This window comes from Ambystoma mexicanum, chromosome 8 (genome assembly GCF_040938575.1).
Source record: "Ambystoma mexicanum isolate Mex_15411 chromosome 8, UKY_AmexF1_1, whole genome shotgun sequence".
Classification (NCBI taxonomy): Eukaryota; Metazoa; Chordata; class Amphibia; order Caudata; family Ambystomatidae; genus Ambystoma; species Ambystoma mexicanum.
In genome coordinates this window covers 1,204,407,106-1,204,479,194 of record NC_090929.1, presented here as the reverse complement: position 1 = coordinate 1,204,479,194, position 72,089 = coordinate 1,204,407,106, and positions in this window count along the sequence as shown.

Here is a 72,089-nt window from a genome sequence, read left to right as displayed (position 1 = left end):
ACCACAGAGGTGGCATCGTGCACGCAGGTGCCGGATGTCGGAGAACAACATGCAGGTCCTGGAGAGGTTTGACTCGGCGCTGCACACCCAGGTCTGCGAATGACGCCAACATCTGGAGTCAACTGGTGAGTAGCCATGTGGTGCATTGCTGTATGGTACATGTGTGTTGTGCATGTGCCAGCATTTTGGCAGTGACCCCCTTAGGCTTGGACGAAGTGTGCTTCTGAGATCGATGTCAGCATGCATGTCCCAAACATTGCTCTCTATGTGTGCATTGAGTCATCTTTGGAATTTAAATGTGCTCTTACTTGCATTGTGTGTTGTAGCGCTGTCCTGCAGACCATGCACATGCAATGTTACTTGTGTCTGCGATGTTCTAGGATGGCAAGTGTGCCAGTTGAGGTAGTGCTGCCCACATCATGTACATGCATGATGCTCATGTGTATGTGCACAAAATGGAAATTTGTGACTGTGCATCACGCTCGCCTGGATGCTGCAACATGTGCATTTGGATGTCTGGCTTAGTCACATTGAGCCATTGCAGTTCACGGGACTGTGATGTGATTGCTCATGGCACTGCTTGGGCCCTCTGAGTTGATGTGTGTGCATGACATGCGAATGTGCTTGCTGTTGTGGCTTGCTCACATGTGTATGTGCAATTGATGCATGTGTGTATGGCATACACAATAGATTGGTTGTGACAGTGGTATATAGTTTGATGTGATTGTGTGGAGTGATTGCCAGGAAGGTGTCTGCATGGATGTGAATTGCATGTCCATGTGTGTGGGTGTGGATGTTTATGGGTGTTTCCTTGACAAGTCATGATTCTGTGAATGTTGGTGATGCCACGCTGGCTTTGATGCAGTACACTGATGTTGTTGTTCTTTGTCTCCTTTTCCACAGTTGCATCTGATGAAGAGGGCGGAAGCAGTGCTGTGGAGCAGGCCAGGGCCACGCCCCTGTGCAAAATCCTGTCCCTGGACCATCGAACACAGCAGAGTGCTCCTGCCGGGATGCCTCCACCCAGACCCATCCTCTGTTGTCAGCTGGTGTGTCCACCCAGACCAACACCCCCTTACCATGTGATGTGTACATCCGGGATTATGTGCTACCCCTGCTGGTTGGGTTGAAGAGGCGGACAGGTGTCATTTGTGATGATCTACAGGCTACTCGTAGTCACCTTGCACATCATTACAGTGAGCTATACCGCCTCGTGTCCTGGCTTGCAACATGCCAGTTACGTGTTGTAATCCATGGGATGTACTCTGCTGTGACCACCTCCTCGTCTTCCTCCTGTGTGCCAGTCGTCCTCCAGGTTGCCTTCCAGCCCAGGTACCAGCAGGGCCCCCTGTGCACCAGTCCCACCCACAAGGCCCCATACGGTGGAGATCACATTACTGCCCATGTTGGGAGTCCAAGGCACATCTGCTGAGGTGGCCACCATGCCTACCCATGCACCGACAGGGGCAGAGGCAATGGAGGGACACCAGGCACCCCTGAACAGTGCAGGTGTTGTACGCCCCTGGGTATCGTCATCAGCTCGGAGGGCATTCCAACGTGGCAGGCACCGGGCACTGGAGCTGCAAATGACAAAGAGGAGGAGGCCATTATTCACAGGGCAGACCACCCAAAGGAGGCAGGTGGCAAGAGTGAGGGAGGGGGCACGCATGAGGCACAGATTTTCTTCTGTGTTCTGCCCTTATGACAGGCAAATCATGGCAGAGAGGCAGCAGGCACAGGAAGCAGGAGCTGGGATTGCGCAGCCTCATGCAAGGAGGTGGGCTGCCATCCTGGAGGCCACTTGCAGCAGGCGCAAGTGATAGAGACACGGATGCTGGACGACCTGCACGCCCTCTAGGCAACAACGGAGGCCCGCCTAAGGGGGGGAGACGTGGCGTGGCACCCAGCCCTGGGGGAAAGGCTGTTAGAGACCTGAGATGAGGACTAGCCCGCTGCCTTTGTGAACAGTTATATAGATGTAGGTTTCCTTTTTTATTAATTATTTTCCCAGTACTTGGCAGACATTCCTTCCCAGTTTTTCATGTATATAGTTAGTTAGGTGCAGGGTTCTTATTTCTTTTCTTTTTGCCCCTGGACTGCTTTCCCCTTCATTCCCCGTTTTAATTGTAAATATTTATATGCAATAAATATTTGATTTTTTTACATTTCATACTTCATGCAGTTCATTTGTGTATCGTCAACTTCATTTTTCAGCCAGTGCATCTCTCCATTGTAAGTCATGTGTCTTGTGGCGTGCATGCATGTGTGTTGTTGCTATGATGGTTGCGGCTGAAAGGATGCAAATGTGGCTGACAAGTGGGGGTGGGTCCATCAGACGGCTTGGTCTGCCCTGTATGTTTTCATTTGCTTCTAGCTGTGCAGCATCACTGTGAGTTTGCCATCAGGGTTGTTGGGGTGGAAGTAGGTGGGCTCACTGTGGAGGTGTGCCATGGTCCAGTTAATGCCACTTTTGTTTGTCATTGTTGTGTTAGACCCATGTCATGCACACACGCCCACCAGCATGTGCAGTCACACACTGCCTATTCAAATGTGTTGCTCCACCTCGGACACTGGAATGCAGTAGTGAGTCATGTTTGCTCTTTCGGAGTGACAGCACAATTCTTCGGTCTCTGTGACTAATGCACTCTCTGACTGCCCTCCCATCACCCATGCATGGCCCGGTCATATTTTGGTTCCCTGCCGGGTAATTTGACACCACTTTCATCCAAGTCACTGATGCTCAGGCGGTGACGCGCATGACTATTGTTTGTGTATGTTTGGCAACAAATGCTGGCTTCAAAAGAACTAATAATGCTAAATGGCTGTATTGAGGGAGCCATCACAGGAAAATTAACTAGAAATGATTTTAAAAATGGCCAAATTTTGGATTACATTTGTACGTCAAAAACATGATGCCGATGATACGAACATTGTCAGTTCTCAGGAAGAAATCGAGCGACCACAATTTGTTAAGTCTAACATGGCAAACATTTGTAACATAAGGGATAGCCTGTAGTCGGGCAGGACGTGAAGGCTAGATTGACATTTTATACAGGGAGGTAGTCCTGTCCTCAAACATTTGTACTACAGTGGATTATCATAGTAACAATTCAAACACATCTCCATATTAAGGTTAATACATCTACATAAGAATGCATCATTGGAGGCAAGTACAAATCCAAGTACTGGAGAAAACAGTTACAGTGTCCTTTATTAATTAGGCCACATGTATAAGCATTGGCAATTCAATGTAAATAATGGAAAATTAAAGATAGAAAAATAGAAAATAAACCTTGTCACCAATACGGTGAGTTGTGTAAAAAGAAGACACATGTATTGTAAATATTTAGTGCATATTTAAATAACATTACATGTTCAGTGGTGACAGGTGGTCACTGCATTTAGCCTGTTTTAGTCCCTACAGTCCAGAATACTGAAGTGATTTTTTTAGAAATGTACCAACAGTTCAACAAAGAAGTACATTTGCAAAGTTAGTATAGTGTGTTACCTACACACTCCTATACTTGTGCTGTGTTGTATTGCCTGTGTACAGTGTTGCAAAGTATTACATCATATTTGACAACCAAGTAATGTGATATCACAGTCACAACCAACATTTGCACAGCACAGTGCTTATAGCTTAAAGAAACCTAAAAATAGGGTCTGCTAAAAGGCGACGTCAACATAAAGGTGGTAATGAAGATTCAGGTCATCGGTCTGAAAGGTTTAGGATCAAGGCACGATGACATAGGACGTTTCGGCTGTAAAGGGGTAGGAGCCTTCTTCTGGGGCCAGGTAAAGCAGGTCTCCCTATGAATGAAAACAATATGAAAGTATATTATTGAATGTTCCAGGAAGTGGATCATTACTAAGAAAGTTAAAAAGCCAGTGAGAGGCTATACTGAGGGGTGGCCCTCCGGTCCGAGACACTAAACTTGCACATAGGTGATGAGGTTCAAGAGCTGATTAATAGAACCAGCATGGTTTTTGTGGTCGGTGTCCTGGTTTCTGACAGGGGTGGAATATTCACTGTGAGGGGATCTGTAAATATAGGACACGGGCAGTGGTTATTGTCATATATGGCTAGAACGTCTGACTGTAGTTCTGTAGTGTGAAAGAAGAACTGAGGGTACCTTTTTACCGCAGGAAAGCCGGGCATAGGTCTGCGGTGCTCCCGTGGTGAGGGTTTTGTCTCGAGGACAGGAGATAAGTTCCTGCCTGGATTTCTGGGGGCTCAGAGTAAGATTCTAGGAGAGGGAAGAGGACACAGAAAAGCCAAGACTTGCTATTAGTCACGGATAGTGGCTTGGAGGGGGATCGGGAATTGGGTGCAAGGGAAGCCTTGCCAAGTTAGTGGAACTAACCTTGGGGCTCCGTGCGAGCCGTTCGCGCTGCGTCCGAACAGTAATGGAGCTCGCGTTCGTCTAGGAGTGAGCTGTATTGAGTATATGGAGTGCACGTGCGTACAGGATTGGTGTCTGTGCCTCCCGCATGCGCTGGGGCGTCAATGCCGGGTCGGCAAGGTGACGGGGATGCGAATCGAAGTGCGGCTGGGAAGGAAATGGTAAAGGCGGCCGGTGGTAATTTAGGCTATGATTGAGCCGTTGCTATGTGTGTGCCATGGCTGTATGGCAAGAAAGATGACACATACAGCCCTGATGCCTGTGTCACAGTAAAGGTAATGATGTATACAGACTCCAGAATCAGAGCGCGGCTAGGAAGCGTAAGGTAAACACAGCTGGTGGCATCTCAGGCTGTGATTAAACCAATGCTGTGTGTTTCCGCCCATTGGGTTATTTTGTTTAGGCAAGTGAGAGGACGCATGCAGCCCTGATGCCTGTGAGACCGAAAAAGTGAAAAAATTATGGTGTAGAAATGGGGTGGCTCTCAGTGCAGAGTTTTCGGATGAAAGCCTGCGGATTGGAAGCACTGGGGGACCAAGGGGTGTAACCCAGGCTCCAAGGGGGCTAGCATGGCTCTGGCAGACAAGAGAATGCCGTAGGGGATCCATGGACTCGAGGGTGGGAAGCTAGAAACGAGGATGGACGGGATTCAAAACACTTACAGATATTCAAATGGTGTGAGCTCATTAAGACCCTTCGAGGTGGTCTGTAATTTAAATATCCACCGCGCTTCTTTAAAGTTCAAGGCATTGGTGGTATTGGAAAAGTCTGTCACCTTGTCTACTACCCACTATTTAAAGGAGTCACAGTTGTGTTGGAACTCAAGGAAATGAGAATGCACCCCTTGTTTCTCATTTCCTTGAGCTCCAACACAACTGTGACTCCTTTAAATGGTGGGTAGTAGACAAGGTAACAGACTGTTCCAATACCACCAATGCCTTGAACTTTAAAGAAGCGTGGTGGATATTTAAATTACAGACCACCTCGAAGGGTCTTAATGAGCTCACACCATTTGAATATCTGTAAGTGTTTTGAATCCCGTCCATCCTCGTTTCTAGCTTCCCACCCTCGAGTCCATGGATCCCCTATGGCATTCTCTTGTCTGTCAGGGCCATGCTAGCCCCCTTGGAGCCTGGGTTACGCCCCTTGCCCCCCCAGCGCTTCCTATCTGCAGGCTTTCATCCGAAAACTCTGCACTGAGAGCCACCCCATTTCTGCACCATCATTTTTTCACTTTTTCGGTCACACAGGCATCAGGGCTGCATGCGTCCTCTCACTTGCCTAAACAAAATAACCCAACGGCTGGAAACATACAGCATTGGTTTAATCACAGCCTGAGATACCCCCAGCTGTGTTTACCTTACGCTTCCTAGCCGCGCTCGATTCCGGAGTCTGTATACATCATTACCTTTTCTGTGACACAGGCATCAGGGCTTTATGTGTCGTCTTTCTTGCCATAAAGCCATGGCACACACATAGCAACGGCTCAATCGTAGCCTAAATTACCACCGGCCGCTTTTACCATTTCCTTCCCAGCCGCGCTCCGATTCGCGTCCCCGTCACCTTGGCGACCCGGCATTGATGCCCAAGCGCATGCACGAGGCACAAACACCAATCCTGTACGCACGCGCACTCCATATACTCAATACAGCTCACTCCTAGACAAACTCGAGCTTCATTACTGTTCGGATGCAGCGCGAACGGCTCGCACGGAGCCGCAAGGTTAGTTCCACTAACTTGGCAAGACTTCCCTTGCACCCAATTCCCGATCCCCCTCCAAGCCACTATCCGTGACTAATATCAAGTCTTGGCTTTTCTGTCTCCTCTTCCCGCTCCCTAGAATCTTACTCTGAGCCCCCAGACATCCAGGCAGGAACTTATCTCCTGTCCTCGAGATACAACCCTCACTACGGGAGTACCGCAGAACTACGCCCGGCTTTCCTGCGGTAAAAAGGTACCCTCAGTTCTTCTTTCACACTACAGAACTACAGTCAGACGTTCTAGACATATATAACTATAACCACTGCCCGTGTCCTGTATTTACAGATCACCTCACAGTGAATATTCCACCCCTGTCAGAAACCAGGACACCGACCACAAAAACCATGCTGGTTCTATTAATCAGCTCTTGAACCTCATCACCTATGTGCAAGGTTAGTGTCTGGGACCGGAGGGCCTCCCCTCAGTATAGCTTTTTAACTTTCTTAGTAATGATCCACTTCCTGGAACATTCAACAATATACTTTTATATTGTTTTTATTCATAGGGAGACCTGCTTTACCTTGCCCCAGAAGAAGGCTGCTACCCCTTTACAGCCGAAACGTCCTATGTCATCGTGCCTTGATCCTAAACCTTTCAGACCGATGACCTGAATCTTCATTACCACCTTTATTTTGACGTCGCCTTTTAGCAGACCCTATTTTTATGTTTCTTTAAGCTATAAACACTGTGCTGTGCAAATGTTGGTTGTGACTGTGATATCACATTACTTGGCTGTCAAATATGATGTAATACCTTGCAACACTGTACACAGGCAATACAACACAGCACACGTATTGGAGTGTGTAAGTAACACACTATACTAACTTTGCAAATGTACTTCTTTGTTGAACTGTTGGTACATTTCTAAAAAGTCACTTCAGTATTCTGGACTGTAGGGACTAAAACAGGCTAAATGCAGTGACCACCTGCCACCACTGAACATGTAATGTTATTTAAATATGCACTTAATATTTGCAATACATGTGTCTTCTTTTTACACAACTCACCGAGTTGGTGACGAGGTTTATTTTCTATTTTTCTATCTTTAATTTTCCATTATTTACATTGAATTGCCAATGTGTATACACGTGGCCTAATTAAGAAAGGACACTGTAACTGTTTTTTCCAGTACTTGGATTTGTACTTGCCTCCAATGATGCATACTTATGTAGATGTATTAACCTTAATATGGAGATGTGTTTGAATTGTTACTACGATAATCCACTGTAGTACAAATGTTTGAGGACAGGACTACCCCCCTTTATAAAATAGCATGGCAAACAGCCTATCAGGAAGGGGCCGAAGACGGCCACATGGCCCTTGAAACAACACCAGGCCGTAATCGACTGAGAATCCTGAAAAACTAAATTAACCAGTTAACAGGGGAGTTGGAATTGGCAACTGACCTTGTGAAATTATCACAAGGTAACGAGAGATTGGACTATACACTTCTGTTTAATGCCTTTTTTAGAGAAAAAGGGTAGGGTCACCCGACAGCCATACCAGCATACCCACGTTTACGATCAAAGTGTTGCAATAAAGACAAAGAGCTTGAAACAGAATATCAACCAACTTAAAAAAAAAAATCTACCGGTAATGGGGAACAAATTAGAAAATTGAAACAACAAAACAGAAACTGGGTTAAAATGTACAATAAAATGTTGCTGAGAAACGACGCAGAAGCTGAGCTAGAACTGATCAAATCCCGTAACAGTGGTGAAATCTGGTCAATTCTAAACCAACTAGATACACTCCAGGAAGCATTGCTGCTGAATTCCATCTCAGCTACTGCCTGGATTGACTATTTCAAGAAGTTCTCAGATGAGGCGTCTGTGGGGGCCCCAATTGGCAAACCAGTGGAATCAAAATGGGACGGGCTTGACTTGGAGCCTGAAGCAATTGTGGCTTTTATGAACAAGCTCTGTAATTCACGAGCCCCAGGCCCTGACGGACTGACTAACGCGATGCTCAGAGAAAATCCGGCACAATGGGCTGAATTTCTGTCTGTTTTATTTACACATATTACAGAAGTAAAGAAGATTCCTGTGTCATGGAAGGCATCAACAATTGTACCCATCTATAAGAAAGGCCAGAGTTACGACCCCGCTAACTAACGCCCAATAGCGTTACTGGACATGGCTAGCAAACTATTTGCCACCCTTTCTACTAAGAAATGTATCGATGTGGGCAACAACGTCTGCTCACAGGGATAAGTGGTTTCGTGAAGAGATTAGGGACGACTCTCAACATCTTTATTATAAAAATCCTCAAAGCAAGATCTGAGCGGAATAGAGCCAAGAAAACATACCTGGCATTTGTAGACATAACCCAAGCCTTTGACACCATCAAGCGTCCAGCCTTGTGGCTGAAAATGGAGCAGTGGGGCTGTCCTGCTAACATCATGGAACCGCTAAAAGACTTCTACTCTGACACAACGCTAAGGGTAAGGGTTAACACCAGAGAAGCATTATCAAGACCAATCTCCACGACAAAGGGACTTAAACAAGGTTGCCCGTTGGCTCCAGAACTTTTTTAATCTTTTCATATCGGACATCGACATGGCCTTTGAGGGCACCAGGTGCTTCCCACTGAAATTGGGAGCCCATGAAGTGGGCCGACTTTTGTTCGCAGATGACATCGTTTTGTCCGACCAAATGCCGGTAGGCCTCCAAAGGCAGTTGGACGCTCTGCAAACATACATTTAAACTAACGGTTTGCTGATAAAACCATTGCAATCAAGGATTATGGCCTTCGGAGAACCAACGATTAGAAGCAAGAAAGGAGCAAAGGAATGGTACCTGCTAGGAGAAAAAGTACCAGAGGTAAAATCTCTAATTTACCTAGGTGTTTGCCTAAACACAAGTGTTTGCGACGCACCTAGACTGGCTGCACTTGGTAATAAAGCAAAAAATCTAGCCTCACAAGGCAAAATAATCTTGAAAAAAGTGTGCAGGATCTCGATGATACCACTGATAAAGTTCTACAGGATGAAAGTTATACCAATCATAACATATGGCGCTGAGAAAGCATTGAACTTCGATGGTAAATTCTGGCAATCAATCGAAGGTATATTTTGGAAGAAGGTGTTGGGCCTACCCAAGAGTGTTCCGATCCAGATCATAAGGATGGAACTTGGTCTCATCTCACTTAAAGCCATTGTTAGATGGAAAACTCTTCAGTTGCTCGGGAAATGTAGTGAAGACAACCCAAAGTATGGTTTTAGGGTCCTCCAAAAAGCCCTAAAGGAAATATCTGAGGGCTCCTTACGAGAATGGGAGAATGCCTGTATAATGATGCTTTCCGACCTGGGCGAGACAATCTTAACACTTGTGCAAAACCCTGATAAGGTAAAAGAAAAAACTGTACAGGTTGGACTGGGTCAAGACTCAGGATGAGAGACAAGGGTTTAAGCTGTTTGGAAAGCCTGTGGGAGAAGAAAAAAAATGGAACTGCCTACCAAAATATTTGCAGCTCTTCCCTAGTTGGTTTTTTCGTTCCCAGTTTCTGAAGTTATGTCTTAATTTGTCTGCGACAAGGGAAATTTTGAGACCAAGTAAGCAAGACGATGGTTAAGTCATCTGCAGGTTGTTTAAAGAAAATGAGTCGATCAAAATGCTTAACCATCTTGTGAGGTCTTGCTCAGAAACAAGAGACTTAAGGGTGACTCTCATGTAAGAAGTGGTCAAGAGATATCGCTACAGATCGAAGGAAGAGTGCTGCAGAATCTTACTATCAGTAGAGCATGTGCCAATCACCTTGGCTTTGGTTAAATTGGTACTTGCTATTTTTAAGTTGTTGGTACGTCCCATATAGTAATTGATGAACAGATGGGTCAATTCCAGGAAGGCCCTATACTCAATATGGTACTGGGACAAAGGGGGTCATTCCGACCCTGGCGGTAGGGGGGAACGGCACCAGTAAGGATGCCAGTGCCGTTAACCCCCTACCGCCACATTCCGAGGTCCCATAGCGGGTCCCACCAGGAACAGCTGGTCTGACCAGCCGTCTTTAGTGGGACCCGTTAAGGGACCATGGAGCGGATAACGGGCCCGCAATTTGCGGGTCCGTTATAAGCTCCTTCCCCATTCCCATTGAGCCATATGGGCGCTAAAATGGGAATGGGGAATGGTTTTCTGAATGAGGACTTACCGGGCCCACCAAGGTTGGAATGACCCTGTAAGTCCCCATTCAGAGACACCGGAACCGGACCCGGGTTTGGAGGCAGCCATGGTGCTAGTAGCACCATGGCTCCCCCCAAACTCGGAATGACCCCCAAAGTGTATACTAGATGTGAATTTTGGATTTTACATGTGGATTCAACTAGCTTATAGGTTTTGTATTGTAAAACCATAAATAGCTAATAAAACAAAAAAAAACTAAAAATATTTAATATTTATTTGTATGTTTACTTCTGTCGTGGGCACACATTCTGTTAGTGTGCTTTGATGCCTTGGCAATGTGCCATGGCCAATATGCACATGCCACTTGCCAGTGCATTCACTTGTCACATGTGTATGGGGTGAGCTGGTTGAAGTCTTGAGGGGTGTTTCAGCAGATGCTCCCATCCTGGAAGGATTTCCAGTGCTTCGTATTGATCATGTTTGCGGTGGACATATTGGTGTTCCACTTAATGGAGCTGGCAGACTACGGAATTTCAGGTAAACAGCAGACAATCATTGCACTGGTATTGTGGGAGACTGTCAGGGGGCTGCCTGGGGGGGATGGTGGTCACTGGTGAGGCGGGGCTGCCGTGTGTTGACCAGTCTGGAGTGGGCTGCCTGGGGGGTGTCCGGTATTGGAGTGGGCTGCCGGGGGGGGGGTCTTCACAGGTGAGGGTGTCTGGGGGGTGTTGTCTAGTCTGGAGTGCGCTGGCTGTGGGGGTGTCCAGTATGGAGTGGGCTTCCTGGGGGGTATTGTCCAGTCTGGAGTGGGCTGCCTAGGGAGGTGTCACAGGAGAGGGGGGCTGAGGGTGTTGTCCAGCCTGCAGTGTGCCACCTGGGGGGGTGGGCTGACTGGGGGCGTCCAGTCTAGAGTGGGCTGCCTGGGGGGTGTCCAGTCTGGAGTGGGCTGCCTGGGGGGTTTCATAGGTGGGAGGGGTTCGGGGTGTTGTCCAATCTGGCGTGGACTGCCTGGGCGGTGTCCAGTCTGGCGTGAGCTGCCGGGGTGGGGGGTCCAGTCTGGAGTGGGCTGTCTGGGTGGGGGTCACAGGTGAGAGGGACTGGGGGTATTGTGCAGTCTGGAGTGGGCTGCCTGGGGTGGTCCAGTCTGGGGTGGGATGTCTGGGGGATGTCACAGGTGAGGGGGCTGGGGGGTGTTGTCCAGTCTGGAGTGGGCTGCCTGGGTGTGGGGTCAAGTCTGGAGTGGGCTGCCTGTAGGGTGTCCAGTCTGGAGTGGACTGCCGGGGGGGTCACAGATGAGGGGGATTGGGGTGTTGTCCAGTCTGGCGTGGGCTGTCTGGGGGGGGCATTTTTGCTGCTCTCATACTTCATCACCTCAAGGACTGGGCAGCGTCCACTGGGAGATTGGACAGATTATAAACGGGTTTCCGGTGGGGCCATTCAACTAACATCAGTGGGGCAATGACCAGGGAAATTCAAGATAGTACAAAGGGGACACAGAAATTATGTGTATTCGTGGTCTCAGGAGATTTATCAGCTGCCATTGACAGGGTAGACCGTTCAAAGCTTTGGGCAAAGCTGAAAGAACTGGGCCTCCCCCAGGATCTACTAAGTCTGATAATTGCTTTGCATGTCAACTCCGACATCTTTATGCGTCTTGTCCAAAAAGAGAATCTCTCCCGGAGATTCACCATCAATATGGGTTTGAGGCAGGGTTTCATGTTGGCTCCCTGCCACTATAACCTATAGGTCTCAGACATTGGGGAAGATCTAGACTCGGGAGTTCTGATCGCCCCTAAGCTGGGGGCTGTGAGAACAGCATGGCTATCGTATGCATATGACTTCCTCCTCTTTGATTGTTCTCGAGTTGGAATGAGGAGGTTGTTGTGTGTTTTTTCAAAATACACAAAAAATAACGGTCTCAAAATAAACCCCTAAAAAACTAAAATTCTAGAACTCTCTTGGGGCGGGATGCATACCTTCATCAAATGGCAACTTGACAACCAACCCATCGAAGGAGTAACAAGCCAAACTTTTTGGGGCTCCCTCTTCACCTCGAAATTGCAGACGAAGGAAATACAAGACCTTCTTTGTATCAAGATGAAGACAGTGACCAACCAAGTTGATAAGAGATTTGGAAAATTCTCGATTAAAGCGGCAATACAATTCTATGAAGGGAAGGTGGTCCTAAAGCTTACATATGGCCTAGAGCTATGGAATGGTAAATTAAACACATGGCTGGACAGAATTGAGGGGATAATGCGGAGACGAATGCTGAGGGTCCCAAATGTGTCCCGGAGCTGCTATAAGATATGAGCTGGGTCTCCTCTGGCTACAGGTACACATGAATTGGCAATGCCGGTCTCTTAATCACAAAATGATATCAGCAAATACTGATACTTGTATATGGTCATGAATCTCGCCCAGAAACAAAGAAGGGAAGATATGCATAACGGGGACACGTTCCTGGGAATGTTAAGAGCCAAATGCGAATCCATGCTAAGCGACATAGGTCTCAATTGTGAAGTGTTGAGGGACAATCTGGGGAAGGTGACGAGCGGACTGTCTAAGTGGGATTGGACGAATACAATCAACTCGTTACATGGTTACCCTTTGCTAAGTCATCTCTCCCATGAATACAAACCTAGAGGTGAGATAGCACCTTATTTAAAGCAATTCCCAAACCGGCAATATCGATCACTTATTATGAGACTTCACTTGAATGTTTTCCCTATGGGGGAGATTTAGGTAAGGAGTGGAATAATAGCTGCAGCTGAAACATGCTGTAGACTCTGCAAAGGGAACATGCCGATAGACTCAATCAAGCATTTGTTTATGGAATGAGAGGTTTTGAACCTAGAATGAAATATATACTTTAGGAATAAAATGGAGTTGAGTGGTGTGCATGACAAGAAAGATTTGTGGAAAAGACTGCTCAATACAGTGAGAACCTCAGGCGCAGTGGCTGTTGTGGTATTTATAAAATCATAGAACTTGTTTGACTTGGAGGATGTAAGTGAACTAAACCTGGTACTGCATAGAGTAAAGGGTAAAGGGAATACTAAAAGAAAGAAATAGTTGTCAATGTTTTACATGTTTTATGTCATTCCAAGCTGTGAAATTGGTAGACATTTTATTTGCTTAAGTTTTTAATGTTTTTTTAGTTGTGTATTTTGTAAAAGTTTCCAATAAACCAAATATAAAAAAAAATAAAGAAAAAATATTTTCCTGCTTACTAGGATAAATAAAACCTTTTCACTGCAACTGGTATTTGACGTTGCCAATTATTTACAACACAACTGAATATAATCCCATCTTTCCTCACAGCAAATATAGCACATTTAGGCCCTCATTACGAGCCTGCCGGTAAGCCACCAGTGATAGCATGAACGTTATCTCATATTCTGTTATGTCATTTTATTTTAATATTAAGTCGTTCTTACAAGGCCAACAAGTGCTGTGCAGCAAGCAAAAGGTGACATGTGGCACTCCACAAACTCCCAAATAAATAAATAACACACATTAGCTGTGCTGATAGGTAGACTCTGCAGCCTTGAGAAACTGAGATTCCTCTGCTGCCCTCTTGCAACAGAACAAGGTAACTGCAGCCCAGGTTGAGACATTAGTCATGGATAGATTGTGCAAATTAACTCCCAGAGAGCCAAACCTCTGCCCAAGAGGAATCAATCCTCCCGCACCACCCTTGCCATTCCAATGAATCTCCTGGTTGGCCGCAGGAACTTCATGGTAGCTCGGTCATGGGCATTGTTTCCAGAGGAACCAAAGTTCAAAACTCCCGCTCATTTAAGAAGGCCTAGAATTGCTCCCAGCTTGGGGACAAGTAGAAGAGGAGTTGCTCCTCTTTCCCTTTGTGCATGGGTTGGTCACATCCAGGTGGTACAGGAAGGCTTAAAAGCTTGATCACGCATGAACCAACGGGATACTGTCATCAAAGAGACTTTTCACGCAAAAGGATGACATAATGACACCACATAAAGCCCTCGTAATGGAAAGCTGCTCTTCTAGAGGGTTGTACGTCAGTGAATATTTTCTCTGACCTAGCTAGCTTCCTAGGCATTATTTGTAATCCTTTCATCTTAATTAATTTCTCTCCCAGTGAACCTTTTTGCATCCTTCAATAAGAATTGTTTAATGGGCCCTGCATTACGCCATCACCTAAGATATCGGTGGAGAGCAGATGAACAGCAAATAGTAACAGCAGAAACATGGTGCACTGACATCACTGTGCTCATACATCTCACACAACTTGGATTAGCAAATTTGCCCTCATAGAGAGGCCATGCAGATATGCTCTTGCAGGGTTGTATTCACATCCTGATTCCATCCCCTCCACCCCCCCGACCACCCAAGTGCGGTTTCCCTGCATTCACCTTCTTTAAATAGCCAATCTTTGGCTCTTTCACTTCTGAGAGTTGGTCTGGTAGTCCTAAATAAAAGCAATAGCAATGGGGTTTGCAGGGCATGCTTAAAAAATGCTACGTGCCAATTCTGACTTCCAAGCCTCAAGGGCCTTGCAGATACATTTCAGGGCCATCGAAAACTATGCTTCCGCTAATTATATTACTATTACTTCCTTCCATGGTGCTATAAACTGCCATCACTGCAAATGATGGCACTTTGTTTCCATGACATTTCTTATATTCCTACTTCCATGATCAGCTTTACATTTGATCCACTGTCTACCATTACACAGTTACCCCTACTTATACAACCACATCCCCATTATCTTAAGCCCATCATATGTTCCGGAAGTCAGGGTAGACCAAACACCTACAGCAAGCATGGAAGATTCTATAGTAAAAAGGGGAATACTGTGCCAACTGGATCAGGCCAACTCAAAATAATTTCTCCATTTCCAGGTGTTCTGAAAAGTAAAATGATTGTTCTTTTTCCTGTACTTAATGAGCCTCTGTCCTCTTCTGGACACCCTACTCTAAACTCATATTTCAGTGACAGGTCTTCCTATACCATACAATCTTATGAGGGTTCGTGGTCTACTCTCAAGACCTTGGGCTCTTCTAGTTTCTCGCAAGGTGAATATTTTCTTGAATCACAAGAGGTCTCTCTGTAGATCTGTTTTAGAGTCTCTGGAGATCTCCCTCTGCTGAACTGATTGTAGGTTCCTTGGCAGTCTCTCCCTAGATCCTGCTCTTAGCTTGTTGGTGGTTTCATTCTAGACCTTCTATATTTTGGAGGTCTCTCTGTAGACCTTACTCTTCACTACCTGGAGGTTTCCTTGCAGACCTTCTCTTGGTTCTTTGAATGTTTCTCTGTAGACCTTTAATGGAAGTCTCTAGAGGTCACTCTACAGACCTTATTTCTCTGAAGGTCTCTGTGCAGACCTCTCTCTTGAACTCTCTGGAGGTCTCTCCTGCAGACCGTGAGATTCTCTGGGGTGACTTGGAGACCTTTCACTTGACTCAGAGCCTGTGATTCACTGGATTTCATTTGAGTTTGGATTGTTCCCTCAGACCTTGGGGGTCTCTGAATTCTCAGGGGTCTCTTGGAGTAATTGCACTAGGTGTCTCCTGAGGTTTGTCCCCCTGACCGTGGGAATCTCTGGAATCATTATACCTTTCACTTGACTTATCTGGAGGTCTATCCCTCGGACCTTGAGATTTGCTGGATTACCTCGGGTCTCTTAAAAACCTTTCATTTGTTTGATGTGGGCTGTGGAACAGTGGGCCCTAAACCCTGTAGCATTGCTTACATTTCCCACCTGCTCTTAAATCAACTCACACCATGTTGCAATCCTTCTGTTGATTGAAGATAGAACGAGGGTTTCCCTCTAATTGTTCCACTCCTATCCCCTCACCAGTCATTATAAAGTTGTTGTGGGCGTGGTGGAGGGATAGGGGTTGGGCTAGGTTTGCTTTCTTTTAATATTGAATCAACAGATCAGAAAGGCAGCACCTGGGATAGAAAGAGAGTTGCAGGTGATATAAGCTAGTACGCATGGTGACCCCTAAATTACATCCCCCAATAGGCACTAACTATAAAATGGGTGAAATTGACCAGCAGTGTCAGATGTTGTTCAGGAGGAGCCAAGTGTGTAAACAGATCATGGTCATCAGCATCAGAAAAGGTCTCTAACTCCTGGAGTAACACTTATTTTTCTGTTAACAATGATTCAATGATTCAAATGTTGGTGATGTTGACACCTATGAAGCCCGCCTGATGACAGCTACCAATGAACCTATCCCACTATTAGCTTGTGACAAATGATTACACAAAACAAAAGAGAGGTAATGCACACCATTGTATAAACCTCACATACACCATGTAGGGATCTGTTAATACCACAAAAAAATAAAAAGTGATATTCACAAACAAGAAGGAACCAGAACTAGGAAAAACAACTCTTCACAAAAACCTAGGCAAAGCAGAAGTGAAGAAAAAGCAAGTGGGGCTAGTGAACACAGAAAGTGAAAACCTCATTGATGCCTGGCCCGAGTCTGTGGGTTTTCACTTCCTCTGTAATTTAGGAAGCTATACATTTGTTGTGTGCATGTAAAAGATATATGAAACACTCCAACCACAGACACGCCCCCGCACACACCCACCCCCGCACACACCCAACCCACAGACATTGAGGTACGTTTATAACTGTATCTATGTTGATTCAATACAAGGAGGGAGTGCCAAGAGTAATTTGTAGAACACTATGTTCACACCAAATAATGCACCACTATCTCTGGTAATGATATCTTCACATAGCTTTTCAGAGGGTCCATCAACTGCATGATATATGATAGGTTATTTATAACGCGCTTAATACCCAAAGGTTTCTAAGCGCAGACCCGGGATCAAAACTGTGTTGCTTGGTGTCGTCTTGCTTCCAAGGAGAGCATGTTGCCCCTGAGCTATCCCCCCGTATTTATTTTATAGTGCAGTTGGAAAGCAAGCACCCTTTTCCACTCCAACTGAACATCTATTACATCTGCCCTGTATGTTTACACTAGTTGTCTCCATTTAACTTAGCTCTCTGTATTGGCTGTCAGGCATGGTTCAAACGCACGGATCTAGTGAGCAGAATCATATTTGAGGGACCACTCTGGCATCAACCACCCCACTATCGGAGCCATAGCCGCGGTGGCAAGCTTGCAGCACCACTTCAGAGCTCCTCTCCAGCCTGACCTTATACCTGCAAGTCCCATTATGCAGTCAGACTCCAGCCAATTTGATACTGGATCATGTGCAGCAAATGAACTTCTGAACTAAGACACTGTGCAACAAAGCTATATAAATTACAGAGGTGTGCTGTATTAAACACAACCGACCATGACCTATAGCCCTTGCCATTTCATCACACAGGCTCACACACACTCTCACACACGCATATATAGACACAAACACACACCAAGACACACATCATTGATGTGTGTGCTTGTGTTTATATGGTCACAGTAACATGTTTATGCATCTGAAGCATCAAGATTGCCACAAATACACATTAGTATTGTGTGTGGACCTCTCTAGAAGGATGAGTGAATCGGGGCAGGCATGGAGGTTGCCATGAAAAGTACGACATGTACAAAGGAGAACAGGTTTGTGGGAAGGAGAGAGCGAGTAGGCTGGCCAGGGAGGGTGAACATAATGGGACGAGCTCATAAAGGGGGCAAGAGAGGGGGCTGGGATCACCAATAACACACAGGGTTACGAGACACTCCCCTTGCAACACAGAGTAGGAGAGGGGCGAATTTCTGTTTGTTTCTGTGACAAACAAAATTCAGTATGGCTCACTTTTGGTAAAAGTCGACATTTCTATACACCACTGGAAAGCTCCGCAGTTATCAGAAACGTTGAAAAAATAACAATATGTCTATCTATTCTATTACAGAAAAGCAACTTAACATGTCTGTTCAATGATATGCTGACATTTTGAGAGGAAAACAAGTTGGCAGAGGAACACTTTGGCATGGAAGAGGTTAAACCTTTCCTTGCAGAATCGTACTTTTTCCTATTCATGCTTACAGTTGCACACAAAAAGTAGATAACCACATCCTCTCAGGTTCACATGTGGGCTATTTTGCACAGCAATATTGGTTGTATTGTGTAAACGTCAGTCCGTCCCAATGTCACATTTTTCTTGAAGGTCGAAAGGAACTCCAGACTTGACTTGGGAACAAGGCCAATTTCAACATCCAGGTAACAGACTCTCAAGATAAGGCCAATCTCTGCTGATATGTAGAGAATGGGTGGCAGCCCATTAAAACAACTGTTAATATGTTATTGCACCCGACTTCTGTTCGGGTTATGGTCCTTCCAACTTGGAAGGTCAACCAGTGAGAGGGACAACCAAGCCTCAGACCGTGTGCTGCTGATACCCGTATCCACTTTGCCGGACATTTCTTCGCTCCAATGTATCCAAAGTTTAGTAAACTAAGATCACAAAATGTTTGAAGAATGTATAATATTCATTTCTTCAAAGAAACCCATGTTCTCTACCAACAACAATAGGAACGGTTGACTAGAAACACTTGAGCTAATTCCATGTATCCCACAGATTTTCTCCAGAAGGAAATGTGGCTTTAGGTCAGTGCTTCAGGTGGTTTGCTCTGGCACAATGTCAATCAAGTCTTTACACTTCTGCTAAAAGTATAATCAGTGATCCCAGGCTGTTGAATATGTGTATGTGCATGCCTGTCCATCCACTTCTTGTGACTGACATCTTTGAGACACATGTTGATGAGTTGTCTACTCTAACTGCACAATTTCAGACACACAGCTTGTAAGGCGAAAGTCTATGGGCCTCATTACCCGGTAGGCGGTGAGCCATGGCGCTATTAGCGCCATGGCTCATGCCGGTAAAATACCGGCACCGCCTTGGCGGAAAGGGGATTTACCGCCCCATTCCAAGGTTGGACAGGCGGTAAATCCCCTTTCCGCCATTGCCCTTCCCCATTCCCATTTCTGCCCCATAGGGCTCTATGGGAATGGGGAAGGCGCTAATTACGGCACTGCAATTTTGCGGTGCCGTAATTAGCTCCGAGGTCCCTTAGCGGGTTGGATTTTAATGCCTGCAAAAAGCAGCCGTTAAATCCCCCAACCCGCAAAGGGACCTCGTAGTAAGGCGGTAGGGATTTACCGGTACCGGTAAATCCCTACCGCCATTCGTGTAATGAGGCCCTATATGAGATGTTTCAGCCCTGAACTCCTAAAATGCAACCCTGGCTTTCCCATCTCCCATGTTTCCCAAAAATAGTTCACATATTAAAATGGAGTTCAGCCTCTTGGGTGGCAACATCTCTCTGGATTGGTGTTTTGATTTCAAAAGAAGACATTCTTCACAATCAGTTCTTAGAAATCTCATTAGCTGACAGGGACGTCATTTCACCAAATGCCAGGGGTAGCAGAAGTGACATCTCATGACCCTTGACCTCTGATGACATCGCGCAACTGATGGCATCAGTACACTAAGAAAAATATGGTTATGATATCACTCTGATATGATATACATTTCATACAAGAATGGATCACCATATGTAGCATTAATATCAGTGTGTATCGGCTGATATTACCAAATTACTGAGAATGTAAGCAGACGTCCAACACAGCAAACTGGACTATTGTACATCACTCAGGCTAAACTGTAAACAGGGAGAGCATCCTGAAAAGGCCTAAACCCCAAAGCGCAGACATCACATCCAGTGCCTGCCAAGTGTCTGGCCACAGATTGGAAAGAGCAACTGACCAACACAAGTCCAACCAGAAAAATGAAGGTCTGGAGGGTTGCCCAGAGCTGTGCCAGTGGTGATGAATGATTTGAAACCTTCCAGCATCACCTTTCTGTTTTGCTCATTTTGGTAAGTAACCCACAGTGTTTTGTGTTCGATGGGAGATAGTGGGGAAGGATGTGTTGCAGGTCACAGTAAATGTAGGGCTTTTTATTTTACAATGTAAGCAGCAGCTTCATGACATCACCCCTAGAAAAGCATGCTGGGCCTAGAGACCTAGGCTTCTCCTCACTCATGATGCCCAATGAGGCTGGAACATGTCTGGTGATGCTTTTGGTCTTGTGTAAAAAGAATGTGACCTGGCAGTTCAGGCTGCATTGTCCCTTTTTGGGTGGGACCAAGCATGATTTGCATATGGTCTTTCCCCTGATGTAGTGGCTTGGCAGGCTTAAATAAACGATGGTCTGGGGGCGTTGCCCAGAGCTGTGCCAGTGATTGTGAATGATTTGAAACCTTCCAGCATCAGCTTTCCGTTTTGCTTATTTGGTAAGTAACCCACATATTTTCTTGTTAGATGGGAGATAGAGGGGAAGGATGTGTTGCAGGTCACAGTAATTACAGGTTTTATTTTATTTTAAAATGTAAACAACAGCAGCAGCTCCATGATATCAGCACTAGAAAAGGCTTATTTTGTTATTTTCTTTGGTCCTTTAGATCTTTCTTAATGCCAGCCTCCTCCAGCTTTTAAGCACTGGAACAGGAACTGAATCCATACATCCACTTGTTCCCAAAGCAGGTGTGTTGCCTCTCCGCTATCCTTCCAAATATATATATATTTGCTTGAGGAAACAACAGATGGTTTATTTCAAAGGCAGGGGGCAACTTCATGTAAATTAATGATGTCCCCTTGTGTCGATATACTTTGTGCCTGTGATGCAGGACTGCCAGATCTCGGTCAGGTCACACTGTGCCCAGGCAGGCTTGGTGGCAGAAGCCACTGGGGCACACCCCTCTCATCACAGGCACAGTGGCTCTCTGGATGTACAAAGCAAAGCATACAACAAGAAGCACTGATGAGATTTGCGTTCATGCTGTGCTGTCACTGAGTACTGCAGGCTGCTCCTACCCATTTCTAGCTAGCTAGACCTAACCCCCATACTCTTCCTGTTGCTACAGTACTGGGTATGAGCTGCACAATCAGCCCCGCCTCTGAACCCAACCATTCAGGCATTCTGCCCTAATTGACTGCCAAGCTGTTAGCGATGGCAGCTTCATGGATGTTCCTGCATCCCTGTTATTTCTCCAGCTAATGAGATCGAGATTCCAGGTGAAAAAAGCTGTGGCACATTTAGCTGCATTTACAACTGCTTTTTTCAGGTGTAACACAGATATCTGATCTTGTCACTGTCTCTTTGTCCAGTGGTCCAGGGGTAGCAAAGACAGATCTAGGGGTAACAGAGGGGGATCCAGAGGTAGCACGTGCTACCCCTGGCTTCCCCCAAAGGACTTCCTTGTAAACTGCAGTATTTTATAAGGGTTTGGTTTGTATTGTAAGCGCTGGGAACGTTTTGAAATGGTTTATTGAGAAGCCACCCTCAACACAGGGAGTTCCTTCCCTCCCCACTCATGTCGTTATGCAACAAACTGTTTAACAGCTTCTTTTTTTAGCCCTATCTCAGACACATATCATGCCCCTTGCATCCCTCTCCCCTGAGCTAACAATGAGCCGAGAACCAGGTCATTGTACAGGAGATATATTGGTATTTATTTGAATTAAAAGTAATAGAAATTAGCACGAAAATGTCAAAAACCATTTTATCCATGGCACAACACAATCAACTTCTCTCAGCATAAATAAATCACAAAAGTGAGTGAAAAAGAACACAATCACATTTCTTACTTCTGCAAATTTCACTTCACGAAATAATTACACTGATCAATAGCAAAGGCACTTATGTAATTTTGTACGTTTTTGATTTTCCTGCAGGCTTAAAAGGGCAGCAGTTGGATTTCAAGATTGGTAATTATGTATTCGCCCACACTTTTGTTTAGAAATAAACACAGGGTGATTTCTCGGTTTGTTTTTCAAACCCCCTGTCGTTTTTGTCTATTTTGGGAAGTCAGACAGAAAAATTGAAATGCTTTGGGGAATTTTGGAATTCAGACCCCTTGTACTAAAAGGCATGTGTTGGGGTCAGCTGGACAACAAGGATTACCCAATTAATTTATAGGCTATATTTTTCAGCACAGACTAGGACATGAGCTTTGTTAATTTTGAATTTTAACAAAATTCACCCTGAAGTGTTCTGCCAAATGGAGAATTAATTAAAATAATATTTATGGTTGCATAGGCTAAGGTTCTACACAGTTTTGCCCCCTTACCCAGTATAAATTGAAAGGATTCAAGGCAAGCAGACTCCCCAGCCTTTTGGTTTCCCAGGGCTCAGTTCTACTTACATAGTAAGCCTCTGTTTAAGGTTCAGGAAAGCCAGCTACATCTCAGGACACTCTGGAAAGATAGGGCAGGGGTCTGATCACTCTACTCTCAAAGATGGCCTCCCTCTCTCCACCATAGGACACAGTCAGCTTTGAGGCCTTCATAGAAATAGACAGCTCCACCAGATGCACTCTCAGCAATCTCCTCTGATGTCTCCTCACAGCTGTCAGATGGTAAGTTTCAGCAGCCTTCCTGATGGTCTGTCTCTTCTCTCTGTCTTCCTGCCTTTCTCCTTTTTCTATCCCCTGGTCTAGTTTAGTCCCCCAATATAGCAGCGATGACACCACCAAATTTACCATCTTGGGGAGTTAACCTGCAATAACTCCTGCCACTAGGATTGGACAGTTACCCTTCTCTCTCCTCTCAAACCCAGCCTCAAAGTCAGGATTGCTTTAGGGGTCTGGAGCAACATATGGCAATTCCCATTTGTCATCATCCTTGGTTCTCCTTTCAACTTTTTCGCAAATATTCTAGTTATATATCACAACTACATAATTTTACTAGCAACTTCCAGACTAAACATATTCTCTGTTTCAGCTAATCATAGGGAATTAGATAAGCCGACCACCAAATCTGCATCATGTAGCATGGCCATGTGGCTGTTTTCTGCCATTTCCATAAAATGCACAACTGTTATAAATATTTAAGTTATTAAGCATATCCCTCATTTCATTTTCCACCTGCTCACCAACTCTCACAATCGGAACATGTTCAGATCAGCAAGAAACCTAGTTTAACTGGCCAGTACAGTTCCCAGAGTCACAGGAATATGGATTTTATATCTCTAAAGTCGGCTCGAACTTACATAAAAAATCGTACATAGATGAAATCCATCCACCTTATGATGGCTGAGAAAAAGGCCTAAATGATAATAGTCCTTTTAATTTAATTGTGAATCTTCATATGGGACAAAAATGGCCCTGACTGCCGGCCATTTGTTTTCACTGGGTCAGCCTGTGCCCACAGTTTTTTTTTAATCAATCTCCTTTGTGTTTGAAGCCTGCTCTTTGAAGTGGGCGCCCCCATGTTCACACATATTAGTCGTGCTCCAGCCAAGGGTGAATTTTCTTGGAGTCAAGGCTTTCAGAGTCAGCAGGCCTGGAAAACACTGAATTTTGAAACCTTTAGCAGGACATTTTATTGCAGTTAGTCATTAGATGGGAGATGTGACATCCAGGCTGAGAGTGGGAGTTTTCCTTGTGATGTTTTGCCCACAGCCAGCAAAAGGGTTTGCCTTGGGCTGACATTTTTTCATGAAGCCAAAGTGGCTCTTCAAATGTCACTCGAGTTTTGTGGGTGAAACATAATATACATTGCTCTTTGTCAACCCACACATCATGTTTTGTTTTCTAGACATTTTTCTGTGAGCAGTGATATTTTTTTCACATTTACTTTTTCAAACCGTTTTTATTTGCACCCACCTGTGCAGGCCATTGTTGTTTTCAATCTTTAGAAATCCTGTTTTCCATGTGACAGAGACTTCTGTTTCCTCCTTCGTTTGTAAATTAAAATGCTGCATATCATTTGGTAATGACAGGTAGGCCCCTTTCCATATGGCTCTTTAATTTTACTTGAAAAACAAAAACAAAGGCCAGGCCGTTTTTGTTTCAGTGTTTAAAATCCTGCCATTCATGTGAAAGGAACTTCTATTTGGGGCCTTTAAATGCACCCCACAATTTTGAGGGATGACCATGAAAGTAACATTGAAAAGATGCTTTTTAAGCATCCTTGAAGCAGTTTACATTAATACAGTCGCTCAATGTTGTCAAAGTGAAGCATTACTATCGAGAAATATTTCTTCTGACAGTCATATTTCTTACACCACCTCCTTTTATTTTCCCTCATTGTCTGGGTCTTCTGTTCTGGAGAATGTTGCCATTGTATAGAGGGAGCTGGATTGGATTCACTATTATGCACCACTGCCCTCAAAATATTTTTGATCTGATCTGGGGTTATGCACAAGTGTAATTGTGGACATAGAACTGAATCATCAAATTCACATAGGTTTTCAAAGGGAATCTGTTTATCATGTTTTCATTTGACGTTATGTGCAGAGTCACCTGAGGGCACTACATGTCCACGTAAAAACAGCTTTGATGCAGAACAAGAAAAAAACAAAGTCAAAAACACACTATGAAGGGGATAGCAAGTTCCCTCTTTCATTAGGTGTGTCTCGAGCCAGACCATATAATTAAGCAACACAAAGTTCCTTCCTGCCAATGGCATCAGAAATTGCTAGCAGGTGCCATCAGGACGAACATTGTCCAGAAACCCTCTGGCCTGGCAGCCAATGCACAATCAATAATTGACTTATAAAGGGGATAGGGTAATCTGTAGAGCATACCTAAAGGAATGAGGGCAACACAGTACAGCAGGACACCCGACTTGCAGGAGGGATATGCTCCACTGTGTGTTCCTCCTAACCATCAAGAGAGGTTTGGTGGTACTGCATTTATTTATGTATTCATTCATTTCCTTATTTATGAGTCATAATGCATCAAATACAGATTGTCTCAGGTTAGAGAGAGAAATAGGAGAGGGAAGGATCAGCGAAGGGGTTAAGTAAGTGTTACTGATAGGATTATTTTGGGGTACAAATAAGGCCCATTTACTAGTTGAGTGTAAGATAAAATTGCAGGGGCCAAAGGGTAAATCAGTTATAGTTGACAACTGTGGCAAGGGCAGGGTTCTGACTGTGTCAGGGAGGGTGGGGAGTTGGGGCGGTACAGTTCCTGCCTTTCCTCAGTGTGAATTGATGTGACTGATGGTACCACTGTCTCTTCCACGATGCACCAGAGCCTATATTTTGTCCAGAGTTATCTTTGCTTGTTTCAGAACTGCACCTCTAGAATGCACCGGGGTGGTACCAGGGAAACCCAGACTGGAGCCAGGGGGAAGCAATTGAGAGAAGGCATAGAATAAACTGGGACTTTTCCAGCTAGAAAGGGTAGAGACACCCAACCTCTGCCCCACCAAGCCCGGATGGACTCCATGGGAATGATGAGTTAACAGAAAACAAACTGAGATTTAGAAGGGAGGGAGCAGGGACATTACAGAAATCCTTAACAAAACCTTACCAAATGATTACCAGAAATCCTTGCCAAAACAAGTTGGAAACAAAACTCACCAGCACCTGAAGCACACCACAAGGGAAACGAGCAGCCAGAGAACATGGCTACCATCCCACAGATGAATATGAAAATGGAGTTCAGCTAGAAGCCTTCTTAAATCCTTCCAGAGGAAGTCCTAACCCTCAGAGGGATCGTTATATATATTTTTAAATTATTATTATTTTGTATTCGTCTAATACGCCAAATGCCCATAGGCCTCAAGGACTCTAGTTTAGCCAGAGATTGGCCATGGGGAGCATGTGACCAAGGGGACCAATTGGAGCCACACGGAGTGTTGTAAGGAGGAAGGCTGGGTTATAAAAGCTGTGTCATTACAGAGGAGATTGACAGGTGTGCAGATGAAGACAGGTGGAGTGGTGATGGATGAAGAGGAAAGACAGAGGGCATATGGTGGTGCATATTGCTGAGGAGATATGACCACATTTTCTGAAAAGTGCACGTAAAGTATTGTGTCACATTGTTTTGTCAAAGTGCAGGTAAGATTTTGTGTGTAAGAGAGAGTGGTACCAGTTGTGTGTAGTGTAGCTCTGAGGAGTGGATGTGTGTTAAAGGGTCACAGAGCGAAAAAGAGAAAGAGGGAGAAATGTGTAGTGTAATTTAAAGAGGGTGTGAGAGGGAGTTTAAGTGATAGAGAGAGTGTATGGAAGGAGAGTGAAGACCAATCTCACGGCAAGAGTGGGAGTAGTGGGAGTAGTGGTGAGGCATAGTGAAGCAGAAGAAAGGTAGATGGGAAAGAGTGTGATAGGATCAGGCCACAGAGGCATAGATAGGGGATTGGGAGTAGGAAAAGGGTGAGGAGAGAAGGAGAGCGGGGAGTGTAGAGATGGAGGTGAACAGATCGGGGAGAGGAGTGAAGGCAGGCAGAGAAGATGGGAGGAGTGGAGATAGAGACAGAGAGGTGGAGTAGGAATATCCTGGGGGGAGAAAAGTAGGAATAGATATAGAAAGAGAAATAGAGGCAGAAAGGGAGGGAGAGAGAGAGAGAGAGAGAGAGAGAGAGAGAAATGAGAGAGAGAGAAATGAGAGAGACTGGAAGATAAACCCTGGTGACATCGGGAAGTCAAAACAGATCTGAGGCATCCCTTAGAAAATCACAAAGAGAGATAGATTGAGAAGCCACACAAAGACGTCAGGTGTCCGCACCAGAATAGAGAAGACATAGTACGGGTTACTGTTTGTTAGAATACATTGGGGATATTTTAGTAGTTAGGAATGACTGGGCTAGGGTGGAGGGCTCCAATGAGGAAGTTGAGAGAGCTATCAAGACTGTCATTCATTTCAACAGTCCCTTAACCATTTGGTTAATATTCTAACAAAGGACATTAAATCCCTTGTCTTTTTCTGTGGATTTCTGAGATCATATTTGACATAGACATTAACAATAAGACATTGGAGCAAAACAAGTAAGATAATGTGCTGGCTGACCAGCTTCACTTTGAGCCTTGCAGATTACTCTAGCAAGATCACTGCAAAGGTTTGTGTTTGCTTTTATCTGAGTATGTGTAAGTCTTGCAGCAGTCTTACCATCAGTGGTAGATTGTCCCAGAGGTTTTGGTACTGAACGTTAAGAGTATGTGTTCTTATTTTGAGGGTCAGAAATGTAAGTCGCACACAGGGTACTCATATTCTCAAGTTAAGTAATTTTATTGAAATAAAAAAGGTTTGAAAAACTGCCTAACTGGCCCTATTGTAAGATGAATTTCTCTGCATAGACATTAAAACTAAGAATCAGTCTATGTCAGGAAGTCAGTTAACTGAAAAGCCATCCTTGTGTCCAAAATGTCCTATCCTGACCCTCACACGAAAACAAAACAACAAAGGGTGGAAGGAAATGTATTGGTGTTGACTAAAAGCGTTCAAAACCCAAAATATAATATTGACTCCAACAAAATTGTTCTCCAATGTAATCCAGGGGGTGGTTCCCTTCCCCTGGTTTCTTCAATAGAATGATGAAAGTTCCACTTTAACTAACAGTTCCTTTGTTTCTTCACAGGACTCACAAAGTTCTTGTTTCCATCACAGGTCTTGGAACAGCCTTCTGTAATATTTGTTCCTTCACTGGATTCACACAGTTCTTGTTTAAATCATTGTTTTACAACAGTCTGTAAGACTTTCTTGAACTCTTTTTACCTGCTATACTCCCCTGCCAGGAATCCTCATTCAATCTCATGCACCTGGTATACTCACCTGCCAGGGATTCTTTTATAGTTCCTTTAATCAATCTCAATTACCTGGTGTACTCACCTGCCAGGAATTCGGTTATAGTTCCTTTCAGATTCCCTGGTATACTCTCCTGCCAGGAACCTTTACATAGTTTTGACTGCCTGGTGTACTTGCCTGCCACGACTTCTCTTAATGGATTCACAGTTCCTTGGTTATACAAAAATGGCTTCAAACCATGAGGTACTTGGTATATTTGCCTAAGGTAGCACTTACTCATACTTCTCCCCCATTCTGGCATTTCATGCCCCTGTATTGGTTTTAGGTGTCTTTTGGTACTGTGTCTTGTCTGCATACAAATATCCTTCCTATGCTTTTTCCATCATTAACAATCTTAAACATTCTTCTTCTTGGGTATTGCAGTAATACTTTGTCTTGCCTATATTAAAATTTCTTCTTACGTTCTTTTCAGCATGAATAACTTAATGTTTATCAAATGCGGGCTGGCGCGTTTGTCGGAATGCCCCAGAGTCCCCAGATGCGTTGGCTTGACTCACTGGTCTCTTCCTGTATCTCCGACTCTGCCTGCGCCTTTGTGGAACAGCTGCTTTGTTTACCTTCCACCCTGGAGTCAGCGGAGGTCTCCTCAGCGTTTGGTGTGGCTCCTCTGTCACACGCTGGCTTTCGGTTCTCGTTCCGGACGGATGAACGCTGCTTCTAAGAATGGCCTGACACCCAGGAACTTCTGTGCAGCTCCTCTCGTCTTCATGGCTTTTCCTGATCAGCTGTGGCGTCCATTCTTTGGTCCCGGTAAGTGTTTCTATGTGTCTCGCCTTCACGAGCATCCGCCTGGATTGAGTGAACCGTCCTCTCCTGCACTGCTGCTCAACTTCCAACTTCGGACACCATCTTCCAATGCTTTGCGCATTGTAGGCTTTGAAAAACAACTAGTCTGCACATTGTACTTTGGGCATTGATCATTCTGCACAAACTCTCTTATCCTCCTCCTAGTCTCAGTATGTGAGTGATTATGGGAATTGGAGTCCATGGATGTTATTGGGTTTCCACTTCTGAAATGTTTTTTCTCAGGATGTTTACAATAATGCATACTATAAACAGAAGGTTGTTTGTGTGAGTTGTGGGTGTTTGTATTAAAGGTGGGGGCCTGACATGAATACTGTAAGGACAAGGTTTCTTGGTTTTGTCTAAAAAGGGAAGTGTTGAATGACAATATGGAATTAATATGTTGGATATCAGAGGGTCCTCTTTAGGGAAAAGAGGGCAATACAGTGATTCATCCAATGAAGTCATAACATCCCCCTGGTAGTCATCACCTCCCATTTGATCCTCCCTAATGAAGCCTCCCCCAGGGTCAGGATCAGGTGGCGGCTGCCTTCCCTAGGTCATATGGGAGGAGACCCCCATTGGGAAATCCGTGATAACTCAAATGGATTCATCACACCATGTACTGCTGTTGGATGGTCAAGTCTGAAGTTTTATCACTGGTATGGATGACAATACTCTTGATGGTTATACTATGGGAGGTGACTGATGAGGTATTTTTGGTCCCATGGAGTAATTAGTGTGTGTGCGCGTGTGTGTGTATGAGTGCATGTGTGTGCGTGTGAAACAACGCAAAAACAATTCTTTGATGTGTAAACTGCATAGGTATCATTGGCAGGGTGATGGCTTCTCTTAGCTTGCTGATCACAGTGATTCTGCCCTGTCCTGGATCAATTAAAGTTGGTTTGGTAACTTCTTTGATAAGCCTAAATAAAAAAACTGTCACAGTAATCCAGGTGTATTATAATGTTTGTCCTCCTCAGCTACACTTGTGGGTTAAAGTTTAAGGATGGCAACATTTCCTTGATGAGTTGGAAATTAGAATCGTGATTCTGGGCATTATATTTGTGATATTTGTGCTTATGTGTCCTATTTTTCTGTCCATTGTTCTCTAGACCTCTCCTATACTGCACTGTGTTCTGGCCTAGTCTTTTGTTTTCTTCTCTCTCCTTTCCCCACCCACTCGCCATCTCTTGGGCTCTGCTCCCAGGGCAGCCACTGCTCAAGCAGTCAGGTGAAGAGCAGTGAAATAGAGAGCCACCTGCTAGCCTATTCACCTGGTGCCTGCGCCCTGTCCCTGGTACCCCCACCATTCAGTCAAGATACTGGTACGGCGCATCTATGCTTTAATCTCCCCTTCTCTCCTTGCACATAACTTGTTTTACTCTGCTGTCTGTGTATATCCACACAATTAAAACTGTAGGGATCCTCATATCTATACATGAACACCTTTGCACATCGCTAGATTGAGTCATTATGTTAGCCACGCATCTGTATGGTTGAATTCAAGGCAGTCCACATATCTGCCACATACTGTGGACTGACTATGTTTGCTTGTATGCTTAGCACATAGCCATATGGACTCATTTGATTGTATATATATATGCACACAACAACGTTTTAGCTCATGATGTCTGCCTCTGAACACCTAGTACTGAGGTATATTGATTAATTGTGCTAACCTAGACAGCAATTTATATTTGTATAGCTTGGGATACTGCTCACTGAATAACACATAGCTAGATTGTCCTTTGTTTTGCCTGCAATTCTACAAACATCTTGATGGACTCATTTTGTTAGATTGTATAACTAGCCAATAGCTAGACTGAATCTTTGTCTTTAACATTTTCAGACTGAATCGTTGCGTTTAGCCTCCACTACATCTGTGCCTCTAATTATTCTGCTGCATGCATACCTAACATCACAAAAACTGTGCATCTCGTCATGCTGCTCACCACATGCCTAACACATAGCTGAATTCACCTATTGTGGTGCCTGAATACCAAGCGCAAAGCCACATTGAACCAGTTGGTGTGCACAAACACACAACACAGAGTTCAATTGAATCATTGCGTTACCCCAACCTTTTTAGGACTCTTCCTGTTACAACTTGCCAACCTAGCATATAACTGAATTGACTAACTGTGTAACCTGCATACCTAGCACATCAATAGGTTGACCTTAATTGCCTGCGTATATTCGACCATAACAACAACATAGAACATAGCTAGATTAACTCAATTGACCCTGTTATATGTCCATAACAGCAATTTACTCTTCATACAGATGCTGAACACCTTGCATGCAGCCAAATTTAATTCTGTGTACTTCCCTGCATACCAAACACATTATGAGCTTGTGTTGTAGTTCTTTGCTCATAGAATGTGCATGATAGATTGACTCCTTTTGCCACCTGCTTAACTACTGCATAGCTCCATCATGTGCCAGCATCCCTAGCATTTAGGAAATCTGAATCCTCTTGCATGCCTCCACAATAATTGCAAATTAATGAATGCTACCTATATACCTTGTACGTAACTAGTTTACTTTTAATTTATGCCTACATACCAAACCCATACACTCTTTGCATACCAATCACCTTCAGACTACAACTCATTATGATATCACCATAATAAATGCACAGCTCAAGGTACTGGTCTAGGGTGTGAGTGAACAGCTGATTGGACTCTCCATATTTGCTTTAACATCCTGCACTAAGCTAAACACACCAATTCGCCTCTTAACTAGTCTATAATTTCTAGTCCTTCCCTCCAAAACTAGTCCACACAAACATAGAGTATACAACACAATCAATACCTCATAAGTCCAGGAATCTGTACGACCATAGCTGCATACAATGCTGTGCCTAAGGAACCCATAGATAACATGTAGCCTGATAAATTATATCATCTATATAGACTACAAGTTAATCAGCTGATAGTGCTCTCAGAAGCGTTCTATACTCTTTCAGCTAACCAACATCATAGAGGGATTAGGAAATCCTTAAAAGAACCAACCACAAATGCAGGTCCAAAGAATATTAAATGGTAAATATCACCCCTCTCATCTCTCCCTACCATATCACCCCATCTCTTCTGCCCATCTCTCAACAACTACAGGATAAAAACAATGTAACAAGATACCTAGAAACTACAAAGTTAGCAGAACCAGAAAAGAAGAAAGAATCAGGAAGGAATTTGAATAGCCCTCACTCCTGCTTCAATCAGACATCATGCGACTCTGCATGCTTCCCACTTCCTCACCTGAACAGACAATTGACTGCTTTGATCCCCAAATACCTTGTGAAGCACCCAACTAAACCATGGTCCCAGTAACAGGGCTCCCCAATAACCCAACACCCTTGCCTACATCTATCCCAACAGCCCTCCAACCAATTATAAGCCTGCGCCCACAACAAACAATGTCTGCTACTCCATTCATCAATAGACACCAAGCACTACAACCACTCAGTGGGAACATAGATGTGCCTGACTCCATTAAAAGCCACCTCAGCCTCTTTGAATCTGAACGCCTTAATATTGAGGCCTGGGAAACTAATAAAATGAACCTTGAACAGCCCAATGACACTAATTCAATCAGCCAAACCTGCCCGGAAATGACAGGCACAAGATGTTTCCTGATCAACACAAGTTCTGTCTTTAAGCACAGTTTGGATATTGCTGACCTTCTCTCCATAGACCAGATGGATTTACCTTGTATCACAGAAACTTGACTCTCCAATGGTCAGTCACTGGTTATCCATGAGAGTGTCCCGTCAGGCTTCAAGATCATCTGTGCTAATCACAAAAATAGGAGAGAAGGTGGCATGGCTCTGGTGCACAGAGACTCCTTCATAGTCCCAACACCCTCCATTGACATTATCCTAGACTGCGACTCACTTCGACCTGCTCTATCTCTCTCTCACAGGGGCACTAAGCTTCCTCTTAATCCACAGACCATCCTGCTACAGAACACAATTTGCTGTCCAACATGCTGATGCTGCTGCCATCCTGGTTGTAGATCCAAACTCCTAACTGTCTTGGAAATGTCAACATCTGTCTCAAGAAAGAAGGCAACGCTATTACCAAGTCTCTCTGAGCCTTGCTTCATTACACCTCAAACAGATGGTTAAGGGTACCACCCACATAGCAGAACACTGTCTGCATGAGATTTTCTGTAACTAAAATATATAACCACTGTTTGCTCCGCAGTTCACATCACCTGGAGAGACCGCTTATCCATTCCTTAAGAAATATTGACCAAGGCAGAATGCCTTGCAGAACCTTACAAAGTACCTTTGACCATGACCAGAACGTGGAAAGAAATTCACATCAGTGCCCTAATAGAAAGACATGAAGCAACCAAATCTACCATCACCACAGATGGACTAACAACCAAGCTGGATGTAAAACTCCACAACATTCACAATTGGATTATTTCTGCATTGCAATGTATTGCCCCTATGGAATCTTTCAAAAACTTAAAAAAGAAACAAGCTAATTGATTCACCCAGAAACTAAACTACTTAAAAGAGGAAAATGGAAAACTGCTGGAAAACCCCATTAGCAAATTTGCCTAGCATCAACAGTTACGCCTCTAGAGGGCTGAGGTAGTCAATTCAAAGAAAGCACACTACTACAAATGTATTGATTTGGCACATCACAGCAAAAGGGACATTATATTTGTATTTATTTATGTATTTATCTATTTATTTGACATTTATAAGGTACCTACATAACAAATGGTGTTTCAAGGTGCCACAAGACAAATAAAGGGGTGAGGAAAAAGGGAGCAAGATAACAATAATCGTCCTACCAGGCCTTGTGACATTCGGGTTGTGCAACTGCAGTAACAAGAAGTGCAAAAGGGGGGAGTGCCGGTTTATGCAAAATGCGAAGTGTATGAAAGAGGGGAAGTGTAAGGTAAGAGGGGAGAGTGAAAGTGAAAAAAAATGGGGGTGGCGGAGGGGGGAAGAGGGGAAGTGCTAAGGGGAGGCCAGGAAGGCAAGTGCCACGGATTGTGTGGGGAGCAGGGGGGTGATTGTCCAGATGCTAAGTTTGAGTAGAGGGGTGGACTCGGTGGGTGGGCACCTGGTGCCCTGTAGAACCCAGAGGGACCCAGCAGGCCAGTTTCTGCGGCAGATGGGGGTGTTAGCAGGGGAGGGAAAGAGAGAAGGAAGAAGACAAAAGGATGGTCTTGAGGAGCTTCCGTAACGTAAGGTGATCCGGCTCAAGCCTGAGAGGGGCAGGGAGACTATTCCAGAGGGAGGCTCCTGCAGAGGAGAGAAATCTACCCCCTAATCTCTGCTTACAGAAGTGTCTGATCAGCAGAGAGTTGGAGCTAAAGGACCAAAGGGCTCCAGCAGGGAGGTATTTGTGGAGTGTTAGATGTAGCGGGATTCCAGGCCCCAGAAAACCTTGTTGGTGATGCAGAGGGTCTTGAACTTGATCCTAGCAGCAACCGGGAGCCACAGAAGAGATTTAAGGGCTAGAGAGATGTGGTCCCTGGGGTTGAGGCCAAGGATATGTTTTGCAGTCCTTTTCTGGATCAGTTGAACGGGCAAATGGAGGATAAAGGGAGATTGAGGAAGAGTCTGTTGCAGTAGTCCAGCCTAGAGAGAACAAGCACATTGAGTTTCTGGGGGAAGCTGAGGAAAGGGAGAATGCCTCTGAGGAGGTGGAGCTGATAGTGGGCCTTCTTGTCAAGGTCCAAAATGTGTGGCGAGAAGGAGAGAGAGGAGTCAAAGATGATACCAAAGTTTTTTGCCTCACAAGAGGGTGAGGGGAGGGGGCCCATAGAGAACAGCCAGGGGGTAGAAGGGAAGGAGGGAGCAGGGGTCCCAGTGAGAAGGATCTCAGTCTTGCTGGCATTAATGAAGAGATCATTGGCAGCACACCATGCCTGAATGGCAGTCAGACAGTCAGGGATGAGAGAAGATGAAGAGGAGGAAGTAGAGGGAAGCTTGAAGCAGAGCTTTGAATCATCTGCATAGTGCTGGAAGTGAGGAGAGAAGAAAGAGATCAGGTGGGCCAGAAGGGCAAGGTAGATGTTGAAGAGTCACAGCGAGAGGATAGAGACTTGGGGGACGCTGCGGTTGGAGAGTGTGATAGAGGAGAGAAACGGGCACAGTTGAACCTGGGAAGGAGAGGAATAAGGTCAACCAATCCAGTGCCAGGCCAGTGATTCCAACGGTGTCACAGAGCCAATTTGTCAGGGTGGCATGGTTGGCTGTCTCAAAGATAGAGGAACGATCCAGGAGGATAAGTACAGATGGAGAGTTGGAATAGAGATTTGAGAGCAAGTTATCACAGGTGTTCAGTAGAGCAGTTTCCATGCCACTGGCTGCTCTGAAGCCAGACTAGTGGTCGTGATAACCAACAGATTCAGTGTGTTGGATCAGTTGGGAGACGACCAGCTTCTCAGGGAGTTTACCCATGAAGGGGTTGGTGTGGTGGAGATAGGGTCGTACTTAGCCAGGCAGTAGGGGTCGGCAGAGGGATTTCTGAGGAGAGGATGCACAAGGGAGTGCTTGAGGGGTAGGGGGAAGGAGCCAGTGACAAAGGAGTGATTACAGAAATCAGCCAAGGATAGCACAAGGGAAGCAATGTTATCCTTGATAGTTCTGGAGGACCCTGTGCTATGGGCATTAAATGGGAGAGTATGAGGCAAGGGCAGAGGGGGGCAAGGGAGGCCTGAGAGTTGGGGAGGGTGGTGGGAGGGGAGTAGAGGCGAGTGAGGACAATATCTCCTGAGAAGAGGGAGGCCATTGAAGTACAGCGGGTCAGGGATGGCAGGGGAGAAGTGGAGAGTGCAGTAGGAATGGCGAGTTCTTTGCAGATTTAAAACAGTTTGCCAGAGCTGTTAGTGGCCCAGAGATGCAGGCTTGGATATGGGCCTTTGTCTTCGAGCAGATGGAGAGTCTGTATTGTCTTTGGAGCAGGCGGCAGGGCAGTTTGTTTGTTTGTTTGTTTTTATTATTTGTAATGCGCACCTAACCCAGGGGTAGCAGGTCACAAGAGCAACAAGAGGATTGTATATCTTAGGTTACATATGGCGAAATGGATGGATTCCAGCTATGGTTACAGTACTGGACACATCTGCATCATTGAGAACAAATACAATTAAACATATTTACAGAGCGTAAAATATACAAAATTTACAAGTTATAGCTAAGCATATAGGGTAGGTGAGGAGAGCAAGTACGTTAGTTGTCGTGTTCCTTGATCCAGTGGATAAGATTGGATCTAAATTGTGTGTAAGGAAGGTCTTCCCTCAGGTGTGGCGGTAGAGAGTTCCAATGTTGTGCTGCTTTGACAGGAAAGCTACTCCCCCCGGTCGCAGTGCGTTTGAATCTCGGCACCAATAGGAGGTTTGAGTTAAACTTCCTGGAGGGGCGACAGGAAGCTTGTCTGGTAAATCTCTTTGACAGGTAGAGAGGGGCAGAGAAGTGGAGACATTTGTGGATCAGAGAGACAGTTTTAAGGAAGAACTTGTCTGTCGTGAAGAGCCAGTTGACAGATCTTCTAATATCTGAAATGTGAGCTTTCTTCGGGAGACTGAGGGCTGCTCTTAAGGCATTATTTTGCAAGATTTGAATCTTGTTTATGATGTATTTGTTACTGCCTACGTATAGGGCATTACAATAGTCCAATTTGGACAAGATCAAGCCTCTAGCTAGGGTAATGCAATTACTGGAGGAGAGGAAAGGTTTGGCTGCTCTGATAAGTTTGCAAGTATAGGATGTGGTGGAAGCCATAGCATTTACTTTTTTTTTTAATGTTAGTGTGGAGTCTAAATGGAAGCCAAGGGTTTTAACCTCCTTAGCCATGGCAATGGTATTGTTGTCGATTTCGAATGAAGAGTAGTTCTGGGCAAGTTTGTTAAGGTTAGCTGTTGTGCCCAAGATGAGGAGTTCCGTTATGTCATCATTCAGGCATAGACCATGGGAGGCCATCCATGCCTGGATGATGAGGTACACTCTGTTTACAAAGGCCAAATCCTTGTCATAATCCCCCGTCAACGGGATGAGGATCTGGGTATCATCTGCATAGTTCATGTAGGTGATACCCAGACTGTCCAGATAATCGAAAAGGGGCTTTGTATAAATGTTGTACAAAGTGGGCGAGATGCAGCAGCCCTGTGGCACACCGCAGGTTATAGGTATTAGGTCCGCAGCTGCTAAAGAGGAGAAGACTCACATTGTTCTGTTGTTGAAAAAGGACTGAATACAGTCGATTGCATCTTGGGAGAAATGGGCTGCCGTCTCTAAGTGCTTGCAGAGGATCTCATGGTCGACCAAATCGAATGCTGCTGAGAGATCAAGGAGCAGCAGTAGTGCCGTCTTGCCCTCGTCTCTCAATTCGTCAATTTGTGCCTTAAGGTCTACAAGCGTGGTGTCTGTTCCATGTTGGGGTCTGAAACCTGACTGTCAGACTCCTAGGAGGTTGTTGTATTCGAGGTAGTGTTGGATTTGTAGGTATGCTATTTTATAAAGGATTTTAAGTAGGAATGGCACAGTGGTGATAGGACGGTAGCTAGTTGGGATGGAGGGATCTAGATTTTGTTTTTTGAGGAGTGGGAGGACCCAGGACTGTTTCAGGTTATTAGGTATGATACCTGAGGTTAAGTATGCATTTATGAGTTTGGTAATGAAAGGGGAGAGTTCACGAGCTGCATCTTTTATGAGTTGCGCTGGGCATAAGTCACCATGGCAGTTTGAAGGTTTAAGAGTAAGGATGACTTTTTCAACCTCTATAGTGGATACTTTGCGAAAGTTAAAGTGGGGGATGGCTGCATAGGATGGAGTCAAGATTGGTAACGGTGCTGTTGTATTAGTGTTGCTGGATTTCGAGGTGTTAAGAAGAGTGTTTTTTTTGTTATTGATCTCAGTTTGTAAGGTTGTAATTTTATTGGCCAGAGCATTTTGTATGCCCGTGCACCAGTTTTTGTCCTTGAGGCAGGAGTCTGGAGTTTGGATGGGGGATTCTACCTCTTTCAGAATAGCAAAGAGCTCTTTGGTATTGGACTTGGCTTGGGAGATGCAGAGGTTGTAGGAAGTTTGTTTAGCATGGATGATTTCTTTTTTTATAGAGGGTAGCTTTTTTGCTCAGGTTATTCTTATTGGTCTCAGATGGATCTAGTCTCCATATTTTTTCGCAACAACGTTTCTCTAGTCTAATTGATTTTAGGTGTGGAGTGAACCAGGTATTCACATGTTTGCGGGGTTTGCTCTTTCTCATTTTTAATGGTGCTATGACATCGAGGAATGATAGCATCACTTTGTTGTACAAATCTACCATAGTGAAGGGATCAGTGTGGTCTGGGATAGAGTTGAGAGTGGGTAATATCAAAGGGAAGAGGTTTTCTGGAGTAATATTTCTTTTGTTTCTGGTGGGGACCATTGGTGCCATACTGTCGATAAGCAATGGAGCTGATGCCTCTGGTGAGAACATGTCAGAGGATGTGCCTGATGCCCCCCACTTCCGCTCAGCCACTCTGCACTTGCACTTCAGAGAGGCAAGGTGGGAGTCATACCAGGTGTTGCATTTGGAGGCAGGCTTCATGTGGATCCTCATGACAGATAGTTGTTGAAGTAGGTTGCTGCATATTTTAATAGCGCTGTTTATTTTAATTTGTGTGCATTACTTGCTTTTATTGTTTGAATTTTAGGTCTCCAGCTTGTTTTAAACAATTAGATTGTTTTAACACCCTGTGTTTTAATACAGTACTGAATCCTGATACGAGCCTCATCTGTTGTATTGTTGGATTACTCGTGTGATTTGAATCTGAGTTTCCTCGGCACACATGTAAGTGAAAGAACTACATTTCCTTGAAGGATTGTAGTTCTTTCACTACTCATATTCCGCCCCCAGGCGCGACCGCGCCACCGCTAACGGAACTAGCCGGTCTGTGGTGGTTCATGCCGGGACGTGCGAGTGCGGCTGGTTGCGCTGCTCCTCACAACAGCAACATGGGGATTGCTGAGGTACTCAAGGCCATCGAGGTAGCCCGAGGTAAGTCCCTCTCAAATTCTTTGATGTGGGAAGGAGCGTTCAAGCTGCACCCCAATGAGATCTAACAAATAAAACAACTTTAATGATTTGTCAGTTGCACAGGTTATCAGTACAAATAACCTGCAAAAGGTGACTGCAGTTCGCAGTGTGCCCCATTGAACCTTAGCACTGGGAGGAAGGACCATGATGCGTCTGTGGTGGAAAACAAGAGCCACCATGATGGCGTATTGCCGATTGAGATATCTGGTCCATCTCTCCTAGAGGAGAGAGAGATTATGCGCAATGGGCTTTTAAACACAGTTCAGGACCATATTTATATGCCCTCTGACAAACGTTGTGTGGCCCCCTTCTTTTTCAAACTTGCGCACAAAATAGCCCACGTAAACTCGACTGCCAGACTACTCCTATTATAAAGCAGAAAGTGTCAGAAGTAAAAAGCCCACTAATCACATGGCTCCCTGTCGACCAGCTGAATCAAGCCTTACTCAACACTAGATCCCTTGTTAAGCACACAGTGGATGTTCATGATTTTATTTTAGAGCATAAGGTGGACATCATGTGTGTTACAGAAACCTGGCTTTCTGATGCTCATGGCCCCACGATTGATCAAGTGACCATACTCGGGTATGCTTTTATTGGAAAACATTATGAGGGTGGACTGGGCGGCGGAGTTGCCAGCATATGTAAGAAAGAAGTTGGTATATCTGAACTTAAAATAGACTGTGAGGGCTGTGACATGTTGCACGTAAAACGTATACCTAATTTCAATTTTGGCATTAACTTTGTATTGATTTATAGGTCGCCGGGAGAATCTGCAAAGTTTAATGAGAACCTTATCAATGTGCTATCCCCCTTACAATCAGCTAACTCTGCTGTTGGTTTACTGGGATACCTGAATCTTTCGAAGGGCCAACCTAAAGATAAGAAAGCCCTGGAGCTCGAGAAACGCCTCACAAATGATAATATTATCATTCATAACTCTGGACCAACCCATATAAAAGGGAATACCATTGACTGGGTGGAGGGTACTAACATTGTACTGACAGAAATTGTAACCACACCATGCATTTGGTCTGATCACTACTCTATATCCTGTCAATTACAACTATTAATGCTGCTCAAAGTACAACATGAACCTTTGCTTAAGGTCCTAAGTAGAAGCTACCGGACACTTATGGCAGCTGACTTGACTGGCTGTATGAATGGACTGATGAATAAAACAGATGACTCAGATGATCCAGATACTCTTATAACCCATTATAATAAAGATTTAATGACTATGATAGACAGACTTGCCCCTCTGAAAACCCAAAATATCAGAGATGCTCCTAATAACCGGAAATGGTTCTCTCCAGCCCTAGTACAATTGAAAGCTAGTAAGAGGCAAGCTGAGCATGCCTGGCTGAAAGATAGAACCCCAGAAAATAAAAAAACATGGAAACTCAGGGAAAAAGAGTATAAAGATAGAATCACCAAATCAAAAAGTAGATATTTTAATGACTGTATAAATCTGGCAAGCAATCAAACAAGATAACTTTTAAAACTTTTTAGATCCTGGGAAAAGCCTAAAGTTCTCAGTCATACTATCAAACCCATGAAGGACCACTGTATCCGGGTCCAAAAAGCCTTTCCTGACAAACTCCATTGTACTCAAAAAAAGATCAAGGAAGAGTTGGATAGACAGAAATCTACCCCTACTGATGCTGACTGTAATTTGGAACAAGAAAATCTAACTAATGGATGACAGTGTGATAAACAATTTAGGAGATCACAGCCAGAGACCACCTATTGAGGGGTTCGGTTTTTCCATGATGACCATCCCAGAAATTCAAAATATATTACAAACAATGCACCCCACAAGCTGCCCAGGAGGCCTCCTTCCCTCAAGCTGATTTTGGAGTACAAAGACATTTTTTACCCGTTTTTATGTACATTTGTTAATGCCACTTTTAAAGTTGGTAGTATAGTGCAAGTTATTAAATATGTGGCAGTGACTCCATTTTTTAAAAAAAAGAAGGTTTAGATCCTAAAGACGCAGCAAACCTACGCCTTATTACAAGCACGCTGTTTTTACTAAAAGTAGTTGATAAAGTTGCAACTACACAGCTTCAAGCCCATATGGCAACGGCTGCCATTTTACATAAGAAGCAGTCGGGCTTCCGATGCTTTCATGGCACCGAAAGTGCTTTACTAGACCTCCAGACCCATATGTTGCCCATGTTGAAAAAGAGCAGACGGGGCCTGCTGGTTTTACTGGATTTATCGGCAGTGTTCGATCTGCTAGATCATGGAATCTTTTTGTAAAGACTGGTCTCTGTGGGTGGCCTCTCTGAGAAGGCGGTGAAATGGTTGAAATCCTTCTTCGAAGGATGCAAATCAAGGGTTTATTGGGGGATTCATCATCTGAATCAGAAACCATCATCTGTGGAGTTCCTCAGGGGGCATGTTTGTCCCCTCTGCTTTTTAATATATACATTGTCCCTCCGTGTATTCAGTTGGAAGAACTTGGTCTCTTTTTTACTAATTATGAGATTAGCGGAAATCATGCAGCAGACCATGAAAAGCTAAACCAGGCCTATCACATTATAAAAGGTTGAAGTCCAACAACTGGTTATGTTTAAACACCACTAAGACAGAGTTGATGGTATATGGATCACAACACGCCAGGGACAGTTTGGACCAAGCATTTGATAAGTTTGAGGTTGAGGGTAGCTGGATAATAGTGGCGCCTAAAGTAAAAACCCTTGGCACCTACATGGAGGCCAGCTTGATTTGATGGGCCCATGTGGAAGCCATTGTAAAAAGTACTAACTACCATCTAAAAGTACTAAAGCAGGTAGCTCCCTTAATCTCAAAAGACAATCGGGCTAAACTAGTTAGGGCAGTGATACTCCCACGCTTGGATTACTGCAATGCCCTATTGAGTGGTGCCAGTAAAGAAAACATTCAAAAACTGACGAAGGTACAAAATGCCACAGTACGCATGATCTATCACATGAGCCGTAATGAACCTACATCCATAGCCCGGAGGGAGATGCACTGGTTACCAATCGCAGCAAGGATTTCCTTTAAGCTATTGACATTATGTCATAACTGCATTTTTGGACTTGCTCCCCAATACCTTAAAGAAAAGGTGGTTATTTATCACCCTAAAAGAAATCTCTGATCTGCACAGTCCTGATGCCTTAAAGTAGATAGTATAAAAAGGGCTCGGGGAAATGGTTGTGCATTCCCAGAACTGGCAGAAAGGACCTGGAACGAGCTGCCTGAGGCTCTCCAAAAGGAGGAGGATCACTTGGTCTTCAGAAAATTGCTGAAGACCAGATAGTTTGAGTACATTTTGTGTTCCGGCTTGTCTCTTTGTTCCCCTACTCTGCAACAGTGCCTGGATGCCTATGGGTTTTGGTGCTATAGAAATGTAATAACATAACATAACGGGCAAGGATGTCAAGGGCGTTGGTGATAGAGAGGTAAAGCTTAGCATGGGCAGAGTCTGTGTGGAAATCCGTGGCAGGAGTGGAAGGGGGGAAGAAAGTGGTGGCAAAACCAGCAACTGACACTCGCTTCATCAGTCAAAAGACGGGGAAGGAGCGTGGCAGTGCAGGCAGAGGCGGGGGACCTCAGAGAACCAGGTCAGAGGACAAAAGAGCATGGTCAGACCAGGAGGGAGGTGTAGCAAGACGGTTGGAGATAGGAATGCCTGCTGATATGAGAGCATCCAAGGTGTGTCTGGCTGAGTGCGTCAGACTGGAGGGATGAATAGTGAGGAAAAGAGAGTTACAGTGGCTATGGAAGAGACCTGTGGCCGAATCAGGAGAGTCAAGGTGAATATTGAGCTTTTCAAGGTGGAGAAGCTTGGAGGTGGAGGCAAGAAGAGAAAAGGTTAGGTCAGACCACTCCGAGAAGAAGAGGGAGACCGGCCAGGGGTCCTGTAGATGGTGGCGAGAGTCAATGAGAGAGTTGGAGAGACACCAAGCCTGCGGATGAGACATTCAAAGGAAGAGTAGGTCTGACTGAGAATGATAGAAGCAGGAACCCATTCTGGCAAGATAAAGGCCACTCCACCTCCAGACCACTTAGGCCTGGGCTTATAGAGGATCTTGTAGCCATCAGGGAGGAGTGTGCCAAAAGCAGTGACAGAGCCGGTAAGCGAACAACGTCTCAGTGAGAGCAAGAACGTCAAAGCAACTTGCATAAGATCATCTAAGAATTCAAAAACCTGACAGTCTGCAATGCAACCACTACCCCTATAAAAGTGATCTGAGACCAGATCGGTGGACACTTCAGCCAAAAGATCTTCAACAACTAGGATCACCTAGACAACGAAAGATGCTCCCACCCACATATCATCTACGAGACTCCATCTACACTTCTAACTATCTTCTCTCTATTGTCTTTCCATCTTCTGTCTGTGGAGAACCTACTATGTACAATTGACTCATGCAACCCATCATGATCTCCCAAAGATCCATGCCCCCCCCCAATCTTCACAAATCCATCTTGAAATCTCCAAACTTAATGCTATCTTCCTATTCTACCTCAATGATGCCATCAACACCGGACGAGACCCATTTGAACTCACCAGCTATCACCCTCTCTCAAACACCCCTTTCATTGGGAAACCTCTGAAAACATTGACATATGATCAACTCTGAAATGTCATTGAAACACCCACCTCCAGACGAGGTACAGCACATATGTAGACCATCCAGGTGTACAGAATGAGCTCTGTGCACCATTTGGGATATGCTTAAAAACAAAGCAAATGAATCTCTGAGAGTGTGCGCAGCCTGTTAGAAATCTCAGTCATCTTTGACACCATCAGTCACAGGATCCTCCTAAAAAGACTGGAAAATATTGCTTTTAAGAAACAGCTATACTCTGGATGACCTAACGTCCTCACGGGTAGAACAGAAACCACTATCTTGGGCCACTACAATTCCCAGCCTCACCCACTTACCTAGAGACTATGCGAAGGATACACACTCTAACCTCTACTTTTCAACATCTACATGACACACCAGCTTGACTCATCAATGGATCTGGTATCTCCTGCTACAACTATATGAATGACAAACAAATATGGACTACAGTCCTCGTAGCTTTTTCAACAAAGGAAAGAAGACTTAGTGAGCTGAGTAACACAGTGGCCCTCATCATAAGTTTCCTGGTATCCTGCCAGGTAATTCCAACGGGATACCGGGAAATGGACCTACATTATCGGCGCCTGATTTCCCATTAATTCCAGGATATTCCAGGTGCCGGCAATGGTGGTCGTCCCCCATTCCATGGAGTCCCATAAGACTCCAGGGGGGGAACAGAAGGTATTTCCATCACCAGTAATTCCAATCCATGGTGTCCCCATGATTGGTGCGGTTCTGTGAATCTACATCCCTGCTTGATGCTTTCCAGTCAGGTTTTAGACCTGGCAGGGCACCAGGACTGTTCTGGTCTCTGTGCTTGATGATCTTACACTCATTGCTGATCAGGGTGAAGTGGTGGCCTTGATCCTGTTGGATCTTTCAGCTGCTTTTGATAGCATCGATCACTCCATCCTGATCAGTCGTCTATGAGCAGCTGGTATCTCAGGTCCGGTTCTCGCCTAGTTGCATTCTTTTCTTTGTGATCGCTCTCAGCGCCTTTTGCTTCAACCCTTTCTCTCTGCGGTCTCTGCTCTGGTGTGTGGGGTCCCTCAGGGCTCTGCCCTGTCATCCACACTCTTTAACATCTACATTCAGCCTCTGATCGCTCTTATCCGCGCCCACGGCTTTAGATGCTACTCGAATGCTGATAATACTCATATTCTGGTTCGGCTTGATCTTCTTTATCCAGCCCATGCCGCTCAGCTGCGAGATTGCTTATCTGCCGTGGGATGCTTGATGAGAAATGATTGGCTCAAATTGAATGGAGAAAAGACTGCGGTCATGGTTGTGGGTTCTTCTGCTCCCTCTTCTCTTTGGACGCCATCCTTTTGGCCCCTTTCTTTTGGCTCATTTCCTGCTGCAGTCCCAGTGGTTAAGAATCTGGGTGTTAAACTGTCTGCTTCTCTGTTTATGGCCCCTCTGGTTAGCGCGGTCTACCAGGTCGGTCATTTTCAATTGAAAATACTCAGGAAGATCTTGCAATTTATTCCTTCTCATCTGCGAGCCCCAGTGGCCTCTGCTTTGGTCCTTAGCAGGATTGACTACTGTTACTCTTTATATTTGGCTCAGCCTGACTAGCTGATGCGGCGTCTGTAGGTTCTACAAAATTCTGCTGTCCGCCTTGCCACGGGTACTCCTTATCGGGAGCATATTTCCCCAGTTCTTAATTCTTTTCACTGGTTGCCTGTGGCTAGGCGTGTTCATTTTAAAACGCTGTCCTGGTGGACAGGGCCTTTTATGATGCTGGTCCGGAGTACTTGCAGCAGAGGTTTTGATGTATTGGCTGTACCGAGGGTCAGTCGCGTGAGAATTGGTGGCCGTTCTTTTTCGGTCAGAGCTGCTATGTTGTGGAATGCTCTTCCTGCCGCCCTCTGTGCGGTGTATGGCCATTTACAATTTAGGTAGGCTTAAAAACTTTTCTAACCTTGCTTTTTTTTTATTCTTATGTTTCAGTCTTTAGCGCCAGAATGCCTTTTGGTGTCGGTTGCACTGTACTTCGGAAAGAAAAAACGATAACATAACATAACCGGTAATACCGGTGCCAGAAGTACCTGCTGTTTTTTGCCAGTGGGGGCCTTATTTACCTCCAGTTCTTGGCTGGAGGTAAATCAGTGAACCCCCACTGGCAAACCTGTAGGTATGCGGTGCAGAAAAAGTGGCTGTCACAGAATTACTGCCACTTTTACCTGTACTTTTTTTGCACCACAAAAATTATAATGAGGGCCAATGACCTTTTGGTTTTGCAGTCATATTCTCTATGTTTGCATCAGTAACAGAAAAATATTGTGTTTACTGATTGACAGACTGCACTATTGAAGTTCAAACCTTATTCTCTAGCATGTATAACCAGGAAAAGTGTGTGAACATAGCAAACCACTGGACTCTGGGTTTTTGGGTATGCCTTTCTAGCGTATATAACTAAGAGGACAGAGAAGAGGAGATTGTGCATATTGAACTATACTCAGCACACAGTGGCGAGACAGAAGAAGGACACAGACTCTCTGAGGACATGGTAGACGACATTTTATTAAAGTAAAATTATAAGGCAAGTTTCCCTATTACTATGGGTGGTCCTTGCCTATGTTACTAACTAAGGTGCTCATCTGTCTGTTTTGAATGCCCCAAAAAATAAGTCTGCAGTGCAAAACGACCCTAACTGACCCTACCACTACACTACTTAGTACAGGAGAATGACTCCCTTCTGCTGAGGGTACATCTAGTACCAGCCTGCAGGATATCTTCTTAATAAATAATCCTCAAATAGTCTCTTGTTACTTCATGAATCAGTCTCTGTAGATCTTCAAATGGGCTATTGAATTTTATTCCTTTTTGGGAATCCCCTTTGGGGATCTTTTATAAGATCTATGTTCCTGATTGTTGGTCTCAGCATATCCTTGGAAGATACTATTTATCTGGCAGGCTTTCACTCCTGGGCAATTATAGTTCAACTTATTTTGGTCTGCTTGACTTTGGATATGGCTCAGTGGTCTAGTTCCTCTAGACTCGAGCTCATAAAGATCTCTCTTTTATCTCTTTAGTATTATTTTCTTCTGGTATAGAATATTGAGTTACTTTTCCCTTTTATATTGTATAGTATTGCATGGGTATTTATAGAGCGCAGACAGAGACCGAAAGGCATCAAGGTGCTAATGGAGTGAGAGAAGAGGATCGCTTGAGAAAAGTCTAAAACAGATGGGTTTTTTAAGTTTTTCGAAAATTAAACTATTCGGAAAACGTAATGGACATTGGGTGGCAGGGCATTGCAGAGCATAGGGGATAGCACCATGAAAGATCTTCCTCCCCCCCTGGCACGGTTGAATCTGGGAGTACATAACCGGGATTGATTAGCCGAGTGAAGTAGCGTACTAGGATTATAGGGCACAAATCTAGAGAGTAATAATTCTGCCACAGGATTGTGAGTGGCTCGATGAACGAGACAGATGATTTTAAACTTGATTCGACTCCTAATGGGGGGCCAGTGTAGTTGGCGAAGTAGGTCCAGAGAGTGTGATAGTCTGGGGGCTGCTAGAGCGAGGCGAGTGGCTGCATTCTGGAGAGTCTGTAAACGTTGTAATAGAACTTGAGGTTGGTCAAGATATATGCCATTACACTAGTCTATAGAACCCATAATGGACAGAGTCACAATTTTGGTCCTCGGCGGCAGGAATGGAAAGACCTTTTCAGTACTTTCAGTTTGGTATAACTTAATTGACAAACTGCAGATATTTGGGCTTCTCTATAGCTGTTGGGCATTAATTTGATCCCTAAACTCTACATTATCGGAGTTGGCTCAGGACAGGGACCCAGGGACGTTGGTCAATAGTCACAGGTCCAAGATCGTCATATGCTGTTTTAGCCAACCAGAAGGACCTCTGTTTTGTCTCTGTTAAGTTTAAGCCAGTTATTGGCCATCCACTCCCCGACTGCTGATAGGCAGTCTTTCAATTTAGAAGGGGGTCCGATGATGGGACATTGAGGCAATGAATGATCTGTGTGTCGTCAGCATATGAGTAAAAATGTACCCCATGCATCGTGATCAAATTGGCCAGAGCCCTCATGTATAAGTTAAACAAAAGGGGAGACAGAGCAGACCCCTTGGGGACCCCACAATTCAAAGCTAGGGGAAAAGAAGTGAAAGGGGGAGGGAAACTGTTTGAACCCGGTCAGACAGAAAAGAGGTAAACCACCTCAGCAGGATGCCTGAGATTCCACTCTTCCGTAGACATTGGAGCAGGTCTGATGGTCAACAGTATCAAATGCTGCAGAGAGGTCAAGGAGAATCAAAGCTGCCACCTCTGTGCAGTGCTGACGCAGGGAAATGTTGTCCATATGAGCAACCATCACAGATTCTGTCCCCATACTGGGGTGGAAAACAGACTGAAAAGGGTGAACAAGGTAGTTAGATTCCAAAAAGGCAGAGAGTTGAAGGGTCACAATTGACTCCATCAGTTTTACGAGAACTGGAAGTAGTGAAATAGGGTGGTAGTTCTGCACTACTGCTGGGTCAAGATGTGCCTTTTTTAGTAGTGGAGAGAAAACTGCATGTTTGATGCGCTCAGGGATATGCCCTGTCAAAAAAGAGTGCTGAAGTGCAGCAGTAAACAGAGAAATAGACTTATTAGAAGCAGCATGGAGAATACAAAGAGGAATTGGGTTAGTGGGAGAAGCAGATGTAAGTTTCAACAGTGCAGAGGAGACCATACTGTCTGTCACTGTGCTGAATTGAAAGACACTGGTTTGTGTCTCCTCAGCGTTATGAGTTACAGGATAGGGATCTACAGCAACTGACCTTCCAATACTTATCAGATCCCGTATGTTACAGATTTTGTCCCTAAAAAAGAGGCAATATAGTCACCATGTGCTTGTGTTTGTAAGGTCTTATAAGGGAGGTTGTGCTGGAGTTGTCAGTTCCTTACTTGAAACTTTTGCCTGGCAGAGCAGGAAGCTGTCAAAATGCGCTCAGCAAAATGACAAGATTTTGCTTTTTTTTTTTATAGCAGACTGATATATGGTATGTGCCTGTATGTTTTGCCAGGTTATTCTTATGCACTGTTCTTCACTCTCATTATTCGGATTTTCATTAATTCTTTTTCCTGTATCACAACATTTTAACTTCATGTGTTTCAAGTTTAACTTGGCCTTTTCCCCTGTTACCTTCACTTTTGAAGAAGAACATCTTTGAGAGCCTTGTTCTTCCCGGAGCTTCTCTTTTCTCATGGACCACTGCCAACTTACCTTCAATGGCATTTCCATCCTCACGTTCTCTTCATTCCTCGCATAGTCCTGGTGCTCCGATGCATGGCCAGACACCCTGTGGTACTATATTGGTGGTGGTATCACTGATGGTTTGTAGACCAGCTGTACACCACAGATCCTCCTTCCTGGTCTCACCACCCCCTTCTTCTGGGCTCCTGCCCTGTCAGCTTCTCGTGCTTTGGGTTCGCCATTGCTCTGGCATTCCACTCTCTGTTACTAATACTCGCAGGCTTCCGGGCTTCCATCTTCTCCAGTTGTTACACAGCTTGGGACATACCCAGGATATAAATCTTCCTATACCACAATTGAGAACAAGAGTGAGAAACAGTGCATCAGGAATAATCTTCCTTGGCACAGTAGTTGGTTGCAGACCACAATTGAGAACAAGAGTGAGAAAGAGTGTATCAGGAATAACATTTGTTGGCACACAGGTTGGTCGCAGACCACAATTGAGAACAGGAGTGAGAAAGATCGCATCATGACTAATCTTCCTCAGCACAGTGGTTGGTCGCAGACCACAATTGAGAACAAGAGTGAGAAAGAGTGCATCAGGAATATTCTTCCTCAGCACAGTGGTTGGTCACAGACCACAATTGAGAACCCGAGTGAGAAAGAGTACATCAGAAACCATATTCCTCTCCACAGTGGTTGGCAACAACCACCTTTGAGAATAAGAGTGAAAAAGAGTCAATCAGGAATCATCTATCTCGGCACAGCTGTTGGTCGCAAACCATTCCCAAAGTAAATAGTGAAAGAGAGCAAACTGGAAGTTGTTTTCTTTGTGGTAGTACCTGGCAGGAGAGTGAACCAGGTCTGCCATAAAAAGAAGTCATAAAGAAATACGGGTCTGGGACCCACAAAAAAGGGTATGCATACCTTTTTGTGTCGTAGTACTTGGCAAGAGAGTACATAAAGTACAACTGGAGAAAGAAGAGAAACTAAGGTCAGTGGCCCTTATCACAATTGGTTCTTAGTTTGCTAAGAAAGGCCAGGGGAAGGGAGTCAATCCCCCTGGTTTTGTGAATTGTGAAACGGAGCCCACTGATTAACAGTTTGAGTAATGTAATATGATACATGATGTGCCTTGTATATTATTAATAGCACTACTTTATGTCCTGTATCCAGCGAACCTTTGCTTCTTTTTACAGTGATTGTTGACCAACTGTGTACTTTTAGGCTTGTGTTTGTTGCTTTGCACTGTGTCCATTTCATCATGCTCCATCTTGGCCTTCATGGGGCTTGTGTGTCCATCATGGCAACAACCACGCGTAACTTTCTGCACTTCATAAACCAGCAAACAGTATTTACTCTTATGGCGGTCCCTCCAGCCTATAGTTTTAATTGTGTTTTAACTTTAATCTGTATTACTAGTTTTCATGTTAAGATGGCCGCTGCCATCAACAGGTGTGTGGTGAGCTTTTGTCAATACTGCCATAGAATTTACAGTGTGACCAATAAGTAACCAACATTTCACAATGTGAGTGTGTGATCAAGCACCCAGGGTGGGTGTGAAACACGTTGCCTTTACTGCCAGGTTTTGGACACACCATCCACATTAAAGATAGTTTACTTTACTTATCCAGTCGTGTTCGGTGCCTAATTTTGCCAAGCTGTGAGAGCGACCCTGACCGGCTTTGGTGTGTATTTATGTTTATAAGCAGTTTGCGTTCCGCTGAGGGTCTGCACCGCCACGTGATTTTTACATACCTTCAGGAGAAATGTTTTAGATTGATGTCCATAAATTGTGGTTCAGTCATATACATTTTATTTTGAGGTTACAGCTGCCAAATCTCACATTCTTCAAGGTGTTCCTGACCGAGCACCACCACTGCATCCAGTAATGTAGCATGACCCTTCCAGATTTGAAGTGTGACACAGAATGCTTGTGCAGCTGCTGACATTTTTAAGTGAAGGGGAAAAACGATTCCCTCGATTATGCGGGAATGACCGAGTATAGCAAGGGAGCCAGATCCAGCCAAGAGGAGGTTGGGTTGGTTCTACCCCTGTGAAAATGTTTAAAATAATGGGTTAAAATGGTGTGCTTTAAAGCACATTTTCTGTGAAAAATTGGGTAAAAAAGCCACACAAATTGAAATCGATTTTGTTTAGTAGCACGTGTAAAAATCCCATAGGTGCAAGTCACCAACAATCCACACAAGCATTTTCATGATGCCTTTGCCCACAATAAGTGTCAGTATAAAAGCATGTTCATGATGAGTGTCTATCCATGTCCATGCAGGCTGCACCAATATAAGCCAGTATTACCATATAAGAATGTACTCCTGTTGACTTTGTCAGTGAAAACTACTGGCTTTACCGATGTAGGACAATTTAACCATGTAATAACACTTATCATATTTGCTTTGCCCTTCATGGTCAGTAAAGAAATGCCAAACCACATTTAGAAAACATGGCTAGGCTGGCTGCACAATAAGTGGGGGCTAGTCTACCTATGTCACAACACCTATCATATTTGCTTTGCCCTTCAAGGTCAATAGAAAATGCCATGTCACATTTAGAAAACCTGGCTAGGCTGGCTGCATCATCAATGGGGGCAAGTCTAGCCACGTCATAACACTTATCGTGTGTTTTAATCTTTATGCCAAGCAAAAAAAGTGATGGCACCAGTAGCCCCCCACAATTAGAGGCCCATTCCCCCTTCATCAACGTAGATACACCCACTCACTAATATGGCACACATGACTCATTCACACACAGGTACATACAACATACACTCTCTCATTCACCTGCACATTCATGCAGCATGTAGCTCTCTCATTCACTCATGCATTCACAGAGCATTTAGACATCCAAGCATACATTAAAAAACACAAACGGGTTCATACACACACACGTAGGCAATCCCCTTGCAAGCACACATACAAATGAACATTCACTTCACATGTCACTTACCTGCTCACACCCTCAGCACACCGCCACATAGGAACATGGTTGGATGGTCCGCCCACTCCACAGAACACGCTGACTGCTTCACTCCTGTCAATCAGCGTGTACTGCATTAGCACAATAATGAGAGGCAACGGGTCAGACCTTCTACGCCAGCCGTCCTCTCATTATTGGGTGGTAAATATTGTTTATTAGTCTTTCTTTTTTAAGGGTCCCAGATTGAAAAAGAAAGAAAAAAAACAATGTAGTGCTGTGACGTGCCCCTGCCCAGAGGTGGGCAGCAGAGTCACCAAGGCAAATAAAGCACCCGGTGGACTGTGCTGTTTGATTTAGACTGTGAGTTGCAGTCTAAAACATCAGTACAGTGCCACCCCTCTCACCAAAAGCGAGGGATCGATGCCCCCTGCCCTCATGAAGGAGCCACTTAGCAGACTTGTTAAGACTGCATAACAGAACATGTGTTGCTTTTGTTTCTCGGCAGATGAGCGTCTCCACCATCGTGTTTCTTTTAAAAGAAGAACAGTGGGGAGAGAGTAAACACTTTAATTATCTGCTGAATTAGACACAGATGTTAGATGTTAGCTGTATTCTGTTTACAAGATGTGCTTTGCAAAGGTAATAAAGAACACATTATTACTGAGCTTAAAGTATAATCAGGTGCTGCACGTAATGGCGTCAATTCTCGGGCACATGTGAGATGCGGCCGGATGATTGACATATTCAATCCAGAACATTCTCACCATGGCCTTAAATGAGTCACTAAAAAGAACAGCATACAATGAGGTAAAGTCCAGACACTATTAATGCAGTCCTGCTAAGTTTTCATACAGTAAGTATACCCTCTTTATGGAGCCAAATGGATCTACGAATACTGACTATTTTAACACATTTAGGTGTGGTAGTAATAGGAAAGGTGTGACATAGAATTAGGAATCTTGAGAGTAATAATTTTTACCAAATTTAGCTATGTAGTTATAGAGACGAAACAAAATCTCTTTTTGCTAATTATTTGTGGACAATGTGTTTAAAAAAAGTATAACACTTTTGCTATTGACCTACAAAAATGATTTCTCATTGTTTCCTCTCCCTCAAATTGCCAATGTAGGACTGGCTTCTATAACTTGAGACCAGCTTATAGTGTGACAATGACTGTTTCAATGTACCTTTTCTTTTTGCAGAATTTGTTCAAATATGTTATGCATACAACTGTATTTTCATTTACACTGGAATAAAGGTGCTAGCTCCTGGGATGAGGGATTCATTGATTTGCCTGTGCACACCCTTTTGCCTTTTTCCCTCCTGGTCTCTGTACACACAGATCAAGCTCCCTCGGGAGCATGATGTGCTTCCCAACAGTAACCATCATATCAGGAGAGGGACCCCCAAGTTACCAGAGCCGTTCTATGTGGGACATGAACTATAGCGGCAAGCATGTCGCAAGAAAATATGCTTTGCAATAACAGTGCCTCCACCTGCTAGTGTTTAACAAGCCAGAAGGACTCAGGACTGTACCTCATATGTATTTACCAGTATGCAGTACTCTCACATGATTTGCTTGGCCAGACACGCAAAGCAACCACACTGCACACTGTGGAAAGAAAGCAAAACGTTGTATTTCTTTAGGAATACAATTCCATAGCACTGTATACAAGAAGAATAGTAAATTAACAAATGATGCACAAAATATAAACATGGATTCAAACTCAGAAAATAACTTTCGCCCCATAATACAGACCGCCGAAATGGGGTAATCACTTTAAAGAAATAATGAACCAGGAAGGAGAGAGCAGGAGGCTGGCAAATGCCCATCCCATGCCAACACAAAAAACAAAACGATTGGCATAGCCAATGCTTGCTCCTGTTGTTGCACCTGATTTTGAAGTGTAATAATATCCTAATTTGATCATTACTTGTTCTTTCATCCATACCCAGTGATTGCACTTCATCCTATATTGCTTATGTTACTCATTTAACTTGGCAGAAAGGGACTTACCTGCTTAATTGTTGAACGACTTTGTTGGCATGTTAATAACCTTTATTGCATAGTGGAATTCTCACTTGTGTGGTTGCAGAACTGTTTGGTCCGAATGTAAAGGAAAATAAAACAATTAGAAAAATATCAAACAATGAAAAGTTTGTAACCATAATGCCTCACTTCAGATGCCATGGCGAATTTACAAATCATCCCATACACTCATCTAATTTCCTCTTTCCCTACTTTAAATTCCTCTTCTGCGCCTCTTCTTTGTCTTCCCACCGAACCTCTTTTGCTCTTAAAGTCTGCATTTTATTTGTACATCTATCAGTCACATTCTGAAAGATTCAGCTCCTTATATCTTTAAGATTTCATTCACATGTCACGCCTAGCAAGCAAAACTCATGGACATGGCTTTTTACTGGAAACAAAAACATGAAAGGGACATGCATTTCCGTGAGCTACAACATTAATTAAGGCAGCCACGTGTATTGTTAAGGTAACCAACGTTGTGCTCATTACGAGTTGGGCAGCATACAGTAAGATTGGCGGTAATAGAATATTCACCACGTTTACTATATCGCTGACTAGACTGCAGTAATTCCACTGCCAGAATTGCACGCCAGTGGAATTACTGCCAATACAGGGCTGAAGCAACTCCAGCGCTAATTCTGCCAGCGGAATTACCGCCCAAACCCAAAACGGTATTTCTGAGCTATCTCAAGTAGAAATGCTGCTGAAATACTTCTGAAAATGGGTGGTAATTCCACCAAAAACACAGTGCAATTACCTCCACCTAAAAGGTGGAGTTAAATTCACACATGTGCCAGAAATGAAGCCACAGGTGCACCCAATTCACCCAAGAAGGGTACATAAGGCACACACGCCTTCCCCTAACAGACTTTCCAACACCATACTGCCACTAGCTGTTGTGAACTGGGACATTTGCTCCTGCTCCACATTGAACTGCAAAGGCAGGAGGATCAGCACAGGGTACAGGATGCAGAGAGGAGGAGGAGGAGGAGACACCATCTAAGGTGAGTCCCCATATCCCGGCTCAGGCCCTCACCTTGGACCTTGACCCCAGCTGACCACCCTGTACCTGCTGAACAGGGAGATCATAGCTGTGCTGCTCCCCCTAATCCAGGATGACATCGAGATCAGGAGCAACATAAGAAAACCTGTAGCCCTGCTGCTGAAGCTTGTGTCTCTCCTGCAAGACCTGGAAACTGGCAACTTCCTGCAAACTGTGGGCATGCTGCTGGAAGCGCTCCTGCTGGAAGCCCTCCTGCTCCATGTGTTCCAGTACACCTCTCTGCTCACCACTTCACCAAAGACGCCTCCCATGAAGGCACGTTTTTATGCATTAGCCTGCATGCCCAATGTCACTGCTGCCCTTAACTGAACCCATGTGGCGTTGGTGGTCCCCAGACATCTGAAGAGGTGTAACGCAACCGGAAGCAGTATCACTTCCTCAATGTCCAAGGCACCTGCGATCCTGACCTACTCATCACACACTACTGTGCCCGCTTCCCTGGTCCACCCACAATGCCATGGTCCTGTGGAACAGCACACTGTCTGGATACATGGAGTCACAGAGGGCAACAGACGTGGATATCGGGTGAGTACAAGTGCCATCACACAAAATGTTCTTGCAGCACTACTGAAAACTATGTGAAGGGGGCCTGCATAGCCACAACTGAAAAATGCATGCCCTAACAAAGATGGTACATGCAGGACCTGCCCTCAGATCGCACACATAACCGCTTACAACCCACAGGACTTGGACTTGATAAACAATGCGGTGTGAAGTCAGCAATGCATATTTCCCCAACAGGCTAGCAACACACACATGATTATGGGTACCACAATGCAACATTATGCATACCTATTAATCGAACAACAAAGTTCAACATTGCAACAAAGGAATGTAACACTGGCAGTAGTAATGCCATGCACTCAGGTACATGAAGCCATCATGGAATAGATGCAGAGAACACAAACCTGCAGAGGTACAACTAACCAACCATCATGGCACGTGTATGAGAGCAACGCGCAGGCCCAACACATGCACCATGGCATCCTACCATAACAAGCACAGACCCTGAAAGTGAGAACAACTGGCCGTGAGATGTGTGCATGGTGTTACATGACAATGCAAATACTGAATGATTCCACATGAAAGTACTTGATTGTAAGATATGTGGTGCGACACAACTGGTAGAATGCATGCAGATAATGTTTTTCAACATGCCGTTGTTAAAGGAAACACATCCCCAATGCTGTGTGACTGACACCTATGACTTTTGCCCTTGCAGGTGACTCTGGATACCCCCGCTACCATGGCTAATGACACCTGTGCAGGATCCACAGAGGCCACAGGAGGTGGCCCACAACGAGGCACACAATCCGGACCAGGCTCTGCATTGATAGTGCCTTTGGCTTGTTGAAGGCTTGTTTCAGGTGCCTACACCACTCTTGATGTAAAGGCCAGAAAAGGTTGTGCAAATCGTTCTTCTCTGTGCCAGGCTGCACAACATTTGCCTCAGGCAGAATGTCCCCTAACCCTTGCGGTGGACACACCATGCCCAGAAGAGGAGGACACATTGCCTTTTGGTGATGCACTGCCATGCAGTAGGCAGGAAGAGTGCAGGGATGGATGTCTGGTTCTGCAAGAACTGATGGACAATTATCCACATGCATGCGCCACTGTAAATATGGTCACATCATTAATTGAACACATGTAAGCAATAAGGAATGTCGTAGCATGGTTTCAAGTGAACTGTTATTTATTCTTGAAATGTGCAAAGACCCTCCCCTGCTCCTGTCCCTCCCCACAACACCATCCCCAACACACACACCCTTCTCCCCCTCCCCACAACACCATCCCCAACATACCGACCCACCACCCTTGTGCCTTTTTATAAATGTACAGTCACTTGCGTGGCCTCTTGCCCTTACTGGTCTACTCCAGCACCTTTAGATCCAGATTGCACCCGGAGCGGCACATTGGTATGCTGGGTGAAGATCCCTCTGTCTGGAAGACAGAGGTGGACTGCTCTTACTCATGCCCCTGGATGCGTGGCATTGTCAAGAGCATGCTGGCCTGCATTGCATCGGCAAAGGCAGAGATGCTCACTGTCATCTCCCTCACCCTCTGTCCGACAACAGTCAGGGTGGCAGACGTTTCAGCCGAATGTTATCTGCTACACTCCATGGCCCTCACTATCCTCCATGAGGCACCCTGCACACAGTCATGGATGGCCTGAAGGTGTTGGACCTGTGTGTCTGCAAGGGTCTCCAAAAGTACCAGGCACTGCTACATTGCATCCAGGCTCCTCCACATGGCATCCTGTGAAGCATGGAGTATGGGTTGAGAGCTATGGGGATGGCTGGGGCTGAAGTATTGTACCACCCTCTGACTGCTGGCCACACTGACCAGGGAACTGGTTGTCCTGCACAAGTGACAGGGGGATCTCATGGCCAGGTGGGTGGGTGCAGGCACAATGGCATCTGCGTGCCTGCCAGCATCTGGCTCCCCTGTCATGACCACAGTGGCTGGGTGTTGGAGGGCAGTTGCAGGTACCAGGGGTGCAGCACATGCAGCTGGGTTTTTATCGCTGACATTGGGTAATGTGCCGGTGCTGGCATGTGTGGCGCTGCTGGGCCCTCATGTTACAATCCGGCCCTTTCTCTTTCCCTTCCCATTGCTGGGCACTGCAGGTGTGGTGGCTGTTGGTGTTGCCCTGGAGGTCAATGAGCCTGCATCCTCCTCCTCCTTGTACCGATCCTCCTCCTCCTCCTGCGTTGCCTATGGACCTGTTGGATGAGCAATGACAACCAAAGGGGGGGTCCCTTAACTGGAAAGACGACCAAGGGCTAAAAAAAAGCTAGGAAACAATGAGGTGTGGTCTGTCCACTAATCCATGTTTAACATACTCTTAGTCCAGTATGTATTGAGTTCAATAAGTCGTGGCCAGAGTAAATCATCCTGCAAAAAACATTTAAAAACGCCTGGGAGAAACCAGGTCAACAAAAAGGGTATCCAAAGGTGTTGTGTTCTATTCAAAATAAAGCACATATACTACATTCTACATGTGTTTTATCTGTCTGCGGTTCAATCTGTAGCCGCTATTTATTTATTTTTTGACCTTTTTTGAATTCTTCTTCTTCTTCATGTATTGCAAACATTAGTTTTACAAGTAAATATACAGGAAATCACAAACAAACTGTAATGGTGAATTGGATGTGAAACAAACAAAGATATACGATCGTTAAAACACATAGGTATTCATTAAACACTTCAATGCAGTCAACCATAAAATGAAAATAAACTGTAGTGTTAACAACTCCTGAAACATGTGTATATAATCAACACGGTTAGGACAGGATTCATGTGTATTTAACTGTGATTATATTGCAGTCTCAAGGGGTGGGCCAATGAATTGTCATGTTGTAAATTCAAAAACGACCAGTCCGTGGTCAAAGTGAAAGAAGACCAGTGGTCAAGTTACTCACCATGCATACTTGTACATGGGCTTGCTAGTCAGGCTACATGATGGAGGGCCAATATGGTCTGAAGTGTATGATCGATTGCAGGCCAATGCATATGGCCACAGCAAGGTGGGGGTACTGGGTGCTGAGAGGGTCCACCCCATTGCCATGTGCTATTTGCCTCTTGAGCTGCCAAGGTGGCCTGTAGATATGGTAGATATGGTTGTGCTGGGGTCAACTTTGGCATTTTGCCTTTTTCAGCACACATGGGTGCATGAACACCCTTGCACATTCACACTGCTTTACATGGGTATGTGTCCAGTTGCCCACCTACCCCTCTATACAGTGCCAGCCTTAGCCCAGGCAACACATGAGGTTAAAAGATGTTTTGTGCCCCCCTCCGCCAAGGGGGGAGGGTAAGTGGCACAAAATGTGTGATTTCTGTGACACAACAGGATGGAGCAGCCCTGCAGACCCATGGTGGTGTAGCTAGGGTGTCGTATTACAATGGAAAGCGCCAAGCTTCTGTGCTGGAGCAGGGAGCACATTATTTCAAATGAGCACCGCTGCCATAACAGCATGGTGTAGCCTTGCTGGTAAGGTAGTGGTGGTCAATTGAAATCATTTACTTGCTGCTCCAGCAGGGAAGCTGGGGGTTTACCATTGCAATAGGAAGCCTTGACCCCTCCATCACGGAGAAAACCTAGTACGTTCACTCCAAGCTGGCTTGTCGGGGGCTGTTGTGGCGCCCCAGGTGACTGGCTGGATTGCCTATGCCTGAACCCGGCTCTGATTTGATATGCATTGGTTGGCGTTTCCTTTGGGTACATTGTCACGTGGTGGCATCTTCCGCTGTCCATTGGGCCCAGCTATGCTGAGGGACACATGCTTTGTATGGTTATTTGGCCAGTCATTTTCAGGGGAACAGGGGTATATTCAAACTCACCAGATTGGGCTTACCTGCTGGCTCTGGCCTCCACACTCCCAACTCCCTTGATACCCTCCATTTGGAGGATGTAGCTGGCCTTCTCCTCCCACGGGGTCATGATGACGGGGCCAACGGTGCCTTCTCCTGTGGCTAATGACTCCTACCAGTGTCTGGTCAGGTGGCTGCTGACCCTCGATTTGAGGTCATTCAACCTCTTTCTGCTGTATTCCCATCCCGTGGGACTGGTCCCACAGCTGTGACCTTACAGATGCCCAACCAGATGGTTGCCTTGCATTGCACTGATGTTTTCCAGTACTGGGAGCTGTATAGCTCAGCAGCATGGGCCACCACTTCATCAGCAAGGACTTGCAGCTCCTCCTTGCTGAACATTGCTTCCGCAGCCTCTGGTCAGGCACCTTCCCCTTGGATTCTTCCTGTGACATGGTTTCCCTCTCCTGTGGGTCTGGATGGCTACATGAAGTGATGGATTTAGAGGGGATTGAGTTCCGGCAATGACGCTATTTCTGGCCGATGGTAATTCTGCTGATTTGTTTGTTTGTTTGTTTTATTTATTTATAGAGCGTGAGACACCCTTGGGTTTCTGGGCGCATTACAAGACAACTTAGGTACACAAACTTACATAGCGCATTACAAGACAGCTTAGGTACACATAGTTACATAAAATATAGAAATATTGAAGGGAATATCATGAGCAACAAGTGGTCAGGCAGAGGACAAATAAAATAAGGTATATACAAGTAATTTACATACGGTTAGTGTGTAAGTACATTGAAATAATGCATGTTAGAAACATACAGTATGGTCCTATCAGAGCATATGTAGGTTAGGGGAGCAATACCGCATTTTCATATATTTTGCGGTGGTCAGTAGGAAAGTCTGGAACGGGGTGTTTCAGAGCATCGGGTAATCTAGGCACTAACGTGGGCGGTGTCATTAGAAGCTAGCCACTTTTTGGTGTTGGTCCTGAAGCTATGGAAGGTCTGATCAGTGCGTAGCTGCAGGGGGAGGGCATTCCCGGTTTAGGCCGCTTTAACCGGGAAGCTATTGACACCAGCTCTTTTCAGGTTGAATCGTGGAACTGTGACAGAAGGAGTTGGTGGACCTAGTGGGTCGAGATGAGAATTATTTTTTAATGATTTTCTCGCTTAGATGCTGCGGAGCAGGATTGTTAGGGCATTTATGCGTGATGGATACTATTTCGAAGTGAATCCTGTCCTTGATAGACAGCCAGTTATGCTTCCATCTGATGTCTGAGATATGATCTCTTCTTGGGATGCTCAAGGCTGTCCTGAGAGCATTAGTTTGTAAAATATGCAATTTGTTTATGATTTGTTTGTTTGCATCTACATATAATGCATTGCACTAATCAAGTTTGGACAGGATTAGTGCTCTTGCTAATATAATGCAGCTATTTGTAGATAGGTAAGGTTTACAGGCATGTATAAACTTACATGTGTAAGAGGTAGCAGAGGCTGTTGCGTTCACTTGTTTGCATAGGTTCAGCGTGGAATCTAGGTAAAAACCTAACATTTTTGTCTCTTTAGCAGTTGTAATGATGTTACCGTCTATGTTGAAGGACGAGTACTGGGCGTCAAGTTTCTTAAGTTTTGTGGGGGCACCTAAGATCAGGATTTCGATGTTCTCATGGAATTAGCGCTGACTGTACAGCAGCAATGGGAATTCCACCGAATATGGACAGAATTACCGTTGTGGACTTAGCTTCGGTTGTAGTTCTGCCAGATGGAATTACCACTACTGCCAAGTTGTAATAGAGCAGTAATTCCGCTCAACACTGCATCAGTAACAGTAATTCCACAAAGGTGGAATAACGCCCGTGTGATGGACCATTCTGGCAAGGCAATTGATGTAACCAAAATGTAGTCTTTATTGACTTTTAACAAGAAAGAAAATAAATTTTAAAAAAATTAGAGAAAAAAAAATAGATTTTCAAGTCAGACTTCTGACTTCGCTTTGTTTACAGCAAATGTTAAAGTCCTTGGACTCTTCCTTGGGGAGTAAGGTGAAAACCTGAGTTTAGTCCTCGTAAGCCCAGTGGTAGTTGCTTCCTGTCTCTTTGCCTCCCAAACAGTTCTGCAAAAAACAGGAGAATTCCCTGTTAGTCCTTCTTCACTACCTGGGTTATATAGGGGCTGGTTCACTCTGGGCCAATCAACGCTCTTTACACAGTGAAGTCTTGAAGAAAAAAACAAGCCCCGCCCCCTTCCTTCCTTCCCGCTGGTCGCCATGATGCTCGCCACCCATGCGCCTCGAGGGACGGACTGAGATGAGTACTGGGGTTTGGGTTGTTTTCTGCCTTTTTGAAATGACTTTTGTTGTTGTGCAGAGTTTCAGCCCGTTTTGGCCATTTCCGTTCGTATAACGTTTTTTACGGCTTCTCCGCCCTTCCTTGAGCCGTGATTGTGCTACAGCGTGTTGTACGCATCACCGCCTGAGCTCCTCTTCCCCGCTGAGTGCAGTGCATTTTTTGGCCGCCGCGTCTTTCTATGTTTGCTGTTGCTGTGTTTTTATGGACCTTGCCGGCTCGTGAAATCACCTCATTGTCACGCAAGTAAACGTTCGATGCTGGCAGCTGATTCTGCTGCGGAGCGGGCGAGTCTCTTAATACCTGCAGCATGCTGCCGGCTCGAACGACCTCGCTCATTGTTGATAGGGCTTCGTCCGTGGCTAAGTCGGCACCCCACCATGAGGGTTCGTTGACCCCCTCCTCCGAATTATTTTCTTTGTGCATCTCGTCTGACTTGCTTTCCCAGGGCCCCTCGGGCCCCTCTTCGGAGACCAAACCATTGCATACACCCCCCGAGGAATCGAGCCGCTCGGGCCGATCCATGCTTCGGGATAGATAGTCGGGGACAATCTGAAATGAAGCCGGTTTATGCACAGTTTTGAAAGAGAACGCCTGCAGCGCAAGGAACCATCTAAGAACCCTCTGATTGGAATCCTTATGAGTGGCCAACCATTGTAGCGGAGCGTGCTCAGTGAAAACAGTGAAAGTTCTCCCCAATAAATAATATCAGAGGGTTTCAATGGCCCATTTGATGGCTAGACACTCTTTTTCCAATGTAGAATACGTCATCTCGTGAAGTAGAAGTTTTCTACTAATAAAAGACACTGGTACCAAGTCTTCTTCATTTCCTTGGGATAGTACTGCTCCTAATCCCGTTCCAGATGCAAAACGGTTTTCCGAAGTCTGGACACTTCAAAACCGGTAGAGTGGATAGGAGGGTTTTCAGGGTTTGGAAGGCCTCTAAGGCGTTTTTGTCCTGTAATGCATTGCCCTTATAAGTAGATTTGAGGGCTTCTGTTAAAGGCCCGGCAATAGTGGAAAACCTGGGTATGAATCTTCTGTAGTCTCCTACGAACCCTAAGAAGGATCTTATTTGTTTCCGGTTGCTGGGCATAGATAACCTCACAATGGCTTCCACCTTGTCTAACTGTGGTTTTATGACTCCTCCTCCAACCATGTATCCTAAGTATTTTGTTTCTCTGGCCACGAGGATCATTTTCTTGGGGTTAATGTGTAACCCTGCTGCTCCTAATGAAGAAATTACCTTTATTAAATGATCCAAATGTTCCTCCCATGTCCTGCTGTATACAATGATATCGTCCAAATAAGCGGAACTGTATGTTTTGTGTGTCACCAATATTTTATGCAACTGAAAAGTTGCTGGGGCGCCATGTAGACCGAAGGGTAACACTGTGAACTGGTACAACCCCGTAGGCATAGAGAACGCTGTTTTCACTTTATCTTCTTCACGTAACGGGATCTGCCAATAACCTTTTGTTAGATCGATCGTGCTTATATATTGGGCAGTACTTAGTTGTTCTATTAATTCGTCAATCCTTGGCATTGGGTACGCTTGAAAAGTTGAGATGGTGTTGAGTTTTCTGTAATCCATACAAAATCTGGTTGATCCATCAGGTTTGGGAACTAATACAACTGGTGAAGACCAGTGGCTGGAGGAAGGCACCAGTGGCTGGAGGAAGGCACCAGTGGCTGGAGAAAGGCTCTATCATCCCTAGGCGCAGCATCTCTTCCACCTCTGCTTGTATTGCTGCCCTTTTTGATTCTGGAAGTCTATAAGGTTTCACTCTCACTGTTTGGTTGGGAACTGTATTAATCTCATGCTCCACAAGGCTCGTTTTTCCTGGATAGAATGAGAATACATGTTCTAGGAGTTTCAACACTCTTTCTAAGTCATTTCTTTCCTCCTGGCATATCTGAGTTCCCCAGTTAACCGACTGGAAGGCTGTATCCTTATTTAACACATGTAGGTGTTTTATCTCTTGGCCGTCCGTTTCTGTTTCCCTCCGTTTTTTTAAGAGGTTGATATGATAGATCTGTTGTTTCTCCCTCCTATCAGGCTGATCTACCATATAGTTCACTGGGCCGACAACAGCAGAGTTTGTATACGGCCCCCTCCACTGAGCCAACATTTTGTTTGATGAGGTAGGTAAAAGTACTAGGACATTTTCCCCAACCTTGAAGGCTCTTACCCTTGCATTCTGGTTGTAATACCTCGCTTGTGATAACTGTGCTCTTCCGAGATTCTATCTAGCCAACTCTCTCAGCTTGGTAAGGTGTTCCCTCATTTCAATTACATAGTCTGTGAGATGAACTTCTTCCTCTTGTTCCTCCCACTCCCTCTTGGCAATATTGAGTATTGTTTTGGGCTTATGTCCGAACAACAGTTCAAAAGGTGAGAAACCGGTTGATGACTGTGGAGTGTCCCTAAGGACCATTAAGATCCATGGGAGTACACGGTCCCAATCTTTTCCTGATGGAGCTGTTATTTTTTTGAGCATGGACTTGATTGTTTTCTTATATCTCTCCACTAGCCCATCAGTTTGAGGGTGGTAAACCGGGGTACGTAATTGCTTAATACGTAACTGTTGGCATGCTTTCTGCATTATTCCGGACACGAAATTACGACCTTGGTCTGTCACTATTTCGTTAGGCAATCCAACCAGAGAAAAAAAAGGAATCATCTGTTGACATACTTGTTGAGCGCTTATGCCTCTCATAGGGAATGCCTCAGGGGATCTAGTGGCATACTCTACCACAACCAAAATATATTTGTGTCTGTGACTATTTGGTTCCAAGGGTCCCACCAGATCCATACCTATTCTGGAGAACGGTTCTTTGATGAGTGGCATCGGACACAACTGTGCTTTTTGTGGTTTATGAGAACTGGTCTTCTGACAGGGCACTCTTCACAATATTTAGTTACTTCTTTGTACACTCTGGGCCAAAAGAACCTTTTTAGCAAGTTTTCTTGGGTTTTCTCCTTACCTAGATGGCCTCCCACTACATCATCATGAGCTAATCTTAAGACTGTTGGCCTGTAACTCATTGGTACTAGTAGCTGTTTTGTTTCGCCTCGGTTTGGTTCTGTTGTTATTCGGTATATGAGTCCTTTCTTGGTTCTAAACCAGGGGTAACCAGTATCTGAATCTCTTTTTTGGATGGCTTGCTCCCTGGCGTTCTTCAGAGTTGGATCTGTTAATTGTTCATTACAGAACGTCTTCAAACAGTCTTTAGGCAGCCAGTCTATTATCCCTATATACTGGTTTCTTTCTTCCCATTGTCTTTTGGTTTCCCTCACTTCTCTCCTAGTTTTCTTTAGGTGATTACTTGTTCCGGGTTCAACCTCACTTTGGGCATATGGTGCTGTTTTTAACCACTCTGATTCGGTAACGCATTCCCCAAACGATGGCAGATCAGTCCCTAACAACACCTGCGCTGGCAAATGTGGCATAATGGCGACCCTCATTCTTGCATTCACCCCATTGACTTCTAAATCAACTTCCTTTGATGGATACATTTTTGTGTCCCCATGTACACATTTAATCTGTATAGGTTGTTGTCCCGCCCCTTCAAACCCACTTACTTCCAGTCTTATGGCGGTCTGTTCACTTCCGGAATCCAGAAGACCTTGTCTTGTAGTTCCGTCCACACGTACTCCCACGAGGTAGGGATCCCTTCTTCTTCTGAACTCTCTGGACTGTGCACATCCGACTTCCATCGGTTTGGGTTTTGACTTCCGCGGACAGAACCGGGCTATGTGCCCCCACTCTCCACAGTCAAAACATTGAGGCTGCTTGTTAGGCGTGGGCCATGTTGTGGTCCTTGCTTCTGGGCGACTGCTCTTGGGCTCTACCGGTACGGACCCTCTGGGTACCGGTTTATTGAAGTCCACAGATGGTAAGTGGGTTGAACCGGCTTTCTGAAATGCAGAAGCGATGTCAATGGCTTCAGATAAGGTTGGTCGGTGGTGTTGGCGTACCCAGCGTTGCATTGCCGTCGGCAGGGCCTCTACAAACTGTTCAAGCTTGATCTTGTCCATGATTTCTTGCACCGAACTTGAAGCTGATTTTAACCATTTTTCACTTATGTCATGGATTCTGTAATATCACTGTCTTGGAGTTTCACCATTACGCAGTCGGGATTCACGCAACCTGGTCCGGTAGGCTTTTTCGTCCACCCCCATCCTTTCCAGAATGGTGTTCTTGATATCTGCATATGTTGCGTCACCCGCAGGGTTGGCTGCCTGATAGGCCCCTTGCATGGGTCCTGTCAAGAGGGGAGCAATGAAATGGCTCCATTTGTCCACTTGCCACTGTGAATTTCGGGCAACTCTTTCGAAATTCGTGAAAAAGTACCCTGGATCATCTCCTGGCTGAAACTTCTGCAACACGTTGGTAGGGGCTATGGAAGCACCCCTGGTAGCGGTCATCGCCTCTGTGATCTGTTTGATGGCATCTTGGGTTGCTGCCTGCAGTTGCAGCGCCTGCTGCAAAGCCTGTCTGTCGGTCTGGGCTTGATGCGACTGAACCTGCATTGCTTGCTGGAGCTGTTGCTGTCCATCTGTGAGGGCTTTGATGATTGCCTCCATGGCGTTTTCTTAATCCCACCGCTGCCACCAAACTTGTGATGGACCACTCTGGCAAGGCAATTGATGTAACCAAAATGTAGTCTTTATTGACTTTTAACAAGAAAAAAATAAATAAATAAAAAAATGAGAGAAAAAAAAATAGATTTTCAAGTCAGACTTCTGACTTCGGTTTGTTTACAGCAAATGTTAAAGTCCTTGGACTCTTCCTTGGGGAATAAGGTAAAAACCTGGGTTTAGTCCTCGTAAGCCCAGCGGTAATTGCTTCCTGTCTCTTCGCCTCCCATACGGTTCTGCAAAAAACAGGAGAATTCCCCGTTAGTCCTTCTTCACTACCTGGGTTATATAGGGGCTGGTTCACTCTGGGCCAATCAACGCTCTTTACACAGTGAAGTCTTGAAACCCCCCCAAACCCCGCCCCCTTCCTTCCTTCCCGCTGGTCGCCATGATGCTCTCCACCCATGCGCCTCGAGGGACGGACTGTGATAAGTACTGGGGTTTGGGTTGTTTTCTGCCTTTTTGAAATGACTTTTGTTGTGCAGAGTTTCAGCCCGTTTTGGCCATTTCTGCTCGTATAACGTTTTATACGGCTTCTCCGCCCTTCCCTGAGCCGTGATTGTGCTACGGCGTGTTGTCCGCATCACCCCCGGAGCTCCTCTTCCCCGCTGAGTGCAGTGCATGTGTTGGCCGCCGCGTCTTTCTATGTTTGCCGTTGCTGTGTTTTTATGAACATTGCCGGCTCGTGAAATCACCTCATTGTCACGCGAGTAAACGTTTGATGCCGGCAGCTGATTCTGCTGCGGAGCGGGCGAGTCTTTTGATACCTGCAGCATGCTGCCGGCTCTAACGACCTCGCTCATTGTTGATAGGGCTTCGTCCGTGGCCAAGTCGGCACCCCACCATGAGGGTTCGTTGACCCCCTCCTCCGAATTATTTTCTTCGTGCATCTCGTCTGACTTGCTTTCCCAGGGCCCCTCGGGCCCCCCTTCGGGGACCAAACCATTACAGCCCGTATTACCACCCAACTCATAATGAGCCCCAATTATTTTGTATTTTTTAAATTATACACATGATTCTATATTTCTCTTCTTGTAGGCAAGCCATGGTGATGTTTTACTGGTGCATATTTTTAGTTTTAGCTGTTAGGTGCAACTAAAATGCAAGCTACAGGCAGAAACTATTGCAATCGAGTACAGATAGGAGGGAGATGAAATGTGAGGTGGGACACACCCTGTGTGCGTTGATTGGATTTTTTACCCACCCATTTACTGCCCATGACCATTATAATCCATATGGCCATTCCCACCCACTACCTACCCCGCCCTGCCCCAACACATCCTCCTGGGATCTTGTGACGCTAGGTCTATCATGCAGTAACAAACCTTGTGAGATGTATATATATATATATATATATATGTGTGTGTATATATATATATATATTTTTTTTTTTATATATATATATATATATGGTCTGCATTGTTATTTCAAAGCAGTCCTCTGAGAGTTATTGACTTAAATGTAGATGTAAATATGGTAATATTAAGATAACTTTACCAATTTAGCTTTCATCTACTTGATTTGTAAGCAGCCGGTGTATCCTCTCATCTGTTTCTTGCACTGAGGTCCTTTTAAAACAAGTATTGGCAAAGCTTTGGATTGTTTATAGTTATTAGATAGGCATTTGCCTGGCATTGCTATCATATGCCCACATACTCAAACTATTGATATCACTGAAATTGTCATTTCTAATGACGTACATCTCTCAACATCGAGTGCTGCAGGGTTGGGTTGTTCTTGGTTTGCATTAGCTTCCAGAGTTCACATTTCCCAATGCTTTATGTTACATTAGCATAGATTATGCTATCCATGCTGTCCTCTTGGATGGAATATGGGTATTATTACAACTCTGACAATAAGTTCTCAGCAAAAGGTCATCTGCTCCATTATATGGTTTGGTCCATTTCGAGCGTGCTACAATTTCCTCAAATCAAATGAAATCATTAGGGGTGGGTGAAATTTTCACCTGCAAAGCGAAAAATTGAAAATTTGCACTGGAATCCACTTCCGTCTGTTCTGCAAGATCAGCATTACAGTTCCGCTGCCACTGAAATGTTCGCCCAGTTTTGTGCAGTTTTGCACGGAGCGTGGTGTTTCGTTTCCATGTTGGTTACGTGTAGCGAGATGGGAAATTTTGAGCGGGAAAGTTTGTGCGTGATTTACGAACCGTGTTAGTTTCGCAGAGCAACACGAGAAACTTTGTGCAGTTATATTTCGATCTGTGCTAGTTTCGCACAGCAACCTTTTATGAACCGTGTATGTTTCACGCAGCAACACATGAAACTTTGTGCTGTTTTGCCTAATCCATGCTAGTTTCACACAGTGGCACGAGAAACTGCCACTGTGTGAAAAACTTCAAGCGGGCCTTTTTTTAAAATCTGTATTAGGTTCGTGCTGCGTAACAAGAAACTGAACAAATTGTTTTCGATTTGTGCTGGGTTCGCACAAAAACACGAGAAACTTTGCACCACTCTTTTGCTACATGGGGGTGCCGGAACGAAAGATTGGGGCAAAGCAGATCAAAATTGAACAGATTTCGCTACATCAGCTTACAGAACGGAATCTAACAATTTTGCCCAGCCTATTTGATAATAATTTAATTGGGATTGCAGCAACGTTCACTAAAAAAATACACTTTTGAAATGCCCTAGTGAAACAAAAACGAAATATTTTCAGTGTATGTTCGTGAAAAACAAAACATGATGATTTGCACCTCTCTACCGTTCTGTTTGAAAGATTGAAGTTTGTTCCCGAGTTCCAGAGGAGCAGGAGCTCCAAACCACTGCTGGTGCAGTGGCCCCACCACTCAGATGATTCACAATCTGAGGTAAACTGATGGAGAATGCCACAAATTACATGCTTCCCTTGAATATGCAATCCGCCTTCAACACGAGGATTGCATCTTAATTGCACCAGTAAATACTGCCGTGCATCCGATACATCGTCGTTCTATTTACCATCTGAATCAAAGAGAGTGCTTGCAACCCAGCACTGGAATCCATTGACGTACACAAGGCCCTGACCCATTCTAAGATGGCCGACCTCAGAATGCTTGCCTGAGCATTTCTGCTTGCCCCTCTTCTACCGAGGCTATTGCCATCGATTGGCTGTTGGCTAAACTTAATAGCCAATCCTACGCCGGCGGGGCGTAAGCCGGCCCAAGGAACTAAGGACCACTTAAACAAGGACCTTAACCTGTCCAGTCCTTTCCAGCCGCCAGCACCAAAAAACATTTGCCCTACCCTCCTGCGGCGCTTCCAGTATGCTGACTACTGAGGATCCTATCCTTCTCGCAAGCCGGTAGCCTGTTACCATCACAACAAACACTTTTTTGTCTATATTGCTCATCAAACAAAACACCGTCGCTACCAGTAAGCTGCCTGTGCTAAATCTTCAATGTACGATGCTCGCATCGTATGCTCTGATACGAGTATATTGTTTTACCTACTCTTTTGCCCTAGTATACAACTGCCTACATATTCGCTCTACAAGCAATGAACCATATCGCTGTTCACCACTGTGACACATAACTTGCACCATCTGTAATGATTCATTCGAAAACACTGCCTTATATCAGTTTAAGACAGCATTGTAATATCTGTGCCCTTTACCGGCTTTTCCCAGTACCTTGTGTTCGTACCGCACACTTAATGCTTTAAACCTAAGGATTAATAGAAGCAATTGCTGCCCATGGCATAACAAAGATTCTCTATCCACTGAACTTGGTAACTAGACGGATACCCTACTTGCTGCAAGCTGACTCGATGCATTTAGTATACTCAAGTTAATGTCTGCACATGCATTTAGCCGCTGTCACTGCACATTATTTTGGAAACTTGTGTTCAACTCACAGTGCAAATATGTCTAGTCTTCATTGAAAACCTCACATTGAAAAATTGCTTCCAGCCCATAGAGCCTTGTCCTCGTGCCCCACATAGAAAGCTGTATCTTGCCTACAGTATCACTGCGTCCTGGTACGATACTTTTTGTCATCCTCCTGTGACATTGATAATTGACTCTGCAACATGATTATAGCCATATGCCCTCCCATGTCATTGCATCCAGACTTTGCACAACCCCAATGATCTAACAATGCTACTATTTGAAGTGCCAGATCTCCCTTGCTAACCTACCTTAGATCAAACTATTTTGACTAGCCTATCTAAACAGCACATTGTTAAACTGCCTTTATGCCAGACTTGCCTTTCTAAACTGTGTTCTTCTCTTGTCTGAGCCACCTATACTGCATACTGTTAATTTGCCCATTTGCCAGACCAGCCTAATTTGTTTTATCAAGTCAGGGCTTAGCAGCACCGGGGTACACACTGTCACTGCAATGATCAAATGCATCCTCTCATGCACTGGTCAACAGCACCACCACATCTATGCACCTCACCCTACTTCACCCACATATCCACCCCAATCATCACACTCGCCTCATGGTCCATCATCACCATGTCACACACACTCACAGACCCCACACACCCACCATTCCACCGTTCCACCACACTCTGTTCTCTACAGAACACCCAGTACAATCCACACACCACACTACTATTCGACCATCCCCTCTTCAACTCCAGGCTCTGCAGACACAGAGCTTGCGCCAAACTACAAGTCACTCTCCGCAGCACCCCACCAACCATTAACCTCAGAAACATCAGACTCAGCTCTCGCACACATCCACTCACTCGCATCCACCACAACATAAGACACTCATCACCCACCCCATCTCACAATGCACCTCACCTACCACTCATCTCACACATATGCACGGCCTATCACCCATCTCACCCTCCAGCCCGAACACCATCACTCTCACCCCACCACTCAAACCACCACACACAGTACTGAATTGCGCACTCTTCAACGCCCAGTCCCTCCCAGGACATGCACTGGAGATCAACGATCTCATCACTGCCCTCAAACTCGACTTATTAGCAATTTCGGAAACCTGGCTACATGAAGCATCAGGCCCATCACTGTTCCTCGCTCTCCCCCAAGGCTACGCCATCCTCAGACAGGATCGCAAAACATCCAAAGGTGGAGGTGTAGCCCTCATCCTTAAGGAGACCCTTTCCATCACACTGTGCAACCAACAATGGGAAAACAACGCAGACCTTCTCATTGCTAAACTCCCTCTCTCCCCCAACTGCACCATAAACATTCTAATCACCTATAGGGCACCGGGTTCACCACCAGATTACCAAAAGCACCTCCTCCAAATCCTAGGGAATAATCTAAAAAGCTCTACTAAAACTATCCTTCTCTGCAACCTCAACCTGGGCCTACTTGATCCCAAGGATAAAGCTGCCGCCTCCCTAGCCAAAGAACTCACCCACATGGAGTTCATACATAAAATCTCCACCCCTACTCACTGCAAAGGACGAACCTTCGATTGGATCGCAGCTCACAACTGCGCCTCATCCATTTCCAACATTTCAGCCCTCCCATGGACGGGCCACCACCTCATTCAGTTCACCATTCCCCCCACCCCTATCCGTAAACTACCCTCTTACGCACCACCCGCTAAAGTCAGAAGCTCGAAAAAAAAATAACAAAAATCAACTTTGCACCACTCCTCAACATCCCGGAACTTAAACTTCCATTTAGCAATGATCCCATTAATCTTGCCAACACCTATGCGAAAGTGCTCAACCAAGCTATCAGATCCATAGCCCCCTTAGAAGACAAAAAAGAGAAAACATCTATGCACTCTAACTCCTGATTTACAGAAGAACTTGCCACCTTACGTACCAAGAAGCGTCAAGCTCTATCCAACTGGCAATCCTCGTCCAACCAATCCCCACTAATTGAATTTAAAAAAATCTCATCTGCATATAAAAAAGCCATTTTTCAAGCTAAATCTGAATCCTTCAATCAAAGAATCACCAAAGCCAATTCTAAATCCAGAGAAATCTTCACGATCTTCAAAGATCTTACCTCCCCTGCAACCACCCCAGACGAAGTCATCAAAGATAAAGCCTGGTGCACCAACATTCAGGACACCCTCATCAATAAGGTTAAAATGCTCCAATAAAAAATATCCACTCAACACTTATCCCTTCCCAAACATCACAACCCACCTCATCCCTCCTCTCCTAAACCTCTCTCTCAAACACCCCTTTTCATTTTCAAAGACATCACGGAGACTGAGGTTACCAACCTTCTCAACCATATTAAATCCTCCACTTGCAAAGGGGACATCTGTCCCCCAACCATCATCAAAGAATGCGCAGACTCACTCACCCCATCATCACAGCATTCATTAAC